A 72089-nucleotide genomic window follows, 5' to 3' on the forward strand; every position below is an offset into this window, starting at 1 on the left:
AGTAAGGGAGAGAGATTTACAGATTTGAAAAGAAAACCAGCTTTAATTAAACTAATAACAGTAGAATATATGCAAATACCTACAAACAAAATACATACAAATACTGAACCAAATCCCTATGATGGCAATTATGTCACTGCCACTACTGATGCTGTGGGCCCATATCGGGCAAGTCCTTGACTGGTCTCAGTGGCAGGTGGACACCAGATTCAGGACCTGGAACTGGATTCAGGAACACAGATCAGGATTGAAGGCAGAATCAACAGAGCCCTTCTTAGATGCTGCTCATTGAAGAAGAGCATTTGATCCTTGTGATCTCTCCACTTTATACTGAATATGACATGTATGGAACAGAACACTTTGCTGCCTGGTTTAGGGTCATCTGTCCTGTCTGCTCCTCCCTGCAGGTGCAGCCTTTTACTTCCTACACCTTCAATGTGATACATGAGATTTAGCAGTGGCCTTGGTCTGCATACCAATCCTTGGTACTAACTAGAAACATGGAGCATTATCTCTGCTAAAAGCAGACAGTATGCAAAACCATGCAGTTAACTTCAGAAAGGGCCCTTACCTAGAAGACACTGAGCTGAAAAGTTAAATCACTGAGCAGAATTAGTTGTTCTAATTCGAACCACAACAGACCCCAGCGTTCATTGCTACATTAAGTATTGCTCATAATACTACAATGAAGGTGTATGGTAAAGAGGTAGACCTTTGAAAAAGTTATGAGATAGGTTATAGTTACTTGACTGCAAGGTTGAGCAAAACCAAAGATTAAAATATAATGCTCTGTTCATAATAGCAGCAATGCTACAGTGAGGACTGTGCCAGTAAAAACACATGGAAGAGAGCCAAAATTCCCTTAGCTTTGGCTATATTGGGCAAACTGGTGGCATGTCACTTCCACAAGTTCAATAAGGATCAGTGAAAATGAACTAAAGCACTCTTAAATTTGGCAGTACCTGCACGTCAGTGTGTCATCACCCCTGAACGCAAGAAACAAGCAGACATCTTTTGAGGTAGGATTTCTTTTGACTCATTGAAAGGCCTTCATCCCATTCCCAGAACTTGACCTAAATAAAACTACCACTTGCCTGTTTCTGTCTTTAAACGCTTCTGAAATGGGTGTATTCACACAACGACAGCCTTATAAACGGTTGGACTGCAGCCCTTCTCTTGTCGTTGCCATGAATATTGCTACATAGGAGCTGCCATATTACATCCAGAAGGGCAAAACAGAATACCTGCAGTGCCTACAGAAGTTTTAGAAAGTTTTCTAACATCCCCAAATATTTCACATTTCTGGTCTCATGACTGGCTGGCCGTCAGCTGAGAAGGCATAAACATCATGGACATTGAAGTGTTATTGGAGGTTAAACCTTGTTTGTAATGCTGCACGTATGGCAGGTACTTAATGATGTGTTCGCCACGCTAAATTAAGCCTGTACTCGCCATAGGAATTGCATTAGTTTCGTTTAACGAAGTAGTATTACTCACTTGCTAAATTCGGTAGACATAACGTGCAGTCTTTCGCAACCTGGATACACACTATTTACCTGCAGAGATAATTCTCCATGCCAGTCCTAATTTTAGGAGGCTATCTGGGGTAGGTATTGTTTGAACTCCCAGCTGGTATTTTCGCAGGGAAGTGCCCTCAGCTACATGGGTGCAGACAGGCAGACAAGCACCGAAAACACTCACCGTGGGCAAAGCCCCGGCGGAACAAGTCGCTGCCCGGCCCCCAACAGCTCGTGCCGCTACTGCCGCGCCGCAGGCTGCTGGCAGCCGCGACCCGCCGGGCGGGGACAGTGGCCCATGCACGGCGTCTTTCTCCCGGCCCCGGCCGGAAGTGGTGGCCAGCAGCGGACCCCTGTCAGCGGCGCGACCTAGCGGGCAGGGCTTCCCTGGAGAGGACGCCGGTGCCCGACGCGCCCCACGGCCACTTCTCGCCATGCTCTTCCGTTTCGGCGTGGTGCTGCCGGCCCGGATGACGGAGGGCGGCGGCGAGCTGCTGCTAGCCGGCTCGCGGCCGGAGCTGGGCCAGTGGGACCCGCAGCGCGCCGTGCCCATGAAGCCGGCGCGCCCGACAGCCCCGCTGCCATCCCAGGAGCCTGCGCTGTGGCTGGCGGAGGTGGTGCTGCCAGACGAGGCTACCTCTAGCCCTTTCTGGTACAAATTTCTCCGGCGGCAGGGTGGCGACCTACTCTGGGAAGGTAACGGAAGCACGGACGCGCGGCAGAGGCCCAGCTCGCCCTGCCGCGCACTCCCGGGCTACTCAGACGTACTCCCGCTGCCCGGGCCGCGCCGCGGCTGCTGGGCAGGGCCCTGCGTTTGCTCCGCCCTCCCTCGCTGGAGGGAGCGACAGCCCGCGGGACACTGGGGGGCTGCCGTGGGCGGTCGCTGTAGTCGCGCTTGCAAGGCTGTGGCTGTGGTTGCGGTTGCGCAGGCGGGAGCGGCCCGGCGCCGGGCGGTGGGCTGCAGTGGGGTCGGCGGATGGAGGAGCGACTCTGCGGTGACTGGGCAGAGCTCTCCTCTTTGAGGGATTGTTTGCCTGGCGGGCGTCTCCAATAGCTTCACCTCTTGCCCGGTACCGCAGAGCATCGTTCGGGAACCGAGAGGGGAGTCCCGGTCAAAGGAGCCATACCCAGAATTTGATGGTGCCGGGCGTTGGCCGCTTTCTATGCAGGGAGCCTAAGTCACGTTTGCAGGTAGAGCCTCCTAGGCTGTTGTGACATGGTATCAGCACTCGCTAACAAAAATATCATTTAACTGTCATGGAGGAGAGTGAATGCAGAAGGAGGCTGCTCTTCTAGGTTTCTAGGTTGCTGAAAATTCTTTGAAACAGTTCCACTGGGATTTTTTGTGGTCTTACTTTTCCCATCCGCTATCCTGATGTCTTACCCTTCTTTTCCTAGATGTAAAGAACTCAGAATTTCCTACTAATGCCTTAAAGTGTGATTTGTTACTTTATTTCAGTCATAGAATGAAATGTCATGATGGCATTTTCAGGCTGGTAAATTTTACTAAGTTGAAAAAAGAAAAACAACTTAAAAATTGGGAAAAGGTCTGTCAGAGCTATTTGAGTGTTCTTGCTTCTTTCAGTAGTAATTGCACTGTAATTTTTTTCCATATCCTGTGCTAGCGTATTTAAGTATCTTAAAGTGAACACTCATACAGTTGTATGCTGAGTCAAATAAAGCTCGAAATAAACCTCTTGTCACTGAGGAATGGATCAGACTTAGTGAAAGGATGATGGTTAACTAGGTAATTTGTGTTTGGGGTGTTTTTAAACTTATAAAATAGTTTTATAATCCATATGCTGAAATAGCACGTTGTAGAGCAGTTGCTCATTATCCATTTTAAATACATATCACACTTTTAAACAGCCATTCTGTCACACAGACTAAAACATATGTGTCATCACAACTGTTGCACTTAGGGTTTTTCTTTATACTAACAAAAGAATCCATGTTAATAGTACATTGATAGAAACTCAGATCATGAAGTGCTTTCTACACCATGTAATAGGAATTTTTTTATTTGGCAGCTAAAATGAGTACTATATTTTGCCTCTTTTAACCATGTTTTTATTTTGCAGAAATGTAGGGAATAAAAGTCTTTGCATCTGTCCAAGGAAGCAAAATTTGGTCTCTTTTGGAGGTGTCAAGCTATACATAATATACCAGTGATATCAGTATCCTGAGGTCCTCACCACTCAGAACGTAGAAATAATAATAGTGTTCCAGTCTGTAGAGAATCTGCACTTGTAAGACAATGGTTACTGCCCAGTTGGGAAATAATGATGTCTCAAGGTGTTTGTCAGTACTGGGAGTGCAGGTGTACTCTGGGCAATAAAGATTCTCAGTTTTGGCAGTAATGGTGCTGATAAAGTTTTAGGATTAACCTGCGTGGGATTTTGTTCTTCTTGTTTTGAATGCTCGGCAGTTTGAACTTCCTGCTGAACTACAGTGATAGAAAGCAAAAGGGCATAGCAGTTAAACGGAGAGGGGTTTTTAAAATTAGTCATTCATATAAACAATTTTTTTTCTCAATTGAAATTTACAAGAAGGAACTAAATTTGCTTAAGCCTTGAATTTTATTATTCCCCATGAAGGGAGCTTACGAATGTTTTTCTATCCAATAATTAGGACATTATCTTGCAGTCCTTTTTAATAGCATTTGTATTTTGGGGTTTTTTTTTGAGTTTGAGTTGAGGCATCTGTAACCCAAGAAACATCTGTGTAGTTATGGCTATCAGATGTTTACATATATTGGATGTGAAATGATGTGCCACATTTATGAAGATTTCTTCTGATTTGTTTTTTGTCAGTGGACTTTGAGAATTTCGCTAGTAATGTACGTGTTTGCTACAGTACATGTTGCATCATGTGATTCAAGTGTGAATGTAGTTCACACATTTTAGTTACAGCCATTCCAATGCAATCCGGAAATGGAAAGATAAAGTGGGGTTATTTGTTTCTGTAGACCAGAAGAGTCAAACTCACAAACCAGTGTTCTGTGGCAGTTAGGTTCTGCCAGGTGATCTGGTAAGCCTTCAGGGAAGGCTTAGTCTGTGGGAGGGTTCCTGGCTTGTTGCTTGTGCCTCGAGGGAAATAGTTCCTCATGAGGAGAATGATGTGGGAGAGTAGACTGCTCCTGAAAGGTCAGATGCTGTCCCAGGGTGATGATGCTGGCATGTATACAGGGCCTGTCACTTAAAGCTATTGGGCTTTTCTACCCCCCTTTTTTTTTAAAAAAAAAAAAAAAAACAACTGCATCCTATGTGTCTCTCTGTGTAATCTGTTTTTGATGTAGATTCTTCAGAACTGAGATTATGCCTCTCTTTAAGCTTGGAAACCAAAAGTATGCTGTGCCTACTGTCAAAACTAAATAAATACACAATGAAGCTTATGCTTGAGTGTTGTTTTGTTTTGCTTTTTAGTTTATCTTTGAACACATATCTATGCCTTTATCCACTTTATCCTGGTCTAAATAAACTATAGGTGCTAGAAAATATAAATGTCCTGTAAAAGGACAGTGGAGTTACAAAGGATATGCCCCAAATTGTGTCTTGAGAGAATAGAATTCAGTCTGTTGACACCTTATGTCTTGAGAAGGAGTGGGGCAGAAACAAACAAATAAATAAATAGTATAAACTTACATTCTAAAATGTTCATCCATTTTCACATAGCCATTAGTTTGATGTAGACTGTGCTTGCTTGAAACTTGACAGATACAATATTGCCAGTTAAAGCTGAAAAGTGCAATCAACCTATGCTGTAGTAATTTGTGCAGGTCAGCAGAGGTGTATTCCTTCCAAAACCCTCCATCTCTATTTTTTTTTGAAGAGAGAAGAGAAGGTGTCTTGTTTGTACTTACCTGCTGCTGTTGTCCTCTGTGGTCCGTTGTGGGCCCAAAGCAATACCACATAATTTTATTTGGAAACAGTCCGGTTACACAGCCTGTGGCTTAGTATGTTGGCTGTCCAATATTTCCAGTTCATTTCACTGTGGGTTTGTTAGTTACAGTATAAGCCATCTGATGTATGATGTACATGTCTGATGATAGTTCAAAAAGAAGACAGGTACAGTTAGGGAGTAATAAAGGTTTTCATAATATTGTAATACAATAAGTGAAAATACCATAAGTAAAATTTGCATATAGCATTAAAAAGTAGAGCACTCGATTGGCTGAAAAACATGATAGTAAGACACAATAAAATCCTGATTTTAGAGTGGCAGTGTGTTGAAACCTTAAAAACTCAGATCTTGGACTTAGTTCCATGAAAAAGAAAACAAACCAGTTATTATTTCTTACTTTGAAAGGGGAGATTCTTTAAAGTCTGTATGGGAAAGTAATACCCAGTTGCCATTTGTGCTGGAGAGACTGTAACAGAATGAAAAATATTTGAGGCTAAGCCATAGTGGAATAAAGCAAAGTAAAACTTATTTCAGGCCATTCTGGAGAAGTACAGTTTTTTACAAGGTTATTTTTCTGTACCTGCAATACATCTCTTTTTCTTTCTTTTCCAAAGCTAATCTAGAGATCTCCAAGTGAGGTAGCAGTTCTATTACTGAAAAAGAAAAACCCCAGTCCTGAAGAGTCTATTTCTTCAAGCCCCTCTTCATGCAATTTTATGTGGTATTGTTCCCACTGGGTGTCGCCATTTTACCTGTGTATAACCCGCAGCTGCCTTGCTCTTTGCAGCTACTTTTCATCAGTATTTAGTATGATCTGGTCTGCTTTTGAAAGCAATCCAGGGCTTTACTCGTTTCCCCCATCCTGATTTTGTTCTGAAATAGGTGGTGACTAGGAAGGAACTAGATGCTGATAGTTGAATAATGGTGCATAATATGCATTTTGTTCATGAAAAGCTATTGCTTCCTGGACAGCGCCTTAAACATCTTTCAGGTCCTCAGAAAGAGGATAATTTTTAATTCTACATCCTCTTTGATGAATGGTGAGAAACTTTTGTTTACAAAGTGTGATAGCTCCTGGTGTTTTGTCCCTCAATTCCCTCAAGAAATATACTTCACGTGAGTTACAATATAAGTAATTGGTGGCAAGTTTTTCATTGCTTCCTATCTGTGTGTCAGCACTAACCAATTTATGATACTGAGTGTATGTGAGCATACTGCTGGAGATCAATAAAGCAATGGAGTGTTGCCCTTAAATCTGCAAAATGAGAAAAGTAAAAATAAGTATGTACACATGCATTCCTCTGCATTTAGCAGATTTGTATCTTTCCCCACCTCCCCGGTGATAATCAGGGGCCGTCTCTGGCTGCTGTGAGAGCCTAATTAAAGCGATTGTGGTTATATTGGTAAAGTTGTAATAAATGAATTCTTTGTGCCAATACTCTATACTGTTTTTCTCATCTCCCACTTTACCGCCTGCTTTCGCTTCCAAAAGACAGCAGCATGCAATATGGGACAGTGTTTATTTTCAGTGGCAAGAAGCACTGAGAAGTGATTAGTAACTGGGATGATAACTTTGATCAACATTTTGCCATGGCTGCTATTCTGTTGTAACATGTTTCCTGCCTATAGCTCAGTAGTCTTCTGGTGTGGTAGAAAGTAACTATCAGTCCTTTGCAATACAATGCCATAGAGAGTTTTGAAGCAGTTAGGAAGCTTGCATTACATTATACATTTTGTTGCTATCAGCTGTTACTCTATTATCTGCATCTCATTTATAGTTTCCACCATCTGTTTGAGAACTTTATTTTTACATGAGTTGAATTCCCTTTTAGTTTCCTTTCTCGCATTTAATCTACATCATTAGACAGGGTATTTGGTTAAAAACTCTGTGTGGTAGCAGTTAACATTGAGAAACACCTATGAAGAGACAAATGAAACACATTTTTGAAAGTTGCCTTTGAAAATTCTTACTTTCTTGTTTCAGTTGTAAAAACCCAAAACCACACAAACAAAAAAAATCCCACAAAACCCAAAACAAACCAACCAACTAACCAATGAAAAAACCATAAACAAACAAAACTGAGGAGGACTTTCTTGTAAACTCTTTAGTTCTAATTCTGGCATCATCAGAAAAAAAACCCAAAACATAATCCAAACTTTCCTAGGAGTAGACTGATGGGCTAAAAACCCCCAAAGCAAATGTAGAAACAAACAAATAAAGCCTCCAACCTGTATTTTAATAGATTTAAAACTTGGCTCCTTGATATGTATCAGCCCTACCAATTGAGAAACTAAAGCAATCTGCTTTAAATCTGATAGAAAATTAATGTACATGACAAAAATACCTGGTTTTGAATACCACTTTTGGGATGGCAAATGCAAGGAAACATTTCTGAAAATCAAACCAGTCATGAAGGAGTTAGTGAACTAGGTGTGACAAATTGACAATTTTGTCATCTTACTATATTGTGTATTTTAAGTAATAAAATCAATCTACTGCTTTCATAATCTAGAGATAAGACAGTCTATTGGCAGCGGAAAAAGTAACACTAAAAAAGTAAGTATACTTTTATTAATCATAGGAGTAAAGATTAGTACATAACATACAAAATTCAAATGTTATTTGTCAGAGGTGTAAAAACAAAGGGCAGGGGCTTTGCTGAGACTTCAGGAAGGGGGACTCCAGTCTAGGAGCCTGTTGTAGACTCAAACTGTCAAAATACCTGACCTCACCCAGTTCCAGTGAAGGGAATTCATCCTCTCCTACATCTGCTTTTTAACAATCAACAGCAATTCAACCTTGGTGGGATGGAGACAGATCCCGTTTCAAGACATCTGAATTCTGTTCAGACAGTCAGCAGCGAGACTTTCATGACAGAACATGGTGTATAGGGTATGTGAATTTGAATATTTTAAGTGTAGCGAAGGAAGTTCAGTTAATGTCTGATAAGGGCATCATGTAGTAGCACTTTCAGATAACTGTGAGTTGGGTCTGAAACAGGACCTGATGCTTTTCTTTGTTGTAATGTTGATGTGAAAGATAAGGAAGCTAGCAAATACTTCTAACTCCTGCATTTGGATTTATTTTATTTGTTTCCTTTACTTCCTGTTGTTCCATTACTTTTTTTCTTTTTAATCAATGCCTCAAACCCTCCCCATTCCTTTGCCCCCAGAGTGTTGTTAGTCTGTACCATGTTACTAAAACTCATCCAGGGGAATCTCTTAACTATCAACTCAAGATGTTAATTTACCTTGTTAAAGAACCTCATTTAATATTACAATGTAATTACTAACTATTTAGACATACTTAAAATTTTGACTTGGCGTTCAAAGCCTGCTGGCTCATGCAAAATTGATGACAAAGATTTATAAAGTACATTTTTGCTCTTACTGATTTGTAAGTAGCTGATCTGAAAATTGCCTGGCTGCTTGCTGTTTGTATTTATTAGTTGTTATTGAAGCTTATGTGCTTATACAAGGTCCTCTAAGTACACCTGTGGTTTTTCAAGGATAGCAGTGAACTGGGAAATATGTTAACCTTGCTGGGGTTTAGAGGCTTGGAAGTTTTACACCTGTATAGAGTCTGACTACGGCAGGGATGAGATGCACAGCACCTCTACAGCTGTTGCTGTGCCCCTGAATTTCTGCATACCTTCCTTCACACAGGAAAAGGTAGAAAAAGGTAAAAACTTTGAGCAAGGTATGTAACAAGCAGCTGGGAGAGCTGTGGCTGAGCAGTACACTAAGCAGCTTTGCTGCAAGAAACTCTGGAGATAGTGGAAGAGGCAATCAGGTTTTTAAATTCATTCATGATTTTTTTGTTCACTATATTTAATTGTGCTCAGAAATCTAATTGGCTGAAATTTTGCTTGTTCTCTTTTAAGATCAAGCTGATAATTTCAGCAGTGTGACACTTCCAGAACATTATGCAATCTGTGTGCAGTTGTCATCTGCATTGAGATGAGTCTGTACTATGGGCAGATTGTTTGATTATACTTTTTTCATCCTTGCAGTCAAGTTGTAATAAAATAGTAAAAAAAGCTTTTCTCTGCATCATTACTTTATGTGGCTTGATCACATTTCAGAAGATCCTCTTCTGGTCTCCACTTTTCTTCTTCCAGTCCTTGATCTTTGGACAGTTTTTCTTACTTACCATATCTTTGTCTGGTTTTGCTTTGTTTTGTTCTTGCTTCCATCTTTTACTGGTACCATTTATCAATTACGTGGAGATCTTTGAGTTTAATCTTTTGTTTGGTGTTTGTTCCTTCTTGTGCCACTTGGATGTCCTTCATGTACATTAAACCAAGAGCCATATATGCAGTCATGCAGATTTTGAAAGAGCTCTTTATAAGGCTTTATCTAAGTGAAGCTGCTGGTTACTTTATTCTCCAGCAGTTCCCTACCTGCATCAGTAGATTTCACTGCACAGCTATCTGCAGTAGAGAGAGCATCAGTTGGGGCATGGGTCACAAAAGCAATAAGAAACTTTAATGTCCAGAAACTTGTTCTTACATTTCTCTTTTAGGTAAGCATTTTTGCTTTGAAAACTCACAAAGACAGAATTTATGCAGAATTGTTCTGGACCTTACTGAGGGGAATGGAGCACTACCTTATAGCTTGAAATAGGACCTGTATAATCTAGTAAATTCTTTCAAATGCCTTTTGTTCTTTAACTGGGGAAGTGTACATGGTCAATTAGCAGGATGATCAGTACTGTTCAGATATTAAATCTACCCTTTTTTGGGTTGAATTTTACATGTTTTCAAACGATTCTGTATGTGTGTCCCCAAAATAAAAAATTAAACTGATGTTTTGTCACTTGGAACAATATGAATAATAACAAGATTAAGACAAATATTAATTTAGAAGTGGTTTGGGCTGCAAAAACGTGTTTCCTATTGTTCATTGCCCTTTCTCAAAGGTCAATTTGTGCTTCTCTGCAAAGATGAGCAGGTGAGGACAGAAATGAAGTTATTTTCTTTGCTTTACTACTGTGGTGGTAGGGCCAAATGGGCCCAGCACAAAGCCAGACAGGCCCTGATATGTCTAGACACGGTCCCCATCTCCCCTGTCCTTCCTGGAGAAGTCAGGGTAATGCGGGAAAACGAATAAAGGGACAGGACCTAATGTGTCTGGGTAAACACACTGGGGATAAGAGCACATGTGCTGGCCACTGCTTCTCCCTGACCAGGCCTATGTTTCTGCCTTTTACAGCCACAGACTGGCAGAATCCCTTTTCATTGGGTAACTATTTGCTGGCTACAGTTGCCCTATTGTCCCAGTTGAATCTTGGGCAAGATATATAAGCAGGCTAATTTCTAGTTGCCTTAGCCTTGCTTGGACCTGCCTTGCCTTTACCTCGCCTGCTTGGACCTGCCTTGCTTGAAGCTGCCTTGTCTCAAGTTGTCCTGTCTTCAGTTGCCTGGTCCAGAGCCTGGAATGGAAGCCAGGAGCCTACTCACTGCAAGCTAGAGAAGCCACGAACCTTAGGAGCCAGAGCCAAGCCTTGCTTCCCCTAGTGTCATAAACTGCCCACCATCCTGCTGGAGCCAGACCAGCCCTGAGACTGCGTGGCATCCCTGCCGGCAGCCTGCCAAGCTCAGCACACGAGAGCGCCCCAGAAAAGCCTCAACCACTAATACACAGCAGCAGCACTCCCCAGCTGGGTGGAATCATCTGTGAGTAATTAATTCATTGCCTCTTTGGCTTAACGGTTCTTACTGAGTTTCTCCCCCTGTGGTTGAGCACCATTTGCTCCTGAGGATTCTCTCTTTTCCTGATATTCCTCCCAGTTTGCATAAAATTGTTAAAATTGTTATATTTACCTAAATACTGTACATTCCCACTGTAAATATATATGCCAACTGTACATAAAACCTATTTATTAAGTTTTGGGGATTTTTTTCATATTAATAAAAAAGTTATTAATATTTTTATTAATACCCATATTTGGCCTAGCTTAATTATAAATTAATAAATTCCTTAGCAATTACTGGGTGTAGGAGCAGAAAAATTGAAATGCTCTTAAAATGCCCTCACATCTTTGAGGGTGTTCAGTGTTTTCTTGACTATATGTATTTTTTTCTTTCACCCAAATAATTGTTTATTTCTTATTAAAACTACCTGGAAGCCTACCCAATTGTCTGGTGTTATGTGCTGTGAGCAGCATCTGAGTTTCAAGACCAGTGCTCTTTGTTCCCTTGCAAATGCTGGGGAGGAAGCACACAACTGCTGTGCTTGAGCTGAATGTTTCAATAGGAGTTGCAATGAATTTCCACTGTGGAGACTAGTGGGGATGTGGGGGTTTTCTTCAAAATATCTCGAAGTCTTCATACAAGGTTTGAGTCAGCCTGGGGAGTCTAGTTGGTATAAGAGAACAGATGTATTTACATTTTTTTAGGCAGGCTTCTCAGAGTTTGATGAAGTCATGTAACTCTACCACAGATTAGACAAGGAAGATGAGTCTAAAGCATGTTTTGCCTGGATGTACCTCATACCATGAAGTTGATGCACCTTGCTTCAAATGGGGGGAACTTGTAGGGAAAGGTTTAACAATGGGTAGAAAAGTGAGAACTGAGGATTATGCAACTAATGATTTCTCCTCATCACTCGAGCTGTGCCCATTTTCCTAGCTGTATACATTCTGTAAATATGTAAGTGAACATGTAAATGATGCTAATTGTTTTCTATTTAAAACATGTTTTATGATCAGTTACCTTGACAAAAGCTGGTTTCACTGAGTGACTTCAAGGTTTGTGTTAAATGACTATGGAAGATAAAAGTTGAGAGAATTGAGTCTGTAGTCCTTTTATAGCAGCTCCAAATTCAAAGAGGTCTACATTATTCTTCCAAACTTGTCATCTGGATCTATTTCTGAAACTGTTTCCTTGCATTCTTTTATGGCATCCAACATATAATGGTTTTCCTGTGACAAACTGTGCAAGCAGAAGCATGGTGTGAACTGATAAAACAATTTTTTGGAACTTTTTTGTTAAATGTGTCTTGTGAAGCAAACTGTGGTGAGAAGCGCTTTTGTATCATGTAGATATTACCTGGGTAGTGAGATTCAGATCATTTGTGGTAATTGCCTTCTTTCATGACTCTTGCAAGGGGAACAGAGTATTTATCGTCCTGAACACAGTTCAGTGATCATACCGTTCTCTAAATTAGTATTTCTTGGAGATGCTGGCACTCCTCCCTTCCTGTCTGAAATGATATCACTATGTGTGCTGAACATATATTCAGCAAATATATGAATATATATATATATGTTAAATATATTTTCATGAGCATTCTTTTACACAGACATCATATTTCAGTAAGGGTGTTGTTAATTCATAGCTCTGTATATAATGTAAAGAGTTGTGCTATTTTCATGAAAAATGTTGCAAATGCATGCTGCTCTTTTCTCACCTGAGTGTTACAATCAAATGGAAATACAGTGGCTTGGGCGGGTGCACTCTGTGCTGGGTTAGGAACTGGCTGAAAGGCTGAGCCCAGAGAGTGGTGGTGAATGGTGCCACATCCAGCTGGCAGCCAGTTACTAGTGGTGTCCCCCAGGGATCAGTGCTGGGCCCCATCCTGTTCAATATCTTGACTGATGATCTGGACGAGGGGATTGAGTCCATCATCAGTAAATTTGCAGATGACACCAAGCTGGGGGCAGGTGTTGTTCTGTTAGAGGGTAGGAGAGCTCTGCAGAGGGACCTTGACAGGCTGGGCAGATGGGTGGAATCCAATGGCATGAGATTTAACACATCCAAGTGCTGGGTTCTACACATTGGCCGTAACAACCCCATGCAGAGCTACAGGCTGGGGTCAGAGTGGCTGGGGAACAGCCAGGCAGAAAGGGACCTGGGGGTACTGGTTGATGGTAGGCTGAACATGAGCCAGCAGTGTGCCCAGGTGGCCAAGGCAGCCAATGGCATCCTGGCCTGTATCAGAAATAGTGTGGCCAGCAGGAGCAGGGAAGTTCTTCTGCCCCTGTACTCAGTACTGCTTAGGCCACACCTTGAGTACTGTGTCCGGTTCTGAGCCCCTCAGTTCAAGAAAGATGTTGAGTTGCTGGAACGTGTCCAGAGAAGGGCAACGAAGCTGGTGAGGGGTTTGGAGCACAAGCCCTATGAGGAGAGACTGAGGGAGCTGGGGTTAGCCTGGAGAAGAGGAGGCTCAGGGGAGACCTTATTGCCATCTACAACTCCCTGAAGGGGGGTTGTAGCCAGGTGGGGGTTGGTCTCTTCTTCCAGGCAACCTGTGACAGAATGAGAGGACACAGTCTCAAGCTGTGCCAGGGGAGGTTTAGGCTGGATGTTAGGAAGAAGTTCTTCAGAGAAAGAGTGATTGGCCATTGAAATGGGCTGCCTGAGGAGGTGGTGGAGTCACCATCACTGGAGGTGTTTAAAAAGAGACTGGATGAAGCACTTAGTGCCACAGTTTAGTTGATTAGATGGTGTTGGGTGATAGGTTGGACTCAATGATCTCGAAGGTCTTTTCCAACCTGGTTAATTCTGTATCTAATTCTGTACCTTTTGAGATTCTAGTTTGGCAAAGCAAAACCTCTTTAAGGGAACAAATGAAACAAATGTGACAATTAACTCTTGGCCCTGCTTTCATGTGTGACTAGGTAAGAGAATGAATGATAGTGAAGGCAAAAAGGTTACAAGGCAAGGAGGTTATTGCCTTTTAAGAAGGCAGATGATGAAGGAAAAAAGAGTCAAGAATTAAAACTGGAGAAGAAAAACTGGCAAATGACAGAAATACATGCATCTCAAACAGCAGCAGCAGAAAGTGGCAAAGCAGAAAGTGTATAGTGGTGTAACTGATACCATGAAGACAAAGAAGAATGAGGCTTTATTATCTTGCAGGACTGACTAGCACTTCAAAGTAAGAAGAAATTAAGCAGGAGGGAGAGGTTATATGTTGTGGTTGCAAAAATTCATGGAGAAACCATGGTGAGAGAGGAGGAACAGCTATGAGCAATGACAAAGCAGTCTTTTGAGTCAGAGTAGGTACAAGGGCACCTGTGTACAAGGATAGGCAGAGTTTAGAGTAGCAAAAGAGTCAGAGATCCTGAGAATGTGGTTCAACACTGCCAGACTGCAGTGAGGCCTGGTAACTCTTTGGGGGCTGCAGTGACACCTCATGGTCCTGGCAACCACGGGGCACCAGGGCAGTCCCAGCCCCAGGTATCTGGTGTCTCCCTGGGGATTGGTCTGAGACTGGGACAGGGTGTCTGCCCGTGTGTGGATGAGGATCAAGATCAGACAGCCTTGTGATAGCAGGGCCATGGTGATGCTGTTGTATTTGTTGATGTATACTGCTGCCTTCAAATATTATTTAAAAATGGTCAGTATGTGTGAAAAATTGGAAATGTGAGATAAAAATATAGTTGCAAGATTTGTAGCTTCAGGAGATATATACCAATGCTGGTCACTTTATTTGTCAAAAGCCATGTCCTACATAGTATGTGATGCATTATGGTTCAGCAATATAGAAAGAGAAAGTAGTTTTCTGTCTAATATTTTCTTTTTGGTAAATAATATTTCATAATTATGATAAAACCATGCTGCATGTTATCTGGAAATAAGGTGATTGTTTGAGCTTTAGTATTAATGTTAGTCTTATTCTCTAGTCATGCATTAATGCATCCCCCCCAAATGCGCTTTCTCTAGCAAATTTCCCTAAATGTGGTCATGCAGTGTGAAACTGAAGGTATTCCTTGGGGCATAGTTTTAGTCAGAAATGTTCTAATATCTTTAATACTGTATAAGTCCAATGGGCTTACATTAAGAGAAACCATAGGCATGGTCACTTCTAATCTGATAAAAAATGCCTACATGGCAATTAGTGTTATAATAAACATGTAAAAATTGTGTGTGTGTGGGGGGATGTACAAGTCCTGATTTTGTGGAGGCTAGATAACCTTTTGATTGATGACACATCCTGGTTCAATTCAAGTTGCTTACTCTGGCATGGTATTAAAAATGTTTTTTTTTCTACTAAAGCTCACACTATTAAAGTAAGAGAAGAAGGGGTAATGGATATTAGATATGGAGGGATAGATGGATAGTGAAAAACCCTAAGAAAAACTTACTTTAGACAAGTCCATTTTAGGTAATCTTGATCACTTGCCATTGCAGGTATGACCATCTCTCTCTGGGTCACTTCAGGCACCTTTTACTGCGTACGAACAGACTCTGAAAGTGTCTGTGCATCTGAAGATGTGCATCTGAAGAGTACAAAATGTTTTTATCAGTTAGCAAACTGATCAGGTAGCATTTAATGAGCTGCTAAACAAGTCATTGATACTCATCCTGTCCCTGGCAGGACACATCAAAGAGTCTTTCTGTCCAGGAATTTATGAGTGAGGTGGAGGAAGGCCACCCTTCTCTGCTTCCTGAAACAGGTCTTAGTTCCTGCTGGGTTGCTGTTTGCCACCTGCTTGCTTTTCTTTGGGATTTGCTGCTTTTCATGTTGGTGTTTTCCCTCTTGAATCCTTAAGCTGGTAACAGATCCAGTATCACCAGTCCTACCTTTTTTTGTATTTTTGCCTTTCTAGTCTTGCATGGCTGTACTCTTTGTTTTCTGCAGCATCTTTCATGTAACTGGTCATCTTCCTTAGAAATGAACCTGAGGCAACCTAACTTTGCTGTGCCATGTGAGAGCTAGACCTTAGGCCACAGAAACCTGGACCCCTGAGAGGGAGGTCATACAGCAGGCACGTTAATTGCTATGGTCACATAAATGAAATGAATTATTCTTGAAATTTTAAGTTAATTATATGGGAGTCTTACAAAGCTTCTCTTTAATAACTTGCAAAAAAAATTATGTCAATGCTGAATATTTGCTTTGTGACAGCATTTCTGTTACAACTATTTCAGATGATAATAAGGTGTTAGGAGAAATGCAGTTTGAACAGGCAGCAAACACCACTCCTGGCCTTAAATACTTAATTCACATCTGCAAATCTTTCATAAGATTTTTCCAGAGATAGTCTGCAGTTTTCCTTTCTTCTCTTCTAGGTAATGGGCCCCATCATGATCGAGATTGTGTTTACAACCAGAGCAATGTAGTAGATGGAGTTTACTGCCTCCCCATAGCACACTGGATTGAAGTCTCTGGACATACTGATGAGATGAAACATACAACAGACTTCTACTTTAATATTGCAGGACATCAAGCTATCCATTACTCCAGGTAAAAGAAATGTGCAGGGCTTGGCTGGTGTCAAGTATTCATACAGAAAATCTGTTTTGACATGATGTCAGCAAACTTTGAATTTCAAGTGGTGAATGACAGTTTGTAAATAACTGTAAAGTTTAACAAAGATTCAACAGTTCTTTGCAATTAAATGTCACTTTTGGCACAATAAGAAGAGATTCTGAGTTCAAGGATACCTGCTCCCTATGCAGGTATGTTAAGTTGTATCACATCTGAAAATTACTAATGTTACTTTATGGATGAATTTATGAGGAGCTATCATTTTCAAATGCTTGTCTGAGCACACATGTAAATACACATGTATGTGTTTGGTTTGTGACTATGTGCTGAAGAACATCTCCTGGGAAACAAAAAATAATATATTCCAGCACCAGAATTTCAGGGTCATATGTTATCACTGAATGTGTAGCTGCAACTGCAATTGGTGACAGCTGTTACAGATGACTTCTGCTTCAGTGCATGCATTTTAAAAAAATGCTAAGACAAGTCATAAAATGTTTGAACTTTTGTGGTGGTCACTTGAGTCCACCAGTGAAACATTCTGGCCTAAATTAGGAGACAATAAAGCTTGAATAGAAGAAGGCACCTACCCTTTAGGACTCCAGGTAGGGCAAAAATTGTATTTAGAACAGCAGCCTTAGCACTGGTGCTTAACAAAGTTGCATCAAGGAATTTGGAACCATTTGTAAGGTTCCCCCCATCTCTAGTCATGAATATGGCAACAAGTTTGTTATCACATTATCACCAAGGTTGGAAGAGACCTCAAAGATCATTGAGTCCAACCTGTCACCACAGACCTCATGACTAGACCATGGCACCAAGTGCCACATCCAGTCCCCTCTTGAACACCTCCAGGGACAGTGACTCCACCACCTCCCTGGGCAGCCCATTCCAATGACGAACGACTCGCTCAGTGAAGAACTTTCTCCTCACCTCGAGTCTAAACCTCCCCTGGCGCAGCTTGAGACTGTGTCCCCTTGTTCTGGTGCTGGTTGCTAGAGAGAAGAGACCAACCCCTTTCAGGTAGTTGTAGAGGGCAATGAGGTCACCCCTGATCCTTCTCTTCTCCAGGCTAAACAATCCCAGCTCCCTCAGCCTCTCCTCATAGGGCTTGTGCTCAAGGCCTCTCACCAGCCTTGTTGCCCTTCTCTGGACATGGTCAAGTGTCTCAATGTCCTTAAACTGAGGGGCCCAGAACTGGACACAGTACTCAAGGTGTGCCCTAACCAGTACTGAGTACAGGGGCAGAATGGCTTCCCTGCTCCTGCTGGCCACACTATTCCTAATGCAGGCCAGGATTCTATTGGCCTTCTTGTCTACCTGGGCACACTGCTGGCTTGTGTTTAGGCAGCTGTCAATCAGCATCCCCAGGTCCCTCTCTGTTTGGCAGCTCTCCAGCCACTCTGACCCCAGCCTGTAGCTCTGCATGGGGTTGCTGTGGCCAAAGTGCAGCACCCAGCACTTGGATTTGTTGAATGCCATCCTGTTGGACTCTGCCCATCTGTCCAGTCGGTCGAGGTCCCTCTGCAGAGCCCTTCTGCCCTCTAACAGATCAACATCTGCTCCCAACTTCGTATCATCTGCAAATTTGCTGATGACTGACTCAATCCCCTTATAGTTGTATCAATCCCCTTACGGTTGCATCAATGTGGGCAGCCCTGATATGCCATGCACAGCTGGTGTTGGTTAAAGAGCAGTTAATGATCCCTAAGGGGTTTGTAATTTTTAAAGGAATCAAACCACATTGTACTTTCATCAGGTCTTAGCATTGCTTTATATTAATTTCCCCAGATTACCTTTTCAGCTGCACCAACCTCACCATCTTGTCTCCTCTTTCTACTCTTTTGTCTCCACCCTCCCAGAAGGTAGAAGAATGGTCTTTTTCACATTAGGGTTGTGGTGTATAAGGGAAAAAAATTCCTTCTCTTGGTATCTTTTGGGATAGTATGGATTCATAAACACTCTTACGTGTATACAGGTATTAGTGAGGCTTGGTACATTTCCTTGAGACTTCCTTAACCTCTATAATACTCCTGGCTGACTTTACTGTTATCTGTATCTTAAGCATCCATTTCCAACACCCTATCAGAGAAAAGATCTTGTTTATTCTAAAGCACAGATTTGTCAGTCTCAAATAATCTTTGTTTGGCAGTGGAAGTTTGTGAGAAAGAACAACTATCAAAAGTGAGTAAGTACCCAAAGGCTAACTTATCTTCCTTTCCAGAGGCTGCAGTGATCCATTTAGTGCTGCCTTATCTACATATGTTTCCAAAATCAGGGAAAAAGCTAATGAATATTTGGGGAAAATTTTCTGAGTTGTGTAGTCTTTTCCTGGTGAGGCCCTTCTCTGTTCCCCTCACACGCGCATACTTTCATTGCAAGGTAACCTTTTATGTACACTTTCAGTAAGTAATTCTTATTTCTTTGAGCTATATTGAGAGAGCATATCCTGCAACAGTCCTGTCACAATATTATTTTTAGTACTTTGAAGGTATGCAGCCTCCAATGACTTTTTAACTTTTAACAATTGGGTGCAGAATCACCATTCTGCTGGCTGTAACAAAGCAACCCCAAAATACTGGCTAATTAATTTTTTGAGGGGCAGACTAGCTGATGTGAGCAGATAAAAATGCTGTTCTTTTGTAATGGATTTATTGATTTAGAAGAGTACTATGGAGATTTTTATCAACCCTCCCCCAAAAAAACCAACACCACCACCAACAACATAATCTACCCTGTTCCAAACAGATGCAAAGAGCCAGTCCCGTTGCCTGTACAGCTGAAAACTCAGCGTATGGTCAGATCATAACACTATCCAGCTGAGATTACTTTTCCCCATGCTGTAACAGAGGCAGCAATACTGCAAGAAGCTTTATGAGCACAAATTCTGAGTCCTGCCACCATCTGTAGACTGTTCACAGAATGGTGGCATCTGGAAAGAGGTGTTTTAGCAATGAAAATTTGAAAGTGAGCCTGTCCTCTACATTGCTCCACTTAATAGGATTGCCATGCACAAATTAGCTGGAGAGGAAAGTTTATCTCTGTCAAAATGGCCTCCTACATGAGCCCTGGACTGATTTTATTTGCCGTTTATCTAATCACTACAATTTGAAACAGCTGCTCTGAGGTTCACTCCCACCTTGCTTCTTCATAACACGTGCTTCAACTTTAAATGAGCTACAGCAGGATGAGATGAGCCTGCTACCTGCTGTGGCCAAAAATCATTCCGAATAATGTGGAGGCTGATGGCAATGCTCTGAGGAATCAGATTTTTCTTACTTGATATAGATTGTATTCACTCATAAATCAGTGAATTTATGTTTAAACTTGTAGTTAGAGAACTCACTTTCTGTTGGTCATTCAGATTGGAGAGCTTATGATGTGTTTTTCAAGCACAGCAGTATTTGGACTTTCTCAAGTGTGAAATGGAGCATGCCTACAGCTACAGTATCATGACTGATACCTCTGTGGTGTTAGTGTTCACATGTTTTGGACATGTAATAACATATATTACTGAAGTCTGATCCAGGAAAAAAATAACAGTTCCTTTCTGTTTGATGTTAGATATTACTGCAGTAAGATGCCTTCAAATTACAGCAGAGTTCTTTTAGGACACAGCAATTTTCCAAAGCAAAGTGGAATTACTGTAATCTTTTCTGGGAGAAGATGACTTCAGAAATTTTGTAAATCAGGAGTGTGTTATCCTCTCTAATTCTCAGAAGAAGGGCCTTGCATATGAGCTCATGAGGGAGTGACACCCGAAATTACAAGATCCTTAAAGGAAGCATTGGAGGCAGTGATGCTTGATAGCAGAATTAGGTGCTATGGGAATGAATGTCACTGAGCAGAAAAGCCATCTAGTTACAGTTTTCCATTTTCATACTAATTTTAGGTTTCAAAAGTCACCTCTGATAAGTAGTGAGCTCCCATAGTTTTTTGCCTAGCCATTCAAATATGATTTCTGACTGCCACCTCTTCATTTTAGGGCATATACATTGATGCCATCGATTGTGTCATCTTTATAATAATTTGTGCTTTGAAATTGCTGTCTTCATAGCTGTAATTTTATTCATTGTGTGTGCTTTCTTTGGGTTGTATCTCCTAAAACTGATGAAGAAAAATTTTTTTTACATGCTTAGCATGTAAAATGCATCTAAAATGGATTCTGTAAGTGAATTCCTCAGACAGATAGTTAATCTCTAACCAAAGTATTGTTACAGCTGCTAAACATTTTAAAGAAGAATACACAATAAGCTTTAAATGTGGAAGACTGTAATTGGGGAGCCACTACATGAGCGTAACTGTGGATCCTGACAATTTTTTTTCAGGTGCAGTAGAGTATCACAGTCCATTAGAGGTTGGAAGGGACCTCAAGAGGTCATCGGGTCTAACCACCCCTGTCAAAGCAGGATCAAAGCAGTAGCTTTTTTGCACTTAAATATTAATGCCATTTGTGACCGTTTGACGCTGTGCCTTTAAGGAAGGGGCACACTGGCTAAATGTTTATAAAATATTTTGGTATTCTAAACAAATTTCATTGGCCAAGTAAGGTGGGAGGTGAGGTTGGGCCCGGCGCAGCCGGGACTTTCTCTCAGTCTTCCTTTCTTCGCTGCCCCTTCCACACTGGGCTTCTTGCCAAGAGATAAGAACTAACTAACTTCCTGCGCATAGGCCTCTGCTGTACTAACTCCCCTTTTTTCTCTTCTTCTACCTCTTTGGGGGAGAAGGGAGGTAGGGGGGTGAAGGGGGCACAGGGGGAAACCCCCTCTGTGGGGGGTCTGGTTTCTGGTTGAGTTTATTTGCTGTATATTTCTGTATATATTGTAAAATACCTGTATTTGTTGTGCTACATATAATCTGTTTCCTTGTAAAATATACTCTCATTTCTCCGACTGAGTTTTAGCCATGGTTTCTTTCTTAGTGGGGGAGGGAAAGCAGAGCCTTTCCTTTCAAACCACCACACCATTAAATATTAATATGTGGTGTTTCTAGAGTGGGCAGGATGTTCCTGTGGCTGGATGTAGTCCAAGAAATTGGGAAGTTGAAGAAAAGTGTTGTTGTCATCAGTGTTTATGTACCTAGGTTTTTTTCATAAGGCAAAATAAAGCAAAACACAAAAACAAACTCTTGTGCTTGCAAACATTGTAATGCTTTGTAACTTGTTGGGAAGACAGCTTCCTTCAACACTGCCATAGTAATGTAGGTTATAACTTCAGTGTAAAGAAGGGATGATCAGGAGAGTAATATAAAATATGTGCTCCTTATTTGTGCTGAAATATTTATGTAGATAAGTGCATGGGTGAGGAATGATACAGGGCAAAATTCAGGTGCTTCTTGCTTACCTTCTGGAGGCACTAAAGCAGAATTCTGATGATGAACACTGTAGTCTTTTTGTCTGTTGTAATTCTCCTGTGAGGAACATGAGCATTTACTTGATTGACATGGCATCTTTAATTGAGGTGAATAACAAGAAACTGGATGAGTAAATTTTTGCATGAGAATCTCTGGAGAAGGAAAACAATGAAGCTCTTCTTAACGTGTTTGGGTTGTACAAGGTGCAGTTATTCCTGTTTGAGTGCTAGCACTCTGCTGGTATTGATGGATGTGCAGATATTCTTAAAGACATCCATGATGGGACTTAGCTTAAGATTAAGACCATATACAGCAATTCAACTCACTGGTAGTCACCAGTGTTTACTTTAAAATGAACTGGTGAACTGAATTGGTCTCCAAAGTTTATTGATGAGGCTGATGTGATCTCTATTGATTTATAATGAGATGTTAAATATCCTATATGGTTGCTTGAATGTTGGTTTCTAGTGTAATTTGAAAACTTCAAGAGTTTACTGCCTGGCTTCCAATTATTGCACTACAGGAATGTGTCTTCTTATAGCTCATTAGCCATATCTGAGTCCCATCCAGGTGTTCCAGATGCTATAGGATGTCTCAGATGTCAGTGGGAAGCTGTCCTAAGATGATGCATTGAGGATTGCTATGCCTGAAGGAATTTGTTTGTAGATAACCAGGGCTAGGTCTTCATCTTTATTTTTTTATCCCATTTCTAGCCTATGCTAATGAATAATACCCATCTCAGTTCAGTATGGATTCACAATTACCATTGAATTATGTAACTGGGGGAAAAATACAATAGAGAGTGTTTTTATTTAGCTTGACTAGTAATGGGAAATATTTGCTCTTTTCATAGGTGTGTTGCTGCACAAAATTATTTCCTTACTTCTTAAGAAAAACTTACATTTCTGTGTCATTCTGGGAGATAAAAACAGAAGGAAGATTGGGAGTCCTCCATGAAAAAACCTTGAGGAGTAAATATACTTATTTTTCTGTTTTTCTCTGTGAGATATAACAGGCAAATGTTGATACTCTAGTAAGTATGAATTTTATATGGGGCACTGTTAGGGAGCAAAAACTATTGTTTCTCATTTTTCATTCTGTTCTACTGTGCCTTCCTGTCCCACCTCTGTATTTCTTTTGGAGGTCTTGAGCCCTTTTCCCTGCCTCTTTCCTCTGTAACATTCAGGCTGTCAGCGAGGGAGTAAAGTTCTGTCTCCACTGGAAAGCAATTTGCAGGTGTTACTGGCTGTGAGCAAAATTGACTGAGATTGTGAAATCCTGAGCAATTTAGCTCACAGCCGGGGTGACAAGGAAGGGGCAGCATTGCTCTGTCACCAAAAATGATATTTCAGTTGTCTCAGATACTTGTTTCCTCATAGCTTTTTTCATGCATTTGTTAGGTGCCTACTCATCACTGGCATTTCTTAACATAGTTTATCTGAACATAGAGGAAGCTTTTTTTAAAAAGCAAAGATTGAGTACTCAGCCTTACTGCTGTTTTGTTTACCAGTAGGGAACAAATTCAGGTATTTGGTTGTTATTGGAAGAATTTAGCTAAGGGAACTCTGTGGTTTACAGCTGCTGAAACCGTCAAACCAGGGATTTGTGTTTGCAGCGTAGACCGTCTTTTGTCTACCCTTCCCACGTGTTTTCCAGGCACAGCTCCTAGGGTTGATTAGCCCAGCTAGCCTGCAGGTGATTCTTACAGAGAAAAAAAAAAAAAGCCTCAAAATGAAAGACTTTTCAGTCCCCAAATGTGAAAGGTGACACCATCAGATAGTTTATTACCACTGGCTGGTAAGGAAAGTTGAATGTAGCTCTAATTTACTTACAGTTTGTCTCAGAAACAGAAGTATTTTATTTCCCAAGAGTAAATAGAGATTATCAAATCACTCGTGTATCTTCCCGTATATAATTTTCTGTCTGCACAAAAAAAAACAACAAACAAACAAACAAACAAAAAAAAAAAAAGCAAAGAAATTAACTGTGTCTTCCCAGGGATCATATGAAGAGGCTGAACTGAAAATTTCTTGTTCCCTCCTTTAATGCTTGTACTTTGGGAAACTTATTTTCAGAGAATCATTGCCAATTTATAAGAGATATGGATTTCCTCTTGATTACTTCAAGACACTACAGTGTGTAAGTTTAGATGAAGCCTCTTTTTTCCGTTGATACCAAAAACTTAATAATAGAAAATATTGTTTTAAGCATTGAAGAAGGAGGGAAAAGGAGAAATACACATTTCAGTTTTAATACAGAGGCAAGAAAATGTAATATATAAGTAAAATCAATAATGAAGTAGAGACTTTCCTTTCCCCCCTTTTCCCTCTTCTTTTTCATTTCCCCTTTTTTCCTCCTTTCCCTTTCCTTCTACCTGTACTCTGCATTGGTTAAGCCACACCTTGAGTACTGTGTCCAGTTCTGGGCCCCTCAGTTTAAGAAGGACATCAAGACACTTGAACGTGTCCAGAGAAAGGCAACAAGGCTGGTGAGAGGCCTTGAGCACAAGCCCTATGAGGAGAGGCTGAGGGAGCTGGGATTGTTTAGCCTGGAAAAGAGAAGGATCAGAGGTGACCTCATTGCCCTCTACAACTACCTGAAAGGTGGTTGTAGCCAGGAAGGGGTTGGTCTCTTCTCCCAGGCAACCAGCACCAGAACAAGGGGACACAGTCTCAAGCTGCACCAGGGGAGGTTTAGACTCGAGGTGAGGAGAAAGTTCTTCACTGAGCGAGTCGTTCGTTGTTGGAATGGGCTGCCCAGGGTGGTGGTGGAGTCACCATCCCTGGAGGTGTTCAAGAGGAGATTGGATGTGGCACTTGGTGCCATGGTCTAGTCATGAGGTCTACCGAGACAGGTTGGACTCGATGATCCTTGGGGTCTCTTCCTACCTTAGTTATACTGTGATACTGTGATACTATTTACCTATAAAATAATTGAGTGAAGAGCTGCAGGAATTGGATGGTGGCATTCATTAAAAAAATCCATTCACCCACCATGGGCCAGCAGCATGACTCTTCATGGCCCTGTCTTTCAGTTCAGGGGCTGGATGCTAGATGCTACATGTACATATGTGGGTGTTGCTGGGCTTTTAGGACCTATTTTATTTTAAAATCCTGTAGTTTATCTAGCTTCACCAGGGTTGCTTTTCAAAAGTCTTTGGAACAGTTATATCCAGTGCCTTCACTTCCCCAAAGTGAAGATCTGATAAGGATGATAAGCAGCATCCCTGAAAAAATAATTACTGCAGTCTTGCTGCCAGCTTGAAGGCTTGGCCATGTGAACATGATTCCTAAACACAGTGTTAACTACTGCTTAGATTACAGAAGACTATTGTTCAGCTCCATGTAATAGTGGGTTGCTTCCATTTTCAGAAAAAAAACTGGGGGAAAAAAAAGAGGCAGTTTAAAAAATAGACAAACTCTGGTAATTCTTTTCAATCTTTGGGTTCTAATAAAATCGCCAGCATTGCTTGTTCATAAAATTTAAGTAAAATTTATTATTTTTTTCCCTTTTGACATCTAAGACTTCTTCAAATGATCCTACTAGACTTCACAGTTTTGTCTTAAGAAGACTTATACAGGCCCTTCTGGGGGCTCTCAGTAGCTCTGTTACAGTTTCAGCCCCAACTTTTGAGATTGGCAACTCATCCACCAGGTTTATGAACTTTATGTTTATAATCTAGTTACCAGGTACATTAGCTAAAATATTATTTTCTGTCAATTTTATTATGATAGCACCATGCAACTGTTGTCTCTTTGATTCGATTTTTTTGTGTGAACACGTTCTTTTAGATATTTATGTGGCTGGCTGTGGTGATGCATTGATTCGGTTTTTCTCAATGTTTCCAAGATGTTGTTGCCCAGCCTATGGTACTCTATAATGTGTCTATCCCTCTTTAAAATTAAGATGAATGAACTGATGTGAGTTTAGAAATTCTAGATAAATAACTTAATGGGAAGGAATATGGACAGATACAGAACCTGTGAGGACTGTTGCATTTGGTCGGTACCACTAGGGATAAAAATGCTTTTTCCTTTGATTGTTGCAGTTCTGAGGGGACTCCAGCATTTCATACATGTGCATATGCTGCCATGTGGATCCAAAGACACCTTTCAATAAACTGTGTTTCACATTTACATAATCACAATGATTATGTGCTTGTTTCTGAAGCATTGGAAAGCTTTTCCACTGGATCTGAAAACCTGCATTTTGAGAAGTGGCTTCATAATTTATTATTTTCGCTATTAGATTTCTAAGCAGCTACTAAAAAGTAAACTCTGCAAGAAGACTAAAGATAATTTTACCAACAATTCCTGAAACTTCTTGAGCACTAACTTAAAGTTCATCTGTAGTGGTTTAAGTGAATTTAGTTAAGATACTTTGTCTCAGAGGTGCCAGCAATGGCATCATTCCCATTGCTAAGTATTGATATTAGAAGTTCTCATTCCTATTGCCAAGAGATTCATGGCTCATTACAGTCTGGCTTCGTTTAGCAGCCTGTTGTTCTTGTGTTTCCCAAGTATTTGTTCTAATTCAAAACAAATGGGAATGTTGTCAACCTATGGGAGACGTGCAGGAAGTAACCATTGGCAACCATGGCTGCATGAGACAAGATTCTATAATTTGAGTGTTTAATCCTCACAAGCCAGTGGAAGAGTCTTTTCCAGGTTGCTCACTGCAAGCCTTGGAACCTGAACCTCATCTCAGGCTGTAGTTTTTGTAATGGGCACATTGTTTGCGTCAGATAATGTTTAGATGAATGACAGTATGAGAAGCATCATTCCCTGTAAAGGCAAATTCCTGCTTTCTGCTGCATACATTGTGCTCCTTAGGCAACAGTAGAAGGCTTGTGTGTATGTTTGAAAATAAAGTCTGACTAAATCCTATGAGGCTTGATCTGGACACCCTGTCCTACAAGGTACTGGCGTGCTTATGAATGATTATTTTCTTATCTTCACAGTAGAATTACGTAGTGAAATATGAAATAAGATATTTCATTTTTAATACAGGAAAGATAAAGCACAATTCAGTGTTAGCCATGCATATAAAGTCTTGTATGGCCAAGTTATTTTAGTTAGCTGTTTAGTTTGATCATACCTAGAGATAAAATAGTTTACAAAAATATTTATGATATAAATTAATTGGTGTTAAGCTTTTTAATAGAATGAGATAAATGAGAGGGGAGAAGAGTTTGTAGTGTGGGTTTTTTCCCTATATAGATTCAAATGCACTGCAAGTTTAACAAGAGCAATTCCATTGCATTTATTGGAGCATGCACACTTATCCTAAAGACAATAGATAAATTTGATCTATTATAGTGTCAGAAGAACAAAGATGATTTACAATCCCTTTTGTACTTCCATTTCCCAAGGCAGGACAAATTTGGAACATGTTCTAGTCCTGTCATTGAAGAGATCAGCTGTATCAGGGTGGTTTATCAGTGATTCCAGTGACAAGTGGCGTCCCTCAGGGGTCAATACTGGGACCAGTACTGTTTAACATCTTTGTCAGTGATATGGACAGTGGGACTGAGTGCACCCTCAGCAAGTTTGCAGATGACACCAAGCTGTGTGGTCTGGTTGACATGCTGGAGAGAAGGGATGCCATCCAGAGGGACTTGGACAGGCTGGAGAGGTGGGCCCAAGCCAACCTCATGACATTCAACAAGACCAAATGCAGGGTCCTGCACTTGGGTCGAGGTAATCCCAAGCACAAATATAGGCTGGGTGAGGAATGGCTCAAGAGAGCAGTCTCAAGGAGAAGGATTTGGGGGTGTCGCTTATGAAAAACTCAACATGAGCTGGCAATGTGCACTTGCAGCCCAGAAGGCCAACCGTATCCTGGGCTGAATCAAAAGAAGTGTGGCCAACAGGATGCTCTGCTCTGCTCTGCTCTCATTAAACCCCACCTGGAGTACTGCATCCAATTCTAGTGCCCCCAGCCAAAGAAGGACATGGGACTGCTAGAGCGGGTCCAGAATAGGACCTTGAAGATGATCAGAGGGCTGGAGCACCTTCCTTATGGGATAAATTGGGCTAAGAGTTGGGGCTGTTCAGTGTGAAGAAGGCTCTGCGGAGACCTTACAGCATCCTTCCACAAGAAATCCAGAAGGGGTCTTTCTACAAGGGCTTGTAGTGATAGGACAAGAGGGTACAGCTTTAAGCTTGAGGAAGGTAGATTTAGACTGGATATTTGGAAGAAATTCTTTACGGTGTGGGTGCTGAGACACTGGAACGGGTTGTTTGGGGAGGTTGTGAATGCCCCCTCCCTGGAGGTGTTCAAAGCCAGGTTGGATGAGGCCTTGAACATCTGGTCTAGTGAAAGGTGTCCCTGCCCATGGCAGAGGGGCTGGAACTAGATAATCTTTAATGTGGCTTCCAACCTAACCATTCTATGAATCTATGAATTCACCTTTGAAGTTATGATGCAGTGCCTGTTAATAGGGATACACTTCTTCACAGGAACTTCCAAAGTTTCTTGTCAGGAGACCTTTGCATCCTCTTTGCACTATAGAGGAATGGGAATAGCAAATTTGGTTTTGCAAAACCATTTCAAATACAAAATGATGTAACACTCTTTCTGTTCCTGTTTCAGGGATTCCTTGACATAAAGCATGCCTTCATCACAAACCACAGTTCAAAACACAGATACCTGAGCTAACTGGGAATGAAAGAGGGAATTTTCTGCAGGCTGTGTAGCTTTTATGACACTGAAGCTGGAGCAAAATAATTGGTTTGAAAGGAACTCTGCGCTACCATAGCTTGACTGCTTCTGGTGTCTGATACAGATAGCAGTTAAATGAAGCCTGAAAAAGAGGATATATTACTATTTGTAAAAGACATTCAGGAATTAGTACAAAGGAGGAAGAAAAATTCTTGAAATTGAACCTGCTTTAAGATCAAATGGATATTAATTGCTTCTGAATTAATTTAGAGGGTAAGTTAGAACAAGTTTTCTGACATCAAAGGAATGATGTTTGAATTCTGGCATGACCTTTCAAATAGGGCAGGGAGGACAAGGAACCTAAATTATTTCAAGAGCTTGATAAATTAATATAGGTAGTGATCCCAGAGATGGAAATTAAAGTTTATGATTATAGTATCATAGATCATAGGTTCAAAGAGACATCAAAAAGCATCCAGTCCATTTTCTTGCTCTTAGTCTCAACTACATTTACATCATTCCAGGTTTATCCAGCCTGATCTTAAATAGGCAGTAGACTTGGAGATAAAATTAGTATCCTGCCTCTTTATAGCTCTCATATTCTTGGAAATGTCTATCCTTTTTCCCAGTATCACAGAGTAATCGAGGCTAGCACATCTGACTATTTTCATTTTGATATTAACCCTTGGCTCTTTCAGTCTTTTCTCTGAAACCTCGTCTTCTGTTTCTCTGATTGTGCTAGTGTTATCTGCTGGGCTTTCCAGATGTTTCACTTTCTTCTTTCCATTATTCCTGATGACAGTCTTCTGGTACTGAATAGAGTAGAAAGATTTTTTGTGACTTTTAGGCATAGTGCTACTGCTTATTTATCCAGGTATTACTGTAATTTTTGCAAAGTGGGATATGATCTACTTCCCAGTTAACTAGGTGTGTTCATCAAATACATTCCCTGCTATGGCAGGATATAGGATGTTAAAAATGCCCTTGATCTCTGCAGCTGTCCTTATGAGATATTTTTGTGAGTTTCTTCTAATAAAGCTCTTATGCTCCTTCTAAGGGAATGTTTGGGGTTGCTTTGGAAGAGAAAACAGAAAGTTTTGTGGATTCACCTAGACTAAACATCTGTTACATGACTGACTTTAATTCTACTCACATGGATTCTTTTTATCCTGTGTCCCCGGTGCATTCAAAGCTAGGACAATCCATAAAGTAAACATAGCCTACAGGCCTCCCCAGAGTCAGAATCCACCAGAAGATTCTGAATGAGGAGGAGAGCTGTGCTGTGCTTAGGCTTTAGCATGGTCACCCCTTGTCTTACAACCAGAAGAGTGCACCATACCACCTGCTTTTAACGCAGATTGGTGGCTGAAGAGGAGTCATCTAAGCCCTTTTGTGCCATCGAGCTGATGCTACTGTACCTCCTCCTAAACAGCAGAATGTGGGGGCACTGTACCACTGGAACTACTTTTAACTGAATGTCTGGGTAACCTTATATTTCAGTTACCCGTTTGATATTATTCTTACCTGGGTTTCATTGGGGTCAAGTCTTAATGACTTATTTGCTCTGCATATCAGCAAATGAGGTAGTTTGATGCCACATTCACGCATAAATTTGTGAAAATAGAATAAATAGGATACTATTAATCCTAACACTCAGAATTCAAGGGCTTGAGAAACTTTGCATATTGCTAAGCTGACAAAGTGTTGTTCTAAAGTGATAAACACAGGTGTTTCGTTTTAGTTGCCAAGTCTGCTCCCATGTGAGACGCTAGATAAGTAGTCCAAATTGCATCTAAGAAGAAAATTTGCCAGAGCTTAATTACTTTTCATCACAGTGCCAAATAATAAGAAAAATCCCACCTTGGAAGTACACTGTAGTCTGTTTAATTCTCCTCATTTAAAGCCCTGAGGTGGAATTCTTAACTTCACAATAAACTGTACTCTTTCAGCAGTAAAGCAGAACAAATTTGTAAGTGATGCCTTCCACATGTGGCATTTAGGTTAAAGTAATTTTTGTGTTCAAAAATATAAGTAGTTTTTACAAGGTCTGCAGCTATGTTGTCTCAGTAGGAGGCTGCTCTATCATTAATCACCACTTTTCTCTGATGACTTGTGCTAAGGTCATGGCCATTTAATCTACCTTTATTGACAAGCACAATCTTAGTAAATGTGCCTGTTAGACCTTGGTGTTCTGTGAATTAGACCATAGTATCATCAAACCTTGATGTCCTGCTCTGGCCAGTAGTACTTGTCTGCATGCTGGGCAATTGAGTGCATCAAACTGTGTTCAGTCAACCCTTCTTAAGTCAAGCACCTTATCGCAAAGGGTCTGTCAGCTTGGCTTCTGCAAGGAGACTTCATTACTAAGTCGGCAGCAGAAAGCATTAAGACCACAGCCACTTATCCACATGCCCTGTACTATCTGCAATGAAATGTTAGTGTCGTAACTCCTCAGTTCTACATTATTATTTCATTGATGAAGAGGTATTTTACTGAGAGATCTCTTTGTCCTTTATTTAAGATAATATAATGAAAACAGAATCCTTGTACAAGACCAAACCAGCAAGCCCTCTGTTTTGATATCTACCTATGTTATCAGTATTTTGGAGGAAGATGTAAGAATAACAAAAAGGATTTAAAAAAATCTGCTATTTTTCTCATATCTTAGTAGTTGCTTTATAGGTAAAACCATATGGAAGTTGAGATTATTTACCTCTTTTATGTAGATAAGGCCAGTTGATTTGCTTCTCCTATATATTTTACATAGTCATTCAATTAACTCTTAAATATGCTACAACCTTAGTGTGCCTTCATATGAAAAGTATTTTCACAAGAACTAGCTGATACCTCCTGTATTTTTGTCTTCATTTTACGTAATATTTTTGGTACAATAAAATAGTTAATACACAAGCACTATTGATTTTTAAAAAAAGGTTACTATACATTTTCTATTATTTTTAGTTCATTTTTATGTACAGGCTAAAAGTACCACTTTGACCTCTCTGGAAAGCAATAATACCAAGCATCACTGAAAGCATGTACAGTTTCCCTTTCTAATTGATTGAGTCAATCATCAGTAAATTTATGGACGACACCAAGCTGGGGGCAGGAGTTGATCTGCTGGAGGGTAGAGAGGCTCTGCAGAGGGACCTCGACAGGCTGGACAGATGGGCAGAGTCCAACGGCATGAGATTTAACACATCCAAGTGCCGGGTTCTGCACATTGGCCACAACAACCCCATGCAGAGCTACAAGCTGGGGTCAGAGTGGCTGGAGAGCGGCCAGGCAGAGAGGGACCTGGGGGTGATGGTTGATGGCAGGCTGAACATGAGCCTGCAGTGTGCCCAGGCAGCCAGGAGGGCCAGTGGCATCCTGTCCTGCATCAGGAACAGTGTGGCCAGCAGGAGCAGGGAGGTCATTCTGCCCCTGTACACTGCACTGGTTAGGCCGCACCTCGAGTCCTGTGTCCAGTTCTGGGCCCCTCAGTTTAGGAAGGATGTTGACTTGCTGGAGTGTGTCCAGAGAAGGGCAACAAAGTTGGTGAGGGGCTTGGAACACAAGCCCTATGAGGAGAGACTGAGGGAGCTGGGGTTGCTTAGCCTGGAGAAGAGGAGACTCAGGGGTGACCTTATTGCTCTCTACAACTACCTGAAGGGGGGTTGTAGTGAGGCAGAGGTTGATCTCTTCTCCCAGGCAACCAGTACCAGAACAAGAGGACACAGTCTCAGGCTGCACCAGGGGAGGTTTAGGCTGGAGGTTAGGAGGAAGTTTTACACAGAGAGAGTGATTGCTCATTGGAATGGGCTGCCCGAGTAGGTGGTGGATTCACCATCGTTGGAGGTGTTCAGGAAGAGACTTGACAGGGTGCTTGGTTGCATGGTTTAGTTGGTTGGGTGGTGTTGGATGATAGGTTGGACACGATGATCTTGAAGGTCTCTTCCAACCTGGTTTATTCTATTCTATTCTACTCTACTTTACTCTACTCTACTCTACTCTACTCTATTCTAATTTATAATCCAGTGATGTGTGTGAGTGCCTGAAATTATTTATTCTAAGATTAATCTCTCCTTGGGTAGGCTCATCTCTTGTGAGAGATCTTAATTCACAAACAGAATTCCATATTGAATATAGGTTAACAGCATCATGCTGTTAGGGAACTATAAACAGGAATATAGTCTTTGAGGCATAAGAAGTAACTGATCTTCAGTTCTGCTCAGAAATGGTGAGACTTCTTTCCAGTACTTCACATAATATCTTAAGAAAGATGTTGACCAGCTGGAGAATCCAAAAGCAAATAAACACCATGAGATGTTGTGAATATATGACAAGCACTTGTGTGAGTGAAAAATACAAGGCTTTGTGGGATATTATAGTAATTTTCATGTGGATAAAAGGATTTTGCAGAATAGAAATGAATAATCTGTTCTTTGTGTCCGTTATGCCATCGTGACCTGTGACTGAACTGTTCATATCAGATATCAGGAAAATATTTCTGAAGGCGAGGATGGTCATCAGTGTGCTTTCTACATATCAAACAATATGTGGCAGCTTTTAGATATTCCAGTGGAGAGCAGAATTTGGTAATTTCAAACTCTTTTCTATTTGTAAATGCATTTCAGAATATTAGATAATAATCTAAGTAATGTTTCTAGATTGCTCTGACAAAAGTACAGGAACATCTGATTTCTAACAAGTGTGCTTATTAATTTCAATGTCATGGGTTCAGAAGAAGTGAACAATGAAGGCCCAGAAGTGAGCTGTTGAATTTTTTAGTACTTCAGGAAACACATGAATGATCCTAAGAAGGTGTTAGAAGTCCCATCCCTGGAGGTTTTTAAGGCCAGGCTGGATATGGCTCTGCGCAACCTGATCTAGTGTGAAGGGTCCCTGCCCATGGCAGGGGGGTTGGAACTAGATGGTTCTTCAGGTCCCTTCCAACCCTAACAATTCTATGATTCTAATAATAAGCTCCCATATGTTGTTAAAAAGATGTCAATGGCAAAAGAAGGAGCATGTACAGGATGATACCTCTGGGTCACCATAAGCCATTGTTATCACCCTTTAAAGTGATGTGCCTTGTCACAAAGTAGAAGATAGAGAAAAGATGAAAGCATCTCAGCTATGGATGGTAGGATTTCTTACCTCATTTTGGTTATGCCTGTAGAAATACTTTTGAAAATCTCTTGTGTCAAATGATAGGGAAAAAGAGAAGTAGGATTTTTTTGTTGCCATTCTTCATTCTCCCTTTATTTCACACCAGACATTTGGTCTTTGAACTAGTTTAAATTTGGCTAAAAGTAGAAAGTTTCAATGCAAGTTCAGAGATGTCATAATTTTGCATTACAAATTCACCTTATAAAAAAATTCTGAACCAGTTCCTACTCCAGTACCATCAGGAGAGTAAATAGGAATGCATTGTAATTGGAAGCAGACTCCAGTAGTTACAGGGCTTCAAAAAACATCTCTGAGTTGCACTTCAGGCCTGCATTCCCCTTGGGCTTCTTGCTTGTAGTTGGTGTCAGGGTAATTGCAATATATCAATACAAAATCCACTCCATATGCATATAAACCTCACAAAATGCTGGGGGTTAATTGGATTATATATGTTCTTCTGGGAATGCAGAGTAAGTTTTGCTGCAAGTTACATGTAGCTGTAGTTGCATTCCACACCTTTAGGAAATGAAAATCTTAAGGGAGGACACAGTGACTTAATCACTATTTTGTTTGTAGTTTCAGCTAAATTGCTCTCACAGATGCTTAGTGGGATCCAAGGAAGACTGGTGCAGACAACTGAAGTGAATTGCAAGTTTTAACATCAGTCTGCATCTTGACCTGGTGCTGATGGATGAATCAATCTGTTGCTTGTCTTCTAAAATAATACACTGGACTTTGGTCAAAACAAATTACAGGGCTGATGGATCACTCTGTTGTCAATAACTGAAGGGGGCAAAGTCCCCTTTATCCTCCTGCCTATAAGATGTCAAGGATTGTAGATGTTAAGGTTGAGGACAATCTTGGCTGTAGTGACCACAACATGTTAGAGTTTAATATCATTAGAAAAGAAGCAGGGTGATAAGTAAAATCTCAACCCTGGAGTTTAGGAGGGTTAATTTTACCTGCTTCAAAACTTAGAAATGTCCAGTGGGCTAGGGGTCTAGAAGGAAGGGGAGCCCAAGAGAGCTGGTTCATATTCAAACATTACCTTCTTGAAAAAAAAAATCAGTTAAGGGAGGCAGGAGATCTGCATGGATAAGCAGGGAGCAGTGATGGCAGAATTGCTGAATGTCTTCTTTGCCTCAGTTCTCACTCCTAAGACCAGCTCTCAGGAGCCTCAGTCTCTGGAAGCAAGGGTGCAGAACTGGAGGGACGAGGACACTCCACTGGTCAGTCAGGACTGGGTTAGAGATCACTTGTACCAGCTGAAAACACACGAATCCATGGGCCCCAATGGGGTGCATCCACGTGTGCTGAGAGAGCTGCTGATACTGTGGCTGAGCCTCTCCATCATTTTTGAAAACTCGTGGAGAACAGGAGAGGTGCCTGGTGACTGGAAGACAGCCAATGTGACTCCGGTCTTCAAAAAAGGCAAGAAGGAAGACCCAGGCAACTACAGACCAGTCAGCCTCACCTCCATCACAGGAAAGGTGATGGAGCAGCTCATTCTGGAGGTTATCTCTAACCATGTGGAAGAAAAGAGTTATCAGGAGTAGCCAACATGGATTTACCAAGGAGAGATCCTGCTTGACTAATCTGATAGCCTTCTATGAAACCATGACCAAATGGGTAGATGAAGGGAGAGCTGTGGATGTCATATACCTCAACTTCAGTAAGGCTTTTGATACTGTCTCCCATAACATCCTCATAGCAAAGATCAGGAAATGTGGCATAGATGATTGATCCATGAGATGGATTGAAAACTGCCTTGACAATAGAGTTTGGAGTGTTGTGATGGATGGCACAGAGTCAAGTTGGAGGCCTGTGGCCAGTGGTTTTCTCTAGGGATCAGTACTGGGTCCAGTTTTGTTCAATATCTTTTTCAGGGACCTGAATGAGGGGATTGAGAGTACCCTCAGCAAGTTCACTGATGATACAAAACTGGTGGGCGGGGGCGACATGGCTGACACCCTGTCAGGCTGTGCAGCCATCCAGCGAAATCTGGACAGGCTAGAGACCTGGGTGCAGGCAAACCTCCTGTAGTTCAATAAGGACAAGTGCAGGATCCTGCATCTGGGGAGGAATAACAGCAGGCCCCAGTACAGGTTAGGGGTTGTCCTGCTGGAAAGCATCTCCACATCTTGGAGTCCTGGTGGACAGCAAGTTCTCCATGAGTCGGCTATGTGCCCTTGTGGCCAAGAGGGCCAATGGTATCCTGGGGTGCATCAAGAAAAGTGTGTCCAGCACATCTAGGGAGGTTCTTCTCCCCCTCTTCTCTGCCCTGGTGAGACCACACCTGGAATACTGTGTCCAATTTTGGGCTCCCCCATTCAAGAGAGACAGGGATCTGCTGGAGAGTGTCAAGTGGAGAGCCATGAGGATGATTAGGGGACTTGAACATCTCCCCTGTGAAGAGAGACTGAGAGACCTGGGGCTGTTTAGTCTTGAGAAGAGAAGACTGAGAGGGCATCTGATGTCTATAAATATCTGAGGAGTGTGTGTCAAGTCGATGGGGCCAATCTCTTTTCAGTGGTGCACAGTAATAAGGATACAAACTTGAACATAGAAGGTTTCACCTCATCATGAAGAGAAACTTCTTTACAGTGAGGGTGATGGAGCACTGGATCAGGCTGCCCAGAGAGGCTGTGGAATCTCCTCTGAAGACTTTCAAAAACCCACCTGAATGCATTCCTGTGCAGACTACCCTAAGTGATCCTGCTTTAGGCAGGGCGGTTGGACTCGATGATCTCTGGAGGTCCCTTCCAACCTCTAACATTCTGTGATTCTGTGATTGTACTAATAGATGTTAGGTTCCCAAAGACTTGAATCTTACCCTTTTCTGTAAGAATTGTGACTCCTAAGAAAGACTGGCTGATTTTAAGAGAGATTGTAAAATGCCTGTTCCTAGCACACCAATGATTGAACAAATCTGGATACAGCACCTGTGTTGTCCCAGCTCACAGATCAGTATTTAAAGAAAATTTGAATTTGGTGCCTGTTTAATCATTATTAATAAAAGTAACCCAGGAGCTTCTTCAGAAACAGCACAGACACCTGTGTCGTGGAGGAGGAACTGAGTGCCTGATGCAGTAACTTGGTAAAATGTGATAAGTCACTCTCCCTGTATGTCAGATCCCTACAGTTACAGTTGCTGGGTGGCTTTGTACTATCTGTGAAAGGCATGTGTGCGTCATGTTTTGGGAACATTTCCTCTAGCTTGAAAATTGCAATCTGCACCATTGAAAAAAAAGTATTAGAATGCTAATCTTTCATTGCTTCAGACTCATTTTGTCCTTAAGGAGACTATTTGCACATGCATTGATTAAGCAGAATGCATTTGGTTTTCAGATGCATTCATAATGAATTGTAATAGTTTAATCAGGGCTGTGCAGGGTCCTGGGGGGAAGCAACCAAGTGCAATATATATCTGTGTTTCATTAAAAAATAATGTAATATGATGACAGATGGAAAATAACTGTGCAAGTGATTTCATGGTGTTCCATATTTATTCCCTCCTAATGATAAATTGTCCATTTTCTCAGTTCATAAGACAGGTTTTTAGCACATCAGCCTTCAGTTTGGGCTCTGTAAATCAAGTACTGAACAGACACCTGCCTAACATTTAGTCATTGTTACCACATATTCAGTCTTCATTTATTCATTTAATCCCCTGAAGTCTCCTTAAGGTAGATAAACATTTTCTCCATATTAGTGATGGAGAATTGTGGTGGTGAGAGAAGGCCTAGCTCTCCCTCCCCCACAAAGAAAGCAACCACAGCTGACTCAGTTGGAGAAGCAAAGGGTAAGAGCTATATTTACAAGCAAGATGAAATGCAGGTTATATATACACAATATACAGTATTTACAATATATACAGAAATATACAACAAGGAGAGTAATACAGAACAAAACTCCCTCCTCTGGACAGAGGAGGGTTCCCCCCGTGTACCCCATCTCTCCCCCTACCTCCCTTTTTTCCCAAAAAGGGTTAAAGATAGAGAGAAGGTAACTATTAAGGAATAAATTCTGTTAGGCTCCAAGTGCATGCAAGGATTAGTTCTTATCTGGTATTCAAGATCAACTCCGGCTAGTTGCTCAGAAGCAGACAGGCTGGAAAGGCAGAACAGAGTGGAACTGTGAAAGATTCCAACTGAACTAAAACTTAAAGTTGCATTCTACCAATCTACCGATGAAATTCATTTAGAATATCTGAATGTTTTCATTTTAATACCAAAATATTCAGCCAGAGTGTTCCAGCACTGTCCCTTTCTTAAAGGCACAGCCTCAAATGGTCACAAGAACTGAAGTGTAGGGCAGGCTGAAAGTAACTTTACAGAAAGTAACTTTAAGGAAAAGGCACTCAGCGGGTCTTAATCTCACATGTTAGCTGCATATTTTTGACATTATTCTGTGTGCTTTCTTAATTGATAAACTGACTGAATGAGTAGTAACATAGCACAGCTTAATCATTGTCAATTACAGATCTTAATTAAATGCTAGTAAGCACTTACTACTATGAAACTGGAATGCTATGCAATTATTTAAGGGTTGTTTATAGGCATAACTGGTCCTGAATAAACATAAACTTTCCTTATCTGTCTCTAAGATTAAAATAAAAAAAAAAATCCTAAGAAATGCATAGCAGACATTTTACTTTGGATGATCTTGCTTTGTTGTAAATTGGCTTCAGTTTTTGTCCAGTTAATAACATTTGCAACCACAGAGATATTTTATGTACTTTGTGGATTTCATGGTCAAAATAGAAAATTATACAAATAAAAAAAAATTGTTAAGTAGATCACTAATAATTTGTGCATGTAAATAATTCTAGAGGTCATCAGTTTAATTGCATGCACAGGTTCAAAATCCTTACTTGAAAATAATACTCTGCGTCCAGTTCTGGAGCCCCTATTACAAGAGGGATCTGGACGTGCTAGAACGTGTCCAGAGAAGGGCCATGAGGATGATCAGAGGGCTGGAGCACCTCTCATGTGAGGACAGACTGAAAGAGTTGGGGCTGTTCAGTCTGGAGAGGAGAAGGCTCTGAGGTGACCTAATCGTGGCCTTCCAGTATCTGAAGGGGGCCTACAAGTAGGCTGGGGAAGGACTTCTCAGGATATCAGGTAGTGATAGGACTAGGGGGAATGGAATGAAGTTGGAGGTGGGGAGATTCAGGCAGGACATGAGGAGGAATTTCTTCACCATGAGAGTGGTGAAGCCCTGGAATAGGCTGTCCAGGGAGGTGGTTGAGGCCCTGTCCCTGGAGGTGTTTAAGACCAGGCTGGATGAGGCTCTGGCCAGCCTGATCTAGTGTGGGGTGTCCCTGCCCATGGCAGGGGGGTTGGAACTAGATGATCCCTGTGGTCCCTTCCAACCCTGACTGATACTATGATACTATGATATATATGTCAAAATATTTTGAGACATATAATAGTTTTATGATAATTCACAATGGGAACAACCACAGAAATCTTAAAGTTTGTTTTATATAACTACCAGAAATACGAATGTTTATCCATCCCACACGACTCAAGTTTTCTTGCAAAATTTCTGGCTCTTCAGGCCTTGAGGGAAACCAGACATGTAATCCTGCATTTGGTTCCCACTAGACTCCAGAAGAAAAAAAATGAGAGAAATATTGCTCATCCATTTTTGAGTTTCCTCACAAAAGAGTAATTTAAGTTGGGTGATTTTTTTTCTGTCTACTTTCCTCATTATAGTGGCAGCTATAAAGCTTTAGGAATTCTCTGTTTTTAACATTACTAAAGTAATTCAGATCTGGATCCCATGAATCTTTTAGGACTTTTTTTTTGGGTGCAAATTTCATGAATCTTCAGAGTTTTCTTATTCTAATCTGTGATGTTAGTAAGCTTCTGCTGCAATCGTAATGATAGATGCCTTGGAGACCTGTGCTAGTAATTATGCTTTGAATTTCTCCTCAGACTGTCTGGCTCTTTGTGGTAGGTTAGGAACTTGGTCCCCAGCATCAAACAGTACCAGCTCAACTGTAATGAAATAAGAAGCTGCTTACTGCATGACATGAAAAGGCTACGCTTAGCACTGCTTGTGTGATGATGATAAGCAGGTTTGAAGCTGGAACACCACTGAACTAGGCAGTTTCCTTTTAAAGACATTTAAATCAATCCCACTGCAATGTTTTCTTGATACTAGAATTCTGCCAAACCTCTGGCTGGGAAGTTGCCCTCGACAGCTGGAGCATGTGACTGTCAAGCTGAAGCATGAGCTGGGTGTTACAGCTGTGATGAACTTCCAGACTGAATGGGACATCGTTCAGAATTCCTGGGGCTGCAACCGATATCCAGAACCCATGAGCCCTGAAATCCTCATGAAACTGTATAAAGAGGAAGGTATTGCCTATGTCTGGATGCCAACCCCAGATATGAGCACTGAAGGTAATGGTCACGCCACTCTTGCAGTAAATTAATAGTAACAAACCCCTTGAGTTACAAATATTTTATGTTCATGACTGGGTTTTTTTGTGTGTAAATTTTGTGTAAAAATATAGCTAACACTCAGGATATAATTATGTGTTATCACTAGCAAATTATTCTTGTTATCTCATCAGCAGAGAGGCCATCTACAGTACTTTGTGTACGGCAGTGTATATGTGTGTGAGTTTAAAGCCCTCTGACATTGATAACTGCTTGACTGTTTTTGCTTACAGCTTGAGTTCAGCCTGTGTAATGAAAATACACTGTGTAGGTGGAAGACTGCAGGCTTGCACAATAGAGCAGCTTGCCATTCATGCTGGATAAACATGGAGAGAGAGTGCTATTTGTTCTTCTCTGCTATTTCTTTTCTCCAGCAAATAGTTTTTCTTTGACTATCATATCCCAGTCTGATGAATCTCCATTGAGTCATTTATGTAATTATTTGTAATTAATTTAGAATACCCATAGCACCTGATGTGGTAACATAAATTATTGTTATTTTTTATTCCTCCATTAAAAAACTCAGTTCAAAATCTTGTTTCCAAACAGGAGGTTGGAAAGTGTGCATGTTTGCAAGTGAGTAGCCTACCAGCAGAAGAGAATGCTTTCAGTAGAGGGAAATACTGCTGCCCCAAATAAAGAACTGTCATATCAGTAACAGGACATCAGGGAGGACAGGAGACTTTAAAACAGGGATTTAAAAGGGCTCAGTGTCAGTGCTCAACCCTGCTGTGAGGAAAAGTTAGGTTATGATGTTTGCAGCTTCAGTTCCCAGGGTTACAGGGAGAAAGGTGTCAGGAAATACAGTATATTCATCCCCTTGAAAGTGAGAAAGGCTGTTCTGTGGTGTTTAACCATATGCTTAGTACTTGATTGCAGTTAAGTTGTACAGGAAAATACTCTTCCCTTTTTCCCTCCACTCATTATTATTGATGTGATGGCCTTCATAACAATGTTTTTGAATGCAGCAATATGCAGCTTCACAAACTTCTGGTACTAAAGCATTTAGTTTTTGGCTTGCTAAATCTAATGCTGAGTAAGGTGTGCTATTTGATGTAATTTGCTGTCTTCTCTTAGCCTCTGTGGAAAAATGAATATACCACACACATCCAGTGTTAATTACAATGTATATTTAGGAATGACTTGGAACATTTTACAGACATTGAGTGGTCTGAATCTATGCTGCAAGAAAAAACAAAGTTAGGGTACAGGATAATTGGTGGCAGGGGGGAGGTGGGGGGTGGGTGTGAAGGAAAAAGAAAAGAAAAAAAAAATCCTAAGTATGTCAGGTTTGCCATTAAGACTCACAGTTCATCCAGGCATTGTCCTAGTTTTGAGCCATGAGCTGCCCAGGCAAAAGGACAGAAATGATATTTTACCCCTTCCCAAGGAGTAAAATGAAAATGCTCCACACTGGATTGGAAGTTTAAATGGAAATTCTATTTACAAATATATACAAAAGATATTCAGGTAAAAGGAATACATTCACAAATTAGGTTCAGTTTTTCACCTGGGCCTACCAGGCCAAAACCTTCCAGAGCCTTCCAAACCCCTCAGCTTCAGCAGGCCCAATGGCATAGCTGGAAATTCACAGGAGAAAGCCTCTGCCCCTGAAATTATGAAGATAATGGCTCATGCATGTCCTGAGATGGAGGGAGGAGAGAAAGAGAATTGGCTGTACACTCCCTTAAATAGAGGGATACAGGAAAACTGAATAGAATGACAGATTAAGATATCCCGGGACAAGGTGCCCATCCTTCTGGGACTCTCTAGCCTCTGGAGGACTTTTCTTTTTGGTTATACCAATAAACTCTTAGTTTCCCTTAACCTACAACAGGTGTATAGATAATCTCAACCAGCAACTTAGCTTTCTCAAATGCAAATGAATGTTCCTTGTTTTTAACCTTAGGAAGAATACAGATGTTGCCACAAGCTGTTTGCCTCTTGCATGGGCTTCTGGAGAACGGACACACTGTCTATGTTCATTGCAACACTGGTGTTGGCAGGTCTACAGCTGCTGTCAGTGGCTGGTTGAAGTACGTGATGGGATGGAGCCTGCGGAAAGTGCAGTACTTTTTGGCTTCCAGGAGACCAGCTGTCTACATAGATGAAGAAGCACTGAATCGTGCAGAAGATGATTTCTACCAGAAATTTGGGCATCTTCGTTCCTCATACAAAATACAAGAGTAGAAAAGTAGAAGAAGAAAAGGAAGGTGAAGAGGAATTCCTCTATTTGAACCCCAAAGACTTAGAAATCATGAGCCAGACACCTGCCTATCTTCAAATTATAAGATTGTCATAAAAATGACAATTTTGTTTTAAAAGTGCTTTTGAGTGTTTTTATTTGCTTTCTTTAAACTAGTATAATTCATGTTTTCAAGCCTTTCCCTGCAATTATGAGACCTAGAAAGTGTGAAATGGGAAACTAATATTTTCTTCTAGTTGCCTACAGGAAGTGAGGTTTTAGGGTAGACAATAAGACCTGAGGCTGGCAATATTTCAGTGGCAAGAAAGAGAAGGCATTCTCAGAAAAGAAGATACCAAGGCTGACTGGATTACGGTTCAGGATAAGATGGAGCTGATAATTGTCAAAGCTGCTCAGTTACTTTAGATGGAGTGTACATTATTGAAGTGTTTTCTAGTAATGTTGTGAACAAATGGTAATTAATGAGAAAGACCAGGAAGAAAGTGATTTTTCATCTCAGTTTCTTAAAATTTAGTCTGCTTATATAGTTGATATTGAATACTATGACGTACATCTATGCACTTTTATGACACTGGGGTTATGCTGGGATGTGGTTTGAAGAGAACAGCTCCACTTAACGCAGTCTTACTCAAGTATTTATTACATTATACTAGGCCATGAGATCTCTAAGTCAAGGATACATTTTGCTCTTCTGGTCCATGCAGTGCTGTACAGTGGGCTCCCTAGGTGCCAGGTCAGTCTAAGCAGTAACCACTGGGCTACCACAGGAGCGCTGAGGAGGGTTTCTCATGAGCTGAGACTCAGTAGGCTATTGTTGGCTTTATGGATGATCCATAATGCTTTCCAGTGTTTATTACTCATTTTTGCTAAAATAATTCGTGGAACCAGCAGATTCTGGCCCTTCTCAGGTAAACCAAATTTGCTCTAGGTTAGTTCAAGAAAGTATCACCTAAGGCACATAGGATTAAGGATGCAAAAACATTAAGAAATCTTATTTCTATAGGTTTATTCTTCAGAGAAATCTCATTTTTCCAGTCAGTTTGTTTGTCTAAAGTCCTAGTCAGTGCCAGATTGGTTTATCTGCTATATATTGATTATCTAAATACTTAATGGAGAAACTATTAGATACTAACTGTTTGTGGAGAATGTCCAGAATAATGAAATACAGTTTTTTTATCCTATGCTTCAATCATCTTCAAAAGGAAAAAATATTTAAGTTATTCTATATATGTGGTTTTCATCATTACTTTGTTTCAGATTTTTTGAAATAACATTGTCTGTTTAGAAAATGGATGAGAAAAGTTCTCTGTTAAATAAATATAATGACAGTTCCAGCAGCCCATTTTTTATGTGTTTGGCTCCAAATGTAATGAGTAGCAAAAAGGGTCATGACTGCTATATTTGTGTAGGCGTAGGACCAGCTATTTTAATGGCAACTACCCATTTCTTGTCCACTACTCTGTCCCGGTTTTGGTGGGCTTTTGATGGGGAAATCTGAAAAACCAGCACAGCAAAGATATAGGGATGGTATGACACCTCTGGTACCTCCAAAGTCCTCCTAGCCTGATGTAGAGAGCAGTGGGAGTGTGTGTCATAGTTATGCTTATTAATTTATGAAATAATAATAGTTATCATTATTACTCTTTTAACAGTATATATATATGCAGATTCTAGTGTACAATTGTGGATATAGTCCCATAAACTGGTACAGTTTAACATTTTTGAACCAAATCAGAAAATACAAAAGTTACACAGTAAAACAGCTAGGAGCAATTTTCCACTTGTCCACCAGGGGCCGACTCAACAAAATGCCTGGGGGCTGTATACAGCGGTGAGCCTAGGTGTCAGGCACATCCAATTTTAAAGGAGTCTTTCAAAGAGATTTAAACCAATTTTCACTCATGAATTGTAACTGTGGGCATTATTGGGCTGCTGCAGATAATCCACAGGTTACAATATCACACGGGCTACAGCGCAGTGACTTTAAACAGAACCAAAACTGGTGAAAGCTCATTGCTAAGCTGGTTTTAATAATCTCAAGAAAGCATCCTGGTCACTTTAGCTCACAGGATGCCAGGGGTTGGAAGAGACCTGTGGAGATCACCGAGTCCAACCCCCCTGCCAGAGCAGGACCATGCAATCTAGCTCAGGTCACACAGGAACACATCCAGATGAGTCTTGAAAGTCTCCAGAGAAGGAGACTCCACAACCTCTCTGGGCAGCCTGCTCCAGTGCTCTGTGACCCTCACAGTGAAGAAGTTCCTCCTCATGTTGAGGTGGAGCCTCCTGTGCTGGAGTTTATATCCATTGTCCCTTGTCCTGTGATTTGGTTGCTAAGCTGGTCGCTGCCGAGGCTCTGGGTGTGGTCCCTTCCGGATGCAGTGGAGGCACCTTTCTCCCGCGGCCGTGGGGTTGCAGCATGGGCTCCAAGGGGGTGCGCTGGAGACTGGTTCACTTGGAACAGGCTCTTGGGCGGTCCCCTCAGTGCGGCGGCACTGTGGAGTTTACAGCACGCTGTGGCTGTCCCGGACACGCACAGGCGGTCTCAACAGGGCACAGATGCTGCTTTTGAGTCACCCTGGTATTTAGCTCTCAGCATGGAGCGACAGGTGCTCCTTCTCCCACGGCTCAGCAGCCAGCACACAGGGGCTGCTGGGCATGGCTCTGGCTTTGCAAGCGGCACACGGAGGGCCGTTTTGGCTCTCAAGTCTGCAGCTTCATGTTTATGGCAGACACTTAGAACTGCCAAAAGGGATTTGGTCAAGTTCTCCCTGGCTAGTGAGGCTTTGCCAACAGGGACCCTTCAGGTCACGGTTAGGCAACTCCTTCCTGTAGTCCTGACTGGGGTATGACGCAAAGCTAGCTGTAGTTCAGAGCAGCTTATGTGAACCAGCTCTTTGCTGGTTTCCAGGTGAAGTGAGGCACAATGGCTTTTCCCAGGTAGCTAGAGCAATAGAGCAAGAGCTTAATAGCAAAAAGCGAAAGAGTGAGTTGTTTATATATGGGTAATATTTATAATTTGCTCGAGGCTTGGATTTAGCCAATAGTCAAACTTGGCCCACACTTGATTAGCCAATAGCAAAACATATGGTCAGAATATGCTCAAACTTGGAAGAAGCACAAGCATCCCACAAGGTGGGTGAGTGCATTTGTTTACCCCAATAAGGGTAGGCTGAGTTGTTTACCCTGGCCTGTTGACGCCTGGCCCTTTGTTTACTCAGATCTGTCTGAGTACCCACTCCAGAAAGGAGGGGGAAGGGGGATTTGAGCAAAACATGTAAGGACATGTTTTGGCAATATTTGGGGCATAATTCTGGGCATATGCAGCCTTTACCACAATGTATGCTGCTATGTGGCTGTTGGGCTCTCGTGCAAATGTGCAGAGTTACAGCTGACTCCCCAGGAGTTACCTTGTTTTGACTGAATTTTATGTAAAATTGTGTGCTTTTGCTAATGTGTGCCTCTCAAAATCCTACACTGAAAGGAGAATGGCATGAGAAATAGAGAGTAGAACCCACTTAAATTTCACATTTCAAGATATATTTGAAAGCTCAAACTTGAAATGTGTTTCAAAGTGTCCCCAACAGACAGTCAAATGCAACTTGTGATATGTGTTGGGACAAGTACTTACGGTTTAGTTCCTGTTTCACAGCTAACTGTATTTCTCCTTTAAGGTTCTTGAGACTGAACAGTGTCTAACATGGTGCAAATAAGCAGGTGTATGACTAAGTAAGTATAGCTATGCTGTACCAGTTGTTTCCTAATTCTGATTTTTATCAGCAATGGAAGCAGATTGGTGCTTCATTTGTAGGGCAGGAATTCAAATGATAAAGAAGCTGCAGACTCAAGGAAGCCCTAACGAGGTTCTTAATTCACTGTTTATTGTCATTTCAGCAGTTTTCACCGTGTCGCTGATTCATTGACATTTTAGTTTCCTTGTCTGCTGAACTACTGAGGGATTATATCATATACAGATTGCATTAACAGATGAATTAAATGAAAACAACTTGCCAACATCATGCTAACAAAGAACACAAAGAGATCCCGTGGCTTGCAGTCCCTTTGTGCCTATTTGTGGCACACTTTTTACCCTTAATTGCCACGTTCCTCACTGAAGGCCACCCTGTTGAGTGACATTCATTCGAAACATTGTTGAATGCAACTAGGAGTTTATGCTAAAGAGATCATTGCAAGAGGCTACAGGAACAGAAAAAGGAATCATACAAAAGTACTCCGTTTCTCTAACTGTATAATTCCATGATAAATAGGCACCTAGAGATTAGCAGAATTCCGATTTGTAATATGTTTTCATACTGATTGGATCATTAACTCTTTCCCCAGACTAGCCCTTTGGTGCAATTTGGATGAAAGGATGAAGGAAGTCTGTTGTTTATATATTTGTATATTTCCTTATTACTTTAGCCACAGACATGCTACAAAATTTGGAGAACAGCTGCTACAGAAAGAATTAGAAACAGACAAACACTAATGGTTATTTTAAAGTGGGCCCAAGAAACCAGACTTGTATACAAACAATAATGGGAAACAAACAGAACTATTTTGATGACTTGTCACTGAAGAGCATCAGCTGGGGGGAAATTATTTTCAGCTAGTATGAGCATCAATATTCTCTATCCTGTTACATCCAGGTATTTTTCTGTTGAATTAAAGAAGAAAGTAGATTTTTTTTTGCATGAAATGGGAACATTTATAACTCTAGGTACTTAGGAATATCTCGATGTCATTATTAGGCCAAGCAGCAGTACATATTCTTTCCCAGAGCTCTGTATGTGAAAGAGCTAAAGCAATCCTTGACCTTACAAGTAGTTTTGTAACAAGTACAGCACCTGAGGGCTGGGTTGGGCTTTGAGTGGCATAGTTTTGTGAATATTTTTCATTTTGATGTCAGAAAAGTACTAATGAGAATCTTCTGTATGACATTTTTAGGTAGGCAGTGCAGCCTGGTGAAGGGAGATTGAGCTGACCTGCACAACTGTTGAATACCTTCCTTTTCCCCTTACTCCTTGTGTTATTTCACACTTTGAACTTTGGTCCTTTTGGCACATGTCTGCTCTAGTTGCTTAGGTTGTAAGTTTATGGTCTTCCCTCTGTACAGCACCAAGCACTGTGAAGCTCTTGATGTGGCCAGGACTGTGGGTTTTATACCAGGCTGTACTCTGATGCAGTTTCTTCACTGAGCGAGTCATTCGTCATTGGAATGGGCTGCCCAGGGAGGTGGTGGAGTCACCATCCCTGGAGGTGTTCAAGAGGAGATTGGATGTGGCACTTGGTGCCATGGTCTAGTCATGAGGTCTGTCGAGACAGGTTGGACTTGATGATCCTTGGGGTCTCTTCCAACCTTAGTTATACTGTGATACTGTGATAGTTGGAAAGTGACACATATAGGATGGAATGGAATGGAATGGAATGGAATGGAATGGAATGGAATGGAATGGAATGGAATGGAATGGAATGGAATGGAATGGAATGGGATAGAATAGAATAGACCAGGTTGGAAGAGACCTTCAAGACCATCGCATCCAACCTATCAACTAATCTAACCCACCTAATCAACTAAACCACGGCACCAAGCACCCCATCAAGTCTCCTCCTGAACACCTCCAGTGATGGTGACTCCACCACCTCCCCGGGCAGCCCATTCCAGTGGGCAATCACTCTCTCTGTATAGAACTTCTTCCTAACCTCCAGCCTAAACCTCCCCTGGTGCAGCCTGAGACTGTGTCCTCTTGTTCTGGTGCTGGCTGCCTGGGAGAAGAGACCAACCTCTGCCTGTCTACAACCTCCCTTCAGGTAGTTGTAGAGAGCAATAATGTCTCTCCTGAGTCTCCTCTTCTCCAGGCTAAGCAACCCCAGCAGCGCTGTGCTGCACAAAAACATGCAAAACAATGTCTCTGCTCTGGGGTGGGGCACAGATGATGGGTAAAGGTTGTAGGTTGTGTAGGAGCAGGTAATAAAATCCTTATTAAAAAAAAAAGAATGCAGAAAGTCCTTTTTGAGTTCTAATTTTTTAAACTCACTGACTTTACTGCTCTGTAATTGAGAAAAAGAAATTTGATTCAAAGTAGACATTTGCCGTAACTGTATTACCCAGTTGCTTATTTTGTTCTTTGGCATTAAATTGCAGTACAAGGGTTTTAAACCAATGACAAAGTTAAAAAAAAATTAATGATTCTTTAAAAAATACACTGGGAATGTGCAACAGTAAACTATGAAGCAATATTGAGAAGCATAATAACTACCGCAAGAGCATATCTTTGGCAAGCAAGCCTTAACTTCTTGAAGGATAATGAACATCAGACTGCCCTCAGCTGAAATGAAATTGGATTAATGTAGCAGAGGACAGGATACAGATGACTGTCTCCAACACTAACTGTTTGCATTCTCAGTGGTAAATCAACACCTCTGCAGTTATTTTTTTAAAATATTCTGTTAGAAACTGTCATGGTTCATTTTCCACATGTATATAGCTTAAAGGGAAAGGGGCTGTTCTGAGGCAGCAGACTTCGGAATGGTGGAAGTATAAAACAATCATTTTTCTGTTCCTTGGCAGCACAGATGTTGAAAGGCACTTCAAAAGATCCTCTAGTCCAATCCCCATGCCAGAACAGGATCACCTAGAATATGTCACATAAGATACATCCAGGTGGGTTTTGAATGTATCAAGAGAAGGAGATTCCAAAGCCTCTCTGGGCAACCTGATCCGTTGTTCTGTAACCTTTACACAGAAAAAGCATTACCTTATGTTCACATAGAACCTCCTATGCTTCAACTTACACCTGTTACCCCTTGCTTATTTGACATCGCTGAGAAGAGCCTGGCCCCATCCTCATGACACCTCCCCTTCACATATTTATAAACATTAATGAGGTCACCCCTTAGTCTCCACCAAGCTAAAGAGACCCAGCTCCCTCAGACTTTCCTCATAAGGGAGATGTTCCACTTAATCATTTTTGTGGCTCTGTGTTGGACTCTTTCAAGCACTCCCTGTCCTTCGTGAACTGGAGGGCCCAGAAACGGACACAATATTCCAGATGTGACCTCACCAGGGCAGATTAAAGGGGGAGGACAACCTCTCTCAACTTACTATCCACTCCCCTTCTAATACACCGCAGGATTCCATTTGCATTCTTGGCCACAAGGGCATACTGCTAGCTCACAATGATTCTTCTGTCCACTAGAACCCCAAGGTCCCTTTTCCCTAGGCCGCTCTCCAACAGGTCTGTCTCCAGCCTATACTGGTACATGGGACTGTTCTTTCCTAGATGCACTTGTCCAAGTTGTATTTCATTGAAACACACCACTAACAGCAAAACCAAACATTATAGCTTATTTTCTTCTCAAATTGACAGAAGAAAACAAATTTTTCAAAGACAGTGACATTACCTTTTATTAGCATAATGGCATGGTTGTGATATAAGCAACCTAAACACATGTTGTTGGGTTGATAACAGTGAGCAGTGAACCTATAGGGTGTTCATTCTCAATTAGGCTTATTTTCATTTTGCTCTGCCTTTTCACCCCAAGATACTTCATTCCAATCTTTACTGGTTTTGAAATAGCTTTGTGGCTAAAAACTTCCATATTTGTAAAGATGAATAATAAGTATATTATTAAACCTTTCTAACATACCATGGCTTGTCTGTAAATCAAGGATGGTGACACTATGAACCTTAGCCCTATATAATTAAACTTATTTGTGCTCAAATGTGTCCTGTTTGGGAGACTGAATTCATAAAGAACAGAGGGTAATGGCTGTGATTTGATAATTACTTCCGTGCTGATGTTGTTATATTTACATAAAGGAAAATAGAAGGTCTGTTTAATCATCAGCTTGTAAAATATTAAAAGATACATCTTTCTTGATTTAGGTGATGTAAGAAAGAAGGCTAAAACAGCTGCTAAGGGAAAATTTCTAATGCTGGTCTTTACTTAATGTCATTATAATAGAATTTGGTTTGTGGTAATGCAGTTTCAGCAGGGAAATAATTAAGTGAGGCCACCATCCAAGGGTAGCAGCCATGGCTAAGTTTGGCAGCCATCCCAAAGTCAGGGGAACAAATCAAATGCTGAAAATTAATCTGATCTTTAACATTTCAATCAAGCACATAAGGTTAATAAATGAATATAAAGATTATATTTGGAGAAAAGCAAAAATATTTTAAGTACAATCCTAGCTAACATCAAAGTGAAAAAAAAATTTGTAGTGGGGTAGCAAACACCACAACTCGTTTTAAAACATAATCAGTATGTTAGATTGAAATATAGTTGGTATTTAAAGTTCACTGATCAGTTGAAGGGGTACTACCAAAATATTTAGGCATAAAATCCAGTTACAATACATATCTGTGTAAAGGAAGAAACTGTGGAAGAGGAAGCTTTGAAGAACATCAACCAGTTTGATACCCTCTCTTGGGCAACTAAGTCATGCAGCATATGTAAGCTGGTGAAGCTTTATGAACACAGAAATGGTTGCTGGTGGACTGTGGTTTGTCAGTCACATAAATCCCTTGCATAGATCTGTGTTATTCTGAAATATCAGAGACCACAGAATGTTAGGGCCTGGAAGGGACCTCCTGCTAGAGGAGGATCACCTATACCAGATCACACTGGAACAGGTCCAGATGGGTCTTGAATATCTCCAGAGAGAGAGACTCCACAACCCCCCTGGGCAGCCTGTTCCAGTGTTCCATCAACCTCACAGTGAAAAATGTCTTCCTCATGTTCACATGGAACTTCCTATGCTTCAGCTTCCACCCATTGCCCCTTGTTCTGTCATTGGGCACCACCAAGAAGAGCCTGACTCCATCCTCCTGGCACTTACTCTTTACGTATTTATAAACATGAATGAGGTCACCCTTCAGTCTCCTCTTCTGCAAGCTGAAGACCCCCAGCTCCCTCAGTCTCTCCTTGTAAGGAAGATGTTCCATTCCTTTAATAATTTTTGTGGCTCTGCACTGGACATGCAGCTCCCTCTCTCTCTTGAGCTGAGGCACCCAGAACTGAATACAATATCCCAGATGAGGTCTCACCAGGACAGAGAAGACCAGGAGGAGAACCTCTCTCGACATACTAGCCACAGCCCTTCTAATACACCCCAGAATGGCTTTGGCCCTCTTGGCCACAAGAGCACACTGCTGGCTTATGGTCAACCTTCCATAACTAGGACCACCAGATCCTTTTCCCCTTCACTGCTCTCCAACAGGTCAGACCCCAGCCTATACTGATACATGGCTGACATGGCTATGCTTTAAAAGAACTAATGGGAAGGGGGGCTTTTAAAATATGCTCAAATGATTGCTCCGGATGAAGTCTAAACAAACATGTCTTGATAAAGTCTTTCTCTTCACATGAGTCTTGCTGAAACAGTAAAGCCTCTTAGAGGTTTTTTGCCCCACAACAACTGTGCTTATAGTTAGAGCACCAGAATAGAAAGTTGTAAGGGTGGGCACTAGTGACCCTGACATCAGTTAGACTCTGCAGGTGAAATAGATTACTTAATCTCTTAACCTGATTTATTCTGTTTCTTAACATGACACAAAATATGCTTAACCTCAGTCTCCTAGCAGTAACTAGGCGGGACCGCTGCTCTTCTCCGTGCCTCGGCCCACAGTGTCTGTGTGGGGATCTGTGAGCACTTGATCAGACACTATTGCAAGTACTTTGCAAATCCATCTTAATATAGTCTAAATGAATGGCTTAATTTTCATTGGGAGTTACTTGTCCCTGTCCCAAATATACTTCCATGGCACATGTGTGATTATTCTAGTTTAATGACACTCACTGGGGTTATACAGTCTAAGAATAAGAACCAGGGCTCTGATCTAACCTTCCCCAATAAGATACCTTACTCACCTGGAAAGAGCAGTCAAAATTACTGTAGTTTTCTCTTGGCACTTTCCATTCAAGTGCAGTGGTGGCTTAGGTTTTGGGCTGTTTTTTTATTTGTTTGGTGGGGGGGGTTGTTTGGTTGGTTGGTTTGGTTGGGGTTTTGCTTGTTTATATGTTGGTTTGGGGTTTGGTTGGTTGCTTTTGTTGTGTTGGTTTTGTTTGCCCTTTTTTTTTTTCTTTTTTAAAAATTTTTTTTAATTTGTCTTAATTCAGATATCCAACCATGGACAACTAGAATAGTAATGCTGCTCTGAGTTTTTACATCTTCCACTCTTCCTAAATGCATTATTGTGGGGTAGCTTTCATGCAAAGGACTACACAATATTTCATAAGTCATTAACTAGATATACTAGACTACCAGAGAAAGATTTAGAAGGAGTGATTGGGAAACTGAGGCAAAGATATTGTGGATTGAGCAGGACTTGCTCCCTAGAGGCAGCAATGTGACCGCTACAGTCACATCGTCACTCTAATTTCAGTGCACTTGGAAATACTGTGCGAGTAGCAGGCACAAGCTCAGCAACTGAGGAAATGTGACAATGAGACAAAAGTATCTCTCAACACCCAGCAATCACCAAATGCATAAAACATCTACAGAAACAGCGAATCCTGGCAAGTTAATTAGCAAAATCTGCCAAGATCATTATTTTTGAGAGGAAAAAATTTGATTAGGTGTCACTTGATTGCTGGAAACCTGACTCAAGTACACTATGGAAAATGCTGAGCTCTGCCATTTGTGTATTTCTGCTTATGGAACTGAAATCAATAACTTAATTTTGGCTGTAAACTTGGTTTTATATTGCTTTCCTGAATAGCAGTAATTTCAAGGTGTCTTTCAGTGGCACACTGATTTAAAAACAAAGCAAAACCCCAAACCCTCAAAGGATTGTAGCAGGAATTAATATCACTGATACATATCTAGGATAATTTCTGTGCTTTTAATGATGATCATCTTGGTTTATTTGGGTATTGCTGATCATAGAATGTGCAGTTGTCTTCTTTTGACTCAACTACTGTTCTATATTCCAGACTGAAATATATGCTCAGGTAGTGCAGAAAATATAAAGAATAGTTAAGTTTGAAACTCCCTGAAATGCTTACTCTTTTGTGTGGATGTGAAGATCCAGGGATCACCCTGTTAAGAATTGTGTTAAAACCCCCACAACCTGTAAAACAAATAATGGTAAGAAATGCAGTAGTTACCAGAATGCTTATCTTGCTATTACCTTTTAATTTGACAAAACATGAAAGAAAATGATTCGCAAAAAGCTGTTAAAGTCAAATAGAAGACATTCTGTCACACACATCAACACATCAACATAACTTTCCTCCCTCTTTTCAGCAGTGGGTTTGTCAGGCCAATTCTCCTCCCCCTTCTCTGAAAGGCTCTGCTCGGGGGCTGTCTCCTTTAGACAGGAACTGATATAACAAAGCACTTACATCTTGTGGAAATTTAAGTGTGAGTCCTGACAAGTCCTGAGGATTTCAAGCTAAAAGCTACAGTTGATGCCTAAGTGCTTTGCTGCATTGTCCACCCTGATTTTTAGTAAGACAAATTCTTAACTGGTGCTTTGATGCAACCAAAAAGCACCCAGGAAATTCCACAAGTTGTGAGCCCTTAGAAAAGGATAAGTATACTCGCTTGTTACATGATTCTGTGATTCAAACTGGGTAAGATGGTGACGTGAAATCACTTTATTTTTTGAGGGAATGAGTGATAACAGATGATTGAACTTCATTACAAACACATATCTGACAACTGTGTTTTGCATGCCTGTAGAGTTGTCTAAGCATTTGTGTTCACGTGCCACACAGTTGCCTGGAAAAGAAACAAAATTAAGAGCAAGCCTACCACAGAGCAGAAGAATGAATGAATGTGTAAGTGTCGCATGTAATGACTGGAAATGGCAATGAGCTCTGCAGTGTCTTGGGCAGACCCTGCAGTTTTTAGCAATATTTCTGTTGTGGTATTTCTGTGAGTGTGATCTTCTCTAGTCTGCACACATTTCTCTAGCCTCTACAAATTTAGTCTTGTACTTTTCTGCTTGCTTTTTACCGCTATTTCTCTGCCCATTTGAAACAGACTCAAATACTACAGAAATTTATAGGAAAATTCATTGGCTTGTGAAATTATTATTCTCTGTGGCATTCCTTACACCACCTTGGTAACTGCTTTTTCCAGATTTGCCAAACACCAGAGGAGTACTGTACCTGCTTCAGTGCTACAGCTCCTTCTTTTCATCGGTTACTTCACAGTTCTTGAACCCAGCTGAGAGAAGCACAGAAATGTGTAATGCTTCTACATGGTTCTGCATTTTCTACAAGAGGATGGATAGATATATTAGATAGATAGAAAGATAGATAGATAAATAGATAGATAGATAGATAGGTTGGTAGTTAGGTAGGTGGGTAGGTAGGTAGGTAGATCAATCAATCTATGTCTGAGATCTCAGCCTCGGCTTTGCTGTGGTCACTGAGACAGGACCGGCACAGCATACAGTGCCATACACCTCTCCTCCCCTGAGCCTGCTTCTCTCATGTGAGAGGCAACTGAAGCATTTGTGGAGACCCTGCTGCAGGGGGTGTTTTTATCACCCAAAAGTCAGCAGTGGTCATCATGATTATTCAGAGATTAAAATATTGGCCTCGAAAATGAAACTCTAGGCTTAACTCATTCCTCTGCCTAAAATGTTTCAAGGCCATGTCTCCTAGTATTGTGGCCCTAGACATCACTAAGCTCCTTGTCAGCCATGAGCATTCTGGTCTCCCGATCCTACCATCAACATCTCTGTTGTGCTTTCCCTCTCTCTGACCCAATGAAACTGCCAATCTGTACTGCACTCTGGCAGAACTCTGGCATGACACCAGGGATAAGGGTGAGTGGGATCCCACCATACTGCAGCCTAGCCTAGAGCTTATTGATAAAGCAACTTGCAGATTTTATGCTCATTTCTAAAGAAAGTGTTTGTATGAGTAGGTTATGCCAAAGATACAACAGTAATCGAAAGAAATGAGAGAAGTGGTGGCATATACTCACATCAGCATTTAAGATAGCCACAGCCTGTAAGTGAGTATTTGTGCTCTGAAGTCTAAACTCTCTAAAGTATCTACCGTGTTTTAAGTCCTGTCCCTGGTGGCTGATGTATACAAGATGCAGAAGCACTCTGTGCTAGCATCACTGGTGTCCCAAAACCTAAGGATGTTTTTGGATCTCAGCTCCTTCTGAGGCTGTCATCTGTTGTGAAAGACAAAAATGTGTGTATGTGCAATACCTGTTTTATTCAATAGAAAGGAAAAAGAAAAAAAGAAAGTAAAAAAAAAAGGAAGAGGGAAGACTGGGTGATGCCTCACCAAATCAGAAATGTTTCCTTTCTTCCCATTCTTAATCCATACAAGATTTTCAATTATTCTGAATCAGTTAAGAATGAAAAAGACAAACCCTTAGGTTTATAATGTAAAGAATTTGATTTATCTGTTGTCTTTTTCTTCCTTTCCCCAAATTCAAAGGAGAAAACTGTATCTTTAGTTGTAGAGCAGTCATAGGAAACACCAACTTAATGTTGCTTTTCAATAAACATTTTCTACTAAGAAACGAAGAAAAGGAAAGAGAAAGGGCACATGTCTTTGCAGCCGTTCCCACACTTCATCTGCTGCCCTCAAACAGCTTGTGTCACAGTGGGGGAATTCTGAACTAGGCTGAAAAACCCTTAGGAAACACATTAATGAAAACAGGTCATACAAATCACGACCTGAAAGTAGATGTCAAGGTGAGGGATACTTTTTTGGTTGCTGTGGGAGTGCATTCCAAGCTGGGAGAGCTCTCCTGTGCACAGGCAGGTGCCCTCCTCGTGGGAAGTGCCTGTGTGCCAGCGGAGCAGATTTGAGGGCAGCCTCACATCAGAGACCAGCCTTCACCTCAGAGCCATAAATGATCTTTAAATACCCTCAGCCCAATCTGGTGAGTGCCCACCGCAGAGGAGTTGTGGGTGCTGGTAGACAAGACTCCTCACCTGGAGTACCTCTTCCCCTCAGGGAGTAAAGTAGAGCAAAGCCAATGTAGGGAGTCCATTGCTTACCAGAGCATGTCCCTGCATTTGTCCATGGTGATTAGTGTTAGGCAGGGTTTATAGAAATGTCAATTGTTGCAGCCTGGCACAAAACCAGAGACAGACTAATGCTTAAAAAGCCCACAAGAGCATTCTTATATGAGCAAGCTTCTGAGAGTCATCACAAAATGTATTGGGGATATTGTGATGAAATCCTATTCAGCCTCTTGCCAGTGCATTTCAGAGGGCAGCAGAGAAATCCAGCCTCCTGCTGCCTGTCAAACCAGCCCACCAGAGACTTGGAAAGCAAGGCAAAGTACATCAGAAGAAACTATACAAACAGCTGTGTGTCTATGTGGTTTGGCAATGATATCAAAACGTTCCCACCATCCTCAAGAAAGTAAAGGGGAAAAGGCTCTGTCTCTGGTGTTTGTGGCATTCTAATAAAAAGAGACTGTCATACTCATATAAATCTGCTACCCATATGTGCATCCAAACAGGAAATGTTGTTTCTTGCTTTTTAATTTTTTTCTGTGTCTTTCTAACTGAAAAATATACATGCTACAGGGGAAATATAGAAATCCACAGAAGATCCTGGTTTTAATACTACCTTCTGCACTGATTACAGTTTGCCTTTGCTCTGGGTTTGTTCTTCTCTACTGTGTCATAATGCTTTTGTACTTGGCAAAACCCAGCCACTTACCCTGCAAATACTCCTATTATAATTGCCAAATTTCTTCAAATTCAGATATGTTCTCTCCAACTTCCCAGAGATATTCCTGAGGGAATAATGCATTCTCATATCACAACATTTCATGTTATAACATTTGCAAGTTACCACAAAAGAGAGGAGGGATGAACTTCCCCTAGTTTGCCTAATTTATCACATAATTTCTGTGATTAACTCTCCAATAGGGAAACCTTGACAAGACAGCCCATGGGTCTCTGATAATATTTTGCAGGGAAAACACTGTGCTGTGTGAGTGGCAAATTCTCAGGATACTTACCTAAAAGAGCCTTCATCTTGATCTCACTTGACAGAAAAGACTGTGCCAAGGATATGTGTCCCTGAGGCACCATGTGTTTTGAAAGCAGGTTTCCTCCATCCTTGCTAGCTCTCTCTCCCTGTAGATTTCAGGTCACTGACCTCAGCAACAGAGGATTTGCTTACTTTGTTCCTCTTTGAAATTCAGTAAAAAATTGTACCTGTAGGAATTCAGATTTCCTTGTTTGGGGCAAGGACAATTCTTTCAGGTCTATGTCTACAGAGCAGGCAGTGCAATGAGCTCCTGTTGCTGGATGGAATGTTTGTAAAGCAGATGAGGATTGTGGGATATGGATGCTAAGTCTGTATCAAGTGCTTATGGAAATGTCCAAGCAAACTCCCCATAATCTGAAATATTGTTTCAGTCAATATTCACCAAACTTGAATTCATCATTCCTAAGCATACTGCCCTTTATTTGTATCAATTTACAGCCAGCTGACAGACGAATGCCAAGCTGTTTGAATGGAGATCTTTGCTGTAATATAAGCACAAAGGGCAGATCTGTAAACCTGACAGGGGAGCAGATCATCACACAATTCATTGCTTCTGGCTTAGCTACAACTGGTAATGTGAAGAGTTGTTCGCCACTGTGATCAGGGGATTCATACCCTGCCACAGGTGGATCACAAAGATTAACACATGAAAAATCATGATATCCTGCTTTGTGGTCCAGGTTAAAAAGTTTCATTGTTCTCACAGGACTTAGCACTGCTTTGGGTGTGGAACATCTGGTCTGTAACGACTAGAACACATTCATGTGAAACAGATACAGTGTAAAAAGCAAGAAGGACAAAGCTAATAGCACTGCTATGGATTTCAATGTTGATCTGCCCATCAGCACCTTCTTTCATTACTGACTTATGTACAGGACTTGCAGTCCCAGAAGGTCTGTCATAACAGCATCCACATTCTTTTCTCAAAACATTCTCCAAGTTAACTTGACTTCATCCCTGTCTCCCCTTTCTCCTTCACTTCCCAAGTGTTCCCTTGCTGTGTGTTTACTGAATTTTTAAGTCACTGTAGTACCTATTGGCCTTTGAGAAAAAAAAAAAAAAAAGCTTCATCCACACATGAGTTTGAACAGCCTGAGTCATAAGGGCTTAATTTTTAAAGGCTGTGATGGTTTTAAAGGGTTTTATTTGTGGGGCTGTTGAAGATTTTTTTTTTTCCCCTTCACCTTCATGAGACTGTTGCTGTTTTCATGTTTTTAAAATGAATTTTCATTTTCATTTCTATTGCTTGGGGAAAATAAAACTGAGCACCCGGGAAGGTGACTTTCCTCATTCAGATTAGATTGGTATAGTTTCTCATTAAAAAAAAACCAACCAAAAAAACAAAAAAGGATTAAAAAAGATGATAAAAAAGATGAACTACTTGACAGTGCACCCATATCAGTCTTCCCAGATCTTAATTTCTGGGAGGACGAGTAGTTTCTCAGTGTCTTTTATCAGACTGTCAGGACATTATTTTCCCTTATAAAGTATAGGTTCTGCTTGCATTTCTGTGGTGTCTTCGATCCTAAAAACATGACAGCACTTCACCTCCTGTCCATCTGGTCTGTCTTCACCCTCTATTGAAGTACAGCTGCCACAGTCTCAGGAGCACAAATTGGAAGTGTGTTTAATTGTGTATAACAACACTGTCCCACAGTGAAGGACGGAAGCACAGTAGAAGCCAACAGAAACAGCAGAAGACCTTCAGGTAAAATTATAGCTAAAAATGAATGTTCAACTTATATGATTTTATGAAAATAAATCTCACTTCATCTCATCTCTTAACCATTTTAAGCTTATTTGTATTTGGAAGGTATTTAGTCTAACCTGTCATACCCTATAGCTAGTATTTTTGTAAAAAACAACTGATTTCTAGTTGCTTCTGAATTTGCTTAGGTAGGATATGCTTTCTGAGTCTCAAAGGTGCTCATGTCTTGGAAGAAAATCAGTGGGTACTGGTGAAGCCCAGGTCACATACTTATCCCACCCAAACACAGGCTTCCTAGAAAGTCATGAATGTCAAATGAATGCTTGTTGCAGAAAATTTTGATCATAACTGCAGTACCCTGATAACACACAAAGGACACATTGGAAAAATGGTTAGGATCAGACCAGCCTCTTCTAGCTAGTAATGGGGTTCAGGATTTGAAATCTATTTGTCTACGTGAACCTGGAGCAGGTCCAGAGGAGGGCCACAAAAAAATAGACTGTTGAGCCTGGAGAAGAGAGGGCTCCAGGAATACCTTATTGCAGCCTTTTGAGACTTAGAGGGAGCTTATAAGAAAGATGGGGGCAATCTGTTTGACAGGGTCTGTTGCAGCAGGACAGAGAGTAATGGTTTTAAACTAGAAGAGGGTAGATTCATACTAGCTATAAGGAAGACATTTTTTACAATGAGGGTGGTGAAACACAGGAACAGGTTTCCCAGAGAGGTGGTAGATACTTCATCCCTGAAACATTCAAGGTCAGGTTGAACAGTAACTCGAGTAACTTGATCTAATTGATGTTCCTGCTCAGTGCAGGGAGAGTTGGACTAGATGGCCTTTAAAGGTTCCTTCCAACCCAAACACCATTCTATGGTGACCACAGGCATTCAGAGTTTAGAGGTGCTATAAACAATGGCACTTGTAATGGCATAATAGCAAGAGTATTCTGGAACTTCCAACAACTGGATGGTCAGTGATATAATTCTGTCTAGCTTCTGCATTGCTGCCTGCAAGAAAATAGGGCATACTTTTGATGTGTTCATTTTTCTTGGATTGAGGCTATTGTCATGGTGAAGGGAGGAAAACAGAGCAGTGGTGTGCTGATGAGCACAGGCAGGACTTCTTGGCAAACAACCCTCAGAGTAAATGGCTTGTTACATGGAAAGGTTTCAGCCTCAATTAGCTGAAATTGTAGGGAAGAATGTTTAGCTAGTAAAAAAGAGTTTGAACAGAAATATGAAGTCGTTGAAATGTTGTTTGTTTAAGGCAAATGAGAGCAGTAAGGTCGTTGCTGTAAATAGCTTTTCACCAAGATTATGCTGATTTAATAACATGCCACATCTCCATGCAGAAGCCATGTGTGTGGCAGTGTGTGCTCTAGAGTCTTTAGCATTGACCATTTTTCTAATCATTCCTGAACATGATTTGTAGGTGAGTGAGTCTGCTGAGAAGGTTTAGTATTCATGGTAGCATTTTCCTTCCCTACCTTCTAGTCATCTTAAAGGAGTAATTTGGTGATGTCTATCACATGCAGTTATGTTGGAAACCCATTAATTAATTGATACTAGTTGCTAGTGGTTATGCATTTAATTGCAATATAAAATTGAGTAAATAACTTCAGAGTGTTGAGTCTTATTTGGCAAGCTAATACAGCTCATCCTGCCCAATTACGCTGATAAGATTTTAAACTAATTGAGCTCACCGCGTGCCTCTCCATTACCTGGAATTCAGCTGTATACAAAGAAGATTAAAGGGATTCAGGGGATGGTGTGCTTGTAAAACCAGGAATAGTCAACCCTGGTTCTCATTTAGGCATAAATACATAATAATTCACAACTGAACAATACTTTATATAGAGGTTGCCATAGAGATGAGCATTTTGAGAAGCTTGGGATTATTTTTACTGGCATTTCGGGTTAAAAATAATGACTCAGATTATTCAGGACCTCATCACACAATGGCAGGAGCATATCCTGCAATCCAGCTGGGTGCTCACCATGGCACCATAGGAGCAGAGAGCTCGCCATACTGGATTAAATAATTTGTTCATTCTAACATGACATTTTGCCTTTTGTACTGATATTCTTGAAGAATGTGGAAGGCTTCCATAATGCCTATTACCTATTCAATTATGCTGTGTGGTGTGCAGGGAAGAAACATCCTTCCAGAGCCCTGAGGGCAATTAGCTTACACCCAGAAGCATGATATTCAATTATGCTTATTATTGCAGCACTCGAAGCAGCAAGAGATGGCTAATGATTGTATGAAATTATCCAGCCTTTTAAAAAAATCTCCTCAAAGTTACCAGAACCTTAGATCACATGCCATCAAAACCATATGAGGTCCACTAGCAGCAGTAAAACTGAGGGAAGGTAAGTGACAAATTCACTTGCAAGGCAAAATCTGTCTCTTTGAGCTTCTTGTTTATATTAATGGAATCCTTCCTGAGGGACATTTTACAGGATGACGGAGTTCATCCAGAATCAAATCTATTACTTTCCTCTATTGAAGCTCTTGGCTTTTCATTTGCTGTAGAGAAATGGTTGTTTATTATGGAAGGTTTTTGGCTGCTGAACTCTCAGTTGCTGTTGCAGCACTTTGAATTCAGAAGTTGCTGGTGACTATGTCCATGGTGTGGTGACATCTTCTGTCAGTGACCAGACTCCCAGAAAATGTCCCCATGATAACGAGGAGGAACTGATAAAATCCTTACATGCTGTGAAGAATTGTTTTTTGAGGATTAATTATTTTTCACTGAATAGGAATGGGATGATGAACTAATTCCAGATTAACTCCTTGGAGAAGAAAACTAAGTTCCTAAGTTGGAACAAACTAGACACTGAAAACTGATTTATCTTTCAAAACCTGTCTTTTTAAAAACTTTGCAGTAGAGTTTGCACTTGAACAGCTGTTTCCATTGTCATAGAAAACTGGGGACAAGTATCCCCAGCTCTATATAAATTCTATAGGAATACAGTATAAAAACACTCTCATTGATCAATAGTGACTGGGTACCATATCAGATTACACAAGAAATGAGGTAATAAATAATGAGTATAAATGCTGTGAGTAGTTCTGTGTGGGACACCTATTTAAACCAGACAGATATCTGGGCTGAAAACTTTATGCCCTTCAGAGAAAGTATAAGGGAGACGATGACAAAATGACTCTGCATTTTTGACAAACAAGTGCTGAACTTCATCAAACTGACATTACAAATGGGCTGCAGGTGAAGTTTCACAAAACCTTCAGTCTCTGAAGGACATACACTCTGATTAAGATGTATTGAGTCATTACTTATTCAGTAAGAATAAGTTAAGTTCTTCCTGCTAAAAATTCAAGCAAAAAGCTTTATCTTTAAGGCTTAAAGAAATTAACTTCCTTTTGAGTGTAAAACTGTCTGCTAAAACTAAAGGTGGAGCGATGGGTACCTCTTATGACTGCAGATTGTCCAAGTTGTTAGTGTTAGGGTGTCAGCTAAAATGCAGCTTCATAATTTTCACCACTACTGATTGGAACAAATTTATGTTCTGTAAATATTTATCTCTCCACTGATGTCCATGGCACTGCCTCTTTATTTAGGCCTGTTTCACATTTACTAACAAATAATTTAATTTTATAGCCTTTATGGGAAAAAAAAGACAATTTAAATAAATGGACAGTAAAAATGGACTAATTAGAGAGTGTCTCTAAAGTGGGCAATGGTGTTTTGGGCACAGTCTTGGGGTGACGTAATTTGTATTCTTCAATGATGGAACAATTGCTTATGGCCACCTCATGGTTCAAAGTGAGTACACAAAAGCAAAATATCACTTTGCCAAACACATTTGATTGTTACAAAATTCTTTTGCCCCAATACCTCTATTTTCCTGGAGTAAGTGATAGGAAAAAGTGAAACTAATCAAGTAAAACTGCTTGAAGGAATAAAATATCAAGGTACGTTATCAATTCAAATATTCTTGAATACCTACAACTGCAACTGTGTAAACAAACTAGAGAAATGGGTGGGTTTACTTCTCTCATTAATCAGAGGAATAAATTGCATTATGATGTTGATGTTTTCCTGGAACAGAAAATGAATGATTCTGTGAAAGACATATAGGAAATAACACTGAGCTCCTTCAAGTCTTCTGGCAACTGCTGTCAAGAGCCGCAAACATCAGAGGTAAATGAATAATCACCAGCAGAGCAGAACAGCCATTAGACATAATGATAGAAAACTCCCTTTCACCCTCACAGACATCAACCTTGCTGTGCAATTACAAGTTGGCAGAAGAAAACAATTGGCTTTAAAACAAGATAAAGAGCTATGAAAATAACCTAGCTTTTTGCTTCAAGTAAGTGGACTGTGAGTGGATTCATCTGCTGTGATTGGAAAAGGGAACAAATGAGAGCATATTCTTTGGAACACTTCAAAGAAAATTCAAAGTAAGGAAAAAAACCCTAAACAACGATTTTTAATTCTTGCATTTTAATAAACTGGTCAAGAACTACCCACAATGTCCAGCTCTTCTGCAAGTCTTTCAAAGCAGAGCTAACAAGACCTCTCAAGAGAGGCTTTAGACTATGTCTCGAGAGGAATGCAGAAATTCGGGGGTGGGGTGTGTATATGTATGACTAGCTGGTGAAGAGCATGAACAAGGGGGAGCACTAAAACTGTCTTCTACCATGGCGTATAAATTGCTTTGTTGGAGTGCTATTGACTTCTTATACATCACTTATACCAGAGAAGTCATTTCATGTCCTCTGTGTGGCCCAAAATACTTTAAGCACTATTCCGCTTAGTATTTCACAACAAGCTGGTTTTAGTTTGTGAAGGAAGTTTCCAAGGAACATGGAGGATGTTATTTGGGAGGCAGGTAGTGAAAAAAGAATGGACAATTTAGAAAGAGAGGAAGTGTGCTGTGGACAGAGAACTATTGATCTGCTCAGTGTCACAGAACTGAAAGAAGATAATGTGACTGATGTGTGATTTCCCTGTGGATGCTTTTCTTACCGTGTGAATTTAGGAGTTTGAGATGCAGAACTCTAGGTTTCATTTTTGCTATAGTTCTAAATTTCTGCTAAATTCTAATTTCCACATCCTCAATTCCTCCAACACCAAATGAATAGGAGTATTTAACTGATCACCACCTTTAACTGACTCCAGCTAATTCATGCTGAGAAAACTACAAACCATATACTATGTCACTGATTGAGAAGACTCAGGGCTGCATATTCTCTGTGCACTTGGATGTTTTATTTTTACACAAAAGAAGATAAACTTTTAACTGAAGCTCTTCCCACAAAAATGAGAATTTCTGGCATTTTAGAATAGAAGAAAATAAGTTACATAGGACCCTTCAGAAACAGTTTCTGATTTTGACCATTCCAAGCTGAAATGATGGTATTTGCTTTATCAGACATTTTAATGAAAACTGTAAGATAATTTGAAATTTCAGAGATAAAATTTATCATCATAAAACTCCTGCATGAAAAAAAGTTTCCCAAAGAATAAGTAACAGAGAAGAACAAGTCTGTGGGCTCTCAGATGTCAGGCTATTCCATAAATTGCAATGAAAAAGAAGATATTTTTTACCATTTTAAATGTGGCCACACCAACCCCATGCAGCACTACAGGCTGGGGACAGAGTGGCTGGAGTGGCCAGGCAGAAAGGGACCTGGGGTTAATGGTTGACAGTAGGCTGAACATGAGCCAGCAGTGTGCCCAGGTGGCCAAGAAGACCAATGTCATCCTGGCCTGCATCAGAAATAGTGTGGCCAGCAGGAGCAGGGAAGTCATTGTGCCCCTGTACTCAGCACTGGTGATTCCACACCTTGAGTACTGTGTCCAGTTCTGGGCCCCTCAATTTAAGAAGGATATTGAGACACTTGAACATCTTCAGGGAAGGGCAACGAGGCACTATGAAGAGAGGATGAGGGAGCTGGGGTTGTTTAGCCTGGAGAAGAGGAGGCTCTCCACAAATACCTGAAAGGAGGTTGTAGCCAGGTTGGTCTCTTCTCCCAGGCAACCAATGACAGAACAAGAGGACACAGTCTCAAGCTGCACCAAGGGAAGTTTAGGCTCAAGATGAGGAGAAAGTTCTTCACAAAAAGAGTAACTGGCCAGTGGAATGGGCTGCCCAGGGAGGTGGTGGAGTCACCATCCCTGGAGATGTTCAAAAAAAGGATTGGATGTGGCAATTGAAGCCATGGCTTAGTTGTCATAAGATGTTAAGTATTAGGTAACAGGTTGGACTTGATCTCTGAGGTCTTTTCCAACCTGGTTGACTCTTTGATTCTATTTTGATCCTCCTTGCTTATTTTAAGCTGCATGCTAATCTTTCTTAAACAAACAGAAAACTTACCATAGAGATAGAAAACATTTGTTCCATGTTGAAACACAACATACAGGGTTTCAGTTCAGAAATAATATTTTTATCTCAGTTTCAGGAAAAAAAAAAGTTAGTTCTTGTCTGCTACAGGATTGTCTTATTACAAATAAATTAATTCTTTTGGAATTCAGAGCATTGTACTGTGTTGAAGGTTTAGTTTCAGGTCTATCATAAAATGATAAGTTGACCAGAGGTTTTTCAGTCACTAGTTGCATAGTAAATGTTTTACTAATGGAGGACATTTGCACAGCTGCACTTCCTAGGAAGTCAACAAGATAGTGTACATAAATGAAGCAAAATATGACACTTGGTTATGTGTAGTGGCTTTTTAGGTAATCACCTTCAAGGTTATCTAAGGCTTCAGGTGATTTTACAGTAACCTAAAAATTGTGTTCAAAAGAAATGTCAGTGTGACACAGATGAAATGAAAAAAATGTAAGAAGTATTTCTGAAGCACTGACAGAATAGGCTAAAACAAACCAAACTTGTTATAGGCAACTGAGTGAAAAATAATCATGCCTGAAATGGTTTTATGTGTTGAACTACATCTTTACCTGATGTTTCTGATGGCTTTGCTAACAAAAAGTTGTTGCCTATCAGGAAAGGGGTCATTTTCATTTCCATTTCATGTCTAAACAGATCTAAACATGGTCTTTGCTAAATGTATGCAATAAGAAGCTGCCAGAAGGTGTGCTGACAAATGTTTTTTAAAGCACTGTCAGTCCCTGGTGTGAATGGAATATCTGTGTTTCTTCATCTTGAGTATGCAAGGTAAAAAACTGATTTATGAATTTCTAAATTATGTATGTGGTTTTATATATGTATATATGCATGATTTAATGGGCACATGACCCTTCCAATTAGCTGGACTGTTCTGTCACCCTGGGCACCTGTGCCTGTAAAAGGTGATAGCTTGTTCCCAAGCTCTGAACAGCCCTAAAGTTATACTTAAGATCTTTTCTGAAAACCACGGTGTATTGGTTCCTTTGAAGGTCAGTTTCCCTGAGAATGCATATTCCATACATAATACACAATCCCTGTGAATTGATGGAAGTAGAGTTGCATATTTTGCCCAGAGGTGTACATGAAATTAAAGAACAATGTCAAAATAATTAAGACACCCTGAGGGGATACATGTGTACAGATGTATTTCTGATTGTCTGCTTTTGTCATCTCCAACTCTGTTTTCCAAAGGAAAGCTCTTATCAATATGTTCTCTCTTTCCTGCATCCTGCTTGAGCCCTGGATGAAATACAGTTTGATCATTTTCCTTATGAGTTTCTTGGGTTGCTCACCTTAGTATTTGAACGTGTCATATACTTATGGTCACAACAACTGGGCAAAATTGACTGCTGTTTTCATCCTCCATTTACAACCCGGATAGTGAAGTAAAAGGTAGTTTAAGTCAAATTTACCAGGGCAGCTAGTAACCATGTAAGGCCTTAGGTCCTGGAGACACCTGGGAACAAGTTTTCAAGAGTCAGTCTTTAGAGCTCATTGTTTGCTACCCCTCCTGCTCCTGTGCAGCAGCATTACCCACTCCTGTCATCTTTCACATATTGCTTTGTTTCCTGGCTGCTGCAAGAATTTCCTTCCTAATTTTAAGCTGACTGCAAAGGATGCAGTTTGATAACTTCACGTAAATTAAAGTGCTTCTTAGTCCAGGCAATTCTATTGACTTCAGTAATAGTATTGGACTTCATATTTTAATAAACAGAAGAAACAATAAATACAGGAATCAGAAATGTATTTTGTATTGCAGCTTGGCTATGAAACAACTGTGCATTTTCTAGTAGACAATTCATATTATATTGACTATTAAAACAAATGTATCAGATGAAAAGACCTGCACAGGGACTCTCTTTTGCAGGCAATAAATTAAAGCAGGGAGTAAAGAACTGTGCATTCCTGTTTCAAGAAAACACAATGATCACGCAGTCTCAGAGCTTGCTGTTGCATTAAACCCACAAGTTCTGTAAGAATAAGGCATTTCTTGGTTCCAGAATTATTCTTTTGGTCTTGTTATTTATTTGCACATTTTATGTGCTGAGCTGGGCAGACAGTAAGGGAATGATGAACCAGGAAGGATTTGCCAGCAGGAGCCTTCTGAAGCGCAGTTGCTCTACTATTTGGATGTGACACTTCAAGAGCATAAAGCTTTGGTGTCTTGCTTGACTGGCTATCTCCTAAATGAAGGACTGGATACAAACTCTGCAACAGAAACTTGAAATAGGTGGAAGGGGAAGGTCCATGTCTTATCTGACCTGTTTTTTATAACTTCTCCCTAAGCATTTCCTATTTCTCAATGCTAGAGTTGGGGTAATTCACTAAGTGGACTCTTCATATAATGAATTAGTAAAGAGGTGAGGTCCAAGTCTTATTTTTAGCTCATCCTAACTCAAAAGCCACTTCCATCTTTTTATAGCTAAATTAAAAATATTAAAGCAAAAGCTAGAGTTTCCAGATCCCTTATAGACAAAGTTTTACCAAAACTACTTGAGTCCAATGTTAGACCTTTTGACAAGTGTGAAAAGGCATTACCAATGTAATGGCAGAACTGTATGCCACAATGTCCTTAAGCAACAAAAGGGATTTTGCTTCCCTCCAGACTTGCATGATTGAGTTAAAATTTAATAGGAAATATCTGTCTCATGCTTCAAGACACAGATTTTTTGTGGCCAACTATGGCTAATGACTGCAGTGATCAAGACAGAATTCTCTATTGAATATCCATCTATTCTGATGTTCTGCACTGCAGGAAGGGGAAAATTTGTCCTTTTAAACTTTTCTCCTTATAAACTTTTCAGTAGTGTGTCAATGTCTTGGATATCTCAGTGTTAGGTGAAAATGTTTTGCTGTTGTTGCTTTCTAGTCAGGTAGCCCTATAAGAGACTTGGTTTGGCTGCATTTTAAGAGCTTTGATCAGGTAGGGATCCTAACTTTTTATTTCCATAATTGTAACTCCAAAAAGACCTACTGTTTTCATTTTTAATGACCATGTAAAATTCAGTGCTGTATGCAATCCAACCCTGTGAATTTGCACTCAGTTCAAATATAACTATTCTTTAAAAAAAAATAACAGCTGTAGGTAGGTAAACAGTTTGACATTCAAATGAGAGAAAAGTATCTATTGCTTCCAAGAAAAAAAGAAAGTGATTAGCAGGAGGAAATGAGAAAAGAAGGTGATGAAAGGTTGTTGTATGAAATGACACTACTTGAAGAGAAGATATAGCAGAATTGCTCTAGGGCTTTATGGGGTTTAGTAGTTTATCATTAAACTGTTCAGGGCTTAAGTCTGTGTATTGCCAGGCCAGGCTCCTGCCTTAACTACCTTGGCGTGTATTTGTGCTCCAGACAGAAGCCTTGGTATGCTCTCTCAGAATCTTTCAGCTTGATGCCAAACAAGATAGCTTGTGTTTCCCTTTGCAGGCCAAGATTAGCCATCCAAAGTCAACATCAGCCTCTGGCATGTGGTAATGCATCATTACAGGGTTGTTAAACTGCCCATGGAGCTGGCAGCAAGATAGTCATAGCTCCTGATATTATTCAAAGCTATAGAAATATTTTTCCACTCTAGGAATAAACCGTCTGGCTATACACTTTACTCTCAAACATGGGGAATCCTAGACCAGCTTTGGTGGAAACCACTTTAGAGGAGATGTGGCTGAACTTGGCATCTTTGAAATCTTAGGTACTTTCAGATAACATTTGATCTTGGCCCTTCATGAAATTAATTTTGCTGGGAGACTTCACAGGAGTTCAGGGTTAGAGTTCAATCTTGCTTTTCTAAGGTCACATAGACTACTAACATCACACATTAAAACATCATTTTTATATCTCTGGTTAAGAAAAAAACACCTTGGATAATTGCTTATTTCCACGTGTAATATATAGCAATATATACAATAATATATATAATATTAACTTCTGCATCTATTTATATTTGGAAGATGATGATAGCAACAGGAAGGTCTAGAACTAAAAGAAAAATGATAAAGGAAAATCGTACTAAAAAATGTAAATCTCATTCCTTCAGGAAAAAGCTTGGTTTGCAAATGTAGATACTACATAAACTGATGCAAATATTTACCATTTAAATGTGCTATTCTCATAATTCTGCATCGCCCTGATCCTAATGCAAAATCATCTCAAATTCTGATAAAAACAATGCCAAATTAAACATGTAATAAATATTTCGGAGAACATGCTTAAGAAGGTTTTTAATAGCATCCATCACTTATTAAAAAGTCCTATTACACCACAGAAATGCATCATATTCTGAGTTGCATAAGCTCAGTGTGGAATAAGAGACAACAGTGAATACCAATGAGACTGTTGAAGAAGCCCTTGCATGAACAGTTCTTACATATAAAGCTGGGGTCACATTTCAATAGCACAAACAAGATGATCAGGAAAAAAAGGTTGCCTTTTCAGGCTTAAAGACAGCCATGAGAAGCACTATGATTTTATTGAAGTTAGAACTATGTCCTATGTCTTTTTCCTCTTAATCATTCAATTTTTAGTTCAGTCATTTAGTGGCTTGTTGAAACCTGTCCTCAGTTATTAAAGGATCTCTGTCTGAAGATGTTTTAACAGCCCAAGGGCTTGCCTTAAATACATACTTAATAAAATTGAAACAGAATATCTACAACCCGTCCTTTTCATACTTAACATGTACAAAGCACCACTTAAGTAAAAAGAAGCAAAGGGCTGAAGGGTGATAATGGATCCTTTTGCTGCCATTGCTCTCCATTTTACACCTATACTGACTGCATTATGCTTGCTTGCTTGCTCTGCAATATGCCAGAAAGCCATTTCAAAAACCTTGGAGAGAGCATATTTTTGCTATAAAGATCAGGACAGGAAGCTGGTCACTGCAGAAGCTTAACAGGGATGCAGAAACCAGCATTTCTGTGTTCACATTCTAAATGAACAGTGCTTGCTCATGCAGTTGGCAGACTGTGGTCCTGTAGAACTAGAAAATGATGCATTCTGCTGCCTTCCGTATGGTTGTCTCCAAGAGCAGTGTTAAGTAAAGCTTTATACTGTTTCATGCATCTTGTTTAGCAGTAAATCCACAGCCATCTGCAAAATGATAGCTGCTATGCAAAGTGAGGACAGCACACACCAAAACTGGGAATGGTGAGATCAATCTGCTCTAACGTGTCCCAGGTCAGCAGATGTGGAACACTTTGGACCCTTTGGACCAGTTAAAAGATGTCACATAGAAAGCCATTGACAGGGTTGGGAAGAGCACACAAGTGATTTACTGAGCTTTCATCCCTTGAAGCACTGTCCCCTGTGTTCAAATTAAAGATTGCTTTTCAGGACATGATAGAGATAGATTTGTACCTTTTCCCATTTTGCACCTAGGTAAGACTTCATGCCATTGCCTTAACTGCCATAGTTTTTGGACAATGGAACAAGCACTGAGAGAAAATGGGTCCATTATCCCTTTGTTCACAGATGCACCTGAAAAATGCCCAGCCAGGAGGGATTTTTGGTGGTTTCAGAATTATATAGAAAAATGAATTAAACTAGGTCCTGTAAGGGCTATGAACTTAGATATGTTCTTGAAGAATTCAGGGTTTCTCTGTGGGTAATAGGGGTACAAAGGTATGATGCAAACTGCAATCATGGCAAATTTAGCTTTTATATTTGGCATATCTGTGGGATTGATGAACAGAAAATTCTTATTAACAGAATAACAGAGTTGGTAAGAATTTTCCTCTTGTTAGCTGAAATGCTGGAATGCAGGGAGGGAGAGAGGAGTTGGCAGACAGCCTTTGCATAGATAAGGAATAACAGGATTTTTCAGTGATTTACTTCTGTTAGTCCTAGAGAAGATGGTCTTTTGTATAAGATAAAGGACACCTAGATGATATGTATACTTCTGCTATTTTTAGATAGATAACCTTTGTATAGATAGGAAGCATCTGAACTTTTCTGTGAAATATTAACATACATCTGTCATTATAGACAGATAACTTTTTGTATAAAAGTTTGCCCAAAACTCTCTGAAGGTACACAGGTCTTTTGAAATTATTCTACCTGTGTCAGGAGCCTAAATAGAAGCATAATACAAGAAACTTACTGAGTCTCTTGTGTGTATCTTTCTCCAAGTCAGGATATCACCAAAGCAGTGATAGTACTGAAGTGGGGTGGCACTGTGCCTGGAAGAGAGATTCTCTGTGTTCCACATTCTTGACATTGAGTCTATGTTCAACAGTGACTTAATTTCTTCACAATTTAGCAGGCAAACATTAAAATTTGTCTAAGTTCTTATTGTTCCATGATCTTATCTTTGGTTCTTGATATCATTTGCCTTTTCTTTCCCTGCCTTGTATATCTTACTTTCCTTTTCATAATTCTCTTCCTAGCTTCTCCCCTACTAAAGCTCCTGCTACAATGTTTTTTGACACTACTTTGTAAGTACAATAACTAAGGGGGGAAATACACTTTCTGGACATTTTCAGGTGTTTGGCTATTTGTTTGCCCCCTTTTTTTCTCTTTTTTTTTTTTTCTTTTTCTTTTTCTTTTTCTTTCTT

At 40.6% G+C, this 72089-nt stretch overlaps 1 protein-coding gene across 1 annotated transcript; it reads left to right on the forward strand.

Annotated features, from left to right (window-relative positions):
- The first annotated feature begins 1888 nt into the window (after positions 1-1888).
- Positions 1889-42641, forward strand: EPM2A (EPM2A glucan phosphatase, laforin). The gene is made up of 4 exons (XM_054162468.1): positions 1889-2213; positions 16442-16616; positions 39981-40222; positions 42171-42641. The coding sequence occupies exons 1-4, from the start codon at positions 1952-1954 to the stop codon at positions 42449-42451; spliced, it is 960 nt and encodes a 319-aa protein (XP_054018443.1). The 5' UTR covers positions 1889-1951; the 3' UTR covers positions 42452-42641.
- The last annotated feature ends 29448 nt before the right edge of the window (positions 42642-72089 follow it).

This window comes from Dryobates pubescens, chromosome 6 (genome assembly GCF_014839835.1).
Source record: "Dryobates pubescens isolate bDryPub1 chromosome 6, bDryPub1.pri, whole genome shotgun sequence".
NCBI lineage: Eukaryota > Metazoa > Chordata > Aves > Piciformes > Picidae > Dryobates > Dryobates pubescens.

Coding starts and splice junctions, on each gene's coding strand:
- EPM2A (XM_054162468.1), top strand. CDS start 1,952: ATGCTCTTCCGTTTCGGCGTGGTGCTGCCGGCCCGGATGACGGAGGGC. Junction 2,214..16,441: donor TGGCGACCTACTCTGGGAAG/GTAACGGAAGCA, acceptor CTTCTCTTCTAG/GTAATGGGCCCCATCATGAT. Junction 16,617..39,980: donor CAAGCTATCCATTACTCCAG/GTAAAAGAAATG, acceptor TCTTGATACTAG/AATTCTGCCAAACCTCTGGC.